The sequence below is a fragment of the Phascolarctos cinereus genome, unplaced genomic scaffold (genome assembly GCF_003287225.1).
Source record: "Phascolarctos cinereus isolate Bilbo 61053 unplaced genomic scaffold, phaCin_HiC Scaffold_5;HRSCAF=322, whole genome shotgun sequence".
NCBI lineage: Eukaryota > Metazoa > Chordata > Mammalia > Diprotodontia > Phascolarctidae > Phascolarctos > Phascolarctos cinereus.
This window is the reverse complement of record NW_027555958.1, coordinates 252,951,887-253,007,519: the sequence shown is the minus strand read 5'-3', so window position 1 is coordinate 253,007,519 and position 55,633 is coordinate 252,951,887. Positions and strand designations below refer to the sequence as shown.

Sequence of the window (55,633 nt, the reverse complement as noted above, 5' to 3'; positions counted from 1 at the left end):
GCATTTCTGTATCAGCATTGCAATATGTATGTGCCACCACACATAAATCATCAGTAGTAACAACTTGTACGTCAGCCATTACTAGCATTTTGTATACTAGTATGTACTCCTATCAACTTCCTTCTAATCGAACACCTTTGTTTCCATTGAGGTAAGCACTTACTAAAGGCTTATTGTCTGACCAGCTGAGAAGTGAAGGGACATAATCATATGGGCAGCTAGCTGCTCCAGAACTTAGGTAACAATACATCCCAGTCTCAGCTAAGATTTTTCCAGGTCCCTCGAGAAAGACATTCATCAGAACTAGCTATAGGGACTCATGTACATGTCTGTCTTTTTGTCCTGGATATGGTAAATATTACCATAAAGTACAGCCTTTTTGCTCTTGAGGGGCAAATGTGCTTTTTTTTTTTTTTTGGACAGGAGAGAGATTACCAGCAAAGTTACTTTGTCCTTTTACTTCAAACTGCTTAGGTGCCTTTCCAGCAGGCTGAATAAACTCAATATCAAAGACTTTGACTTTCAGCAGTTTCCTTGTGACCACTTCACAATCTGATTTAGCAGCAGAGTAAGCTTCAATTCACTTTACAGAAGTTTATATTCATGATTATAGCATTTAGCCCTTTGAATTAGATAAACCTGTGTGTTATTTTTTTAAAAAAAGACCCATCGTGTATATTGCTATCTGTCTCTGAATTGGTTTTCTAACATTATGTACCCAGCAGATGAGGGAGGTATTTAAGTCCTCTTAATGAATCAATTGACCTTGGACACCAATTCCCATCCTATCTCCACCCCCACTTCCCCAAGTGTGTTATGCCAAGCCCCAGAGTAAGATAAGGGTCACTTTAGGCAAAATCAATTGGCCATATAGTAAAGCAAGGTTTTCTTGACCAACTAGGAGAGAAGCAGAGGAAAAAACAAGGTAAGTAATTATTCTACCTTCACTTATAGAGTGAAAAAGAAAAGACTATAGCCTTGGCTCTGGAGTCAGCCTACATCTTCTCTTTCTAAATTGCTTGGCCATTCCAGGAGAATGGCCCTGGATTCTGCTTGTGAGAAAACCCTGGTCTGCCCAGGTTTCATTATGGTTAGAATGTTTGACTATACTCCTTTTACTCTCTTGAACCAGGCTCCTTAAAAACTTGCTCCCATTCACTCATAGCCCTTTCATTACCTCCTCCCTTAATCTGTCCTAGTTGTCAGTCAAGAGGCATGTATTTATTATTTGGCAGGTACTGTGCTAAGCGCTAGGGATACAAAGGTGGTGTATGGCTTATTTATTCCCAATAACCAATCAAGCTGAGGAGTTGCGTCCCTAGAGCATGGCTTTTACATCCCCTTAGCCTTACCTCTTACATCTTCTGGATCTCCTCCACTTTGCTCTCTTGTCTCTGTCATCTGTTTCTCTTTTCAGGTGGCTGCCATCCCTATTCTTCTGATCTTTTCTCCAGTCTGGTTCATCTGCCTCAAATCAGGGTCTCCGCAAGCATAGTGACCCATCTCTAAGCATGACTATTACATGCCCTTAGGTTTTTAAGCTTAACCATGAGCAGGTGACGGTCATCTTTCTAATGCTATCTAGCTTACAAGCCCCCACCATTTTGTTTCACACCATGATTATCAATTGATATCAATTAGCCCAACTTAATTATCTTTTAAAAAGGAATCTTGACTAAGGTGGCATAGTTGATATAGTTGGAACAAACATTCTTACCAATAGTCTGTGACATACTGTCTCTCCAGTATTTACAGAATCCAGAGGAAAGTGAGCTCAAGCATTCAGAGTACATATAACCCATAGATCATAATAAGAGGTAACTCCACAGCTCCCAGAAATACTTTTGTTGTAGACCTCAGAATGTTACCCTTAGGTATGGTGTTGGTGCCCATGGATTCAATTACCATGTCTACACAGATGATTTCCAGTGATATATCTGGGCCTTTCTTCAGAGGTGAAGGGTATCAGTCAACCAGGGCAAGGAAATGTGCAACAAGATAATTTATCTTCCCTCAATCTCACCAGCTGATTTGGCCTTGAAAAAATTGTTAGTTCAGGCCTGCTTGAATCTGTCTCTGCCAAACTGATTCATCCCACCAGCACCAACTCTCCCCATATTCCCAGAAAGCAGCTTTCATCTCTGGATCTGGGTCTCAGAGCTAGGGTTATCCCTGTCACATGTTGAATGGTGGCTATGACCAAAAACATCAGTGAGAGTGCAGTGGCTCCCTGAGGCCAGTATGACCAACAATGTGTGGTTCTCTACTTCTTTCCACCTGTCTCCTATAGATATAGGAAGTCTTTTCAAGGGCAAAAGAAATAGAAGAATAGGGGGAAAAAATAGAAATAGAAGAGGGATTTGAAAGGTCTGTGTACCAGTATGTATAGCCCTTCCTGCCTCTTCTCATCAGCATTTCCATGAAAACATTAAGAACATATTTTCCCCCAATTCAGGAGGAATACTATAAGGAAGAGAACAAGTGAATCAAAAAGGGAAAAGACTTAGAGATTATTTATAGGTCTTCTAATGCTAACAGTTGTGACTCACTGCTGGACTCAGGGCCTGTGGTGCTATACATTCTCTCTCTCTAATCAGGAGCCCCTCTTGGAACTGCATCCACTCACAGTCCAACCACTGGATGAGGTTCAGTCTTAGTAGCCTGACCACAAAGAAGTAGGGTCTGACTCCTTTTCCTACATTCTTTGGCTCCTTGTGCCCCTACCCCAACACACTCCTAGTCCCCCAGGAAAAGTGTGCCTTAGCATAGGTTTGGCTCATATGTAAGGTCATGTCTAGGCCAACCTCCTAAAGAAGAAAAGCAGAAGAGATTTCAACGTACATCATAAATCAGATATGGGACAGGTACTTACTTCTTACACATAAGATAAATACTAAACACAAAATACTCAGAAGCCGTATCAAGGTATTTTCATACTCCCACCCCACTCCCCTCTTTCTTTCCTTGGCTGGTGCTGACTTGCTCATCCCACATGCAACTATTCTGTTCAGTTGAGGTGGGTCCCTAGAGGGCAGCCAATGCAGCCACAACTCACTTTCAAGGTCCTAGGGGTAACCCCAGTACAAGGGGGCACAATTCACTGTTCATAGGAGATCCCACCAGTATTGTGCTTCCTATTTACATAAAATCAATCACAATGAGACCATTAAATCTTAAGCAAAATATTTACAGAAATACTCAAAATATCATAGTCCATTTACAAAGCTGGGTCATACCCTCTAATGAACTCTGTCTTTGAGGAGGAAAATGGTTCCAAATGTATATAAACCTTGCAACAAAGTATATGAGTAGGGAAACCTATATGCCTGGGGCAATTCAGTGCTCTAGACTGCAGGCCTTAATGTCCTTGACCTCTTCAGGGAACAGTATACATCAGACACGGATGCTTATCTTCTGGTCCTCTGTACTTTTCTACTGGCCAAAAATTACTTTTCTGCTAGCCACAGGCTGCTTAAGAAATGTTAAGCTCTTTTAATAAAGTAGTAGCATTATACTACTACAGAATAGCTAGGTAGTGCAGTGAAGAGAGTGCTGGGTCTGGAGTCAGGAAGCCTCGTACTCCTCAGTTCAAATCTAGCCTAAGACATTTACTAGTTGTATGACCCTGGGCAAGTCACTTAACACTGTTGGCCTCAGTTTCCTCATCTGTAAAATGAGCTGGAGAAAAAAAAAAAAGGCAAACCGCTTTAATATCTCTGCCAAGATAACCCCAACATGAAGAGTTGGACACAACTGAAAATGACAAAACAACAATAAGTATTATATTCTTTCAGTAAAACAGACCTGAAGCTTGGGTCTACAGTTTTCCAGGTCTGCTCCTTTGGCTATGAGATAAAGCAGTGTCAAACTATTTCAATGACAAGCAATTCCTATAAGGCAGTAAGTTGCAAATCTCCTCGGATCTGCACTCTGGGATTTGAGAAATCTCCCTTTCTTAAACTCTGAAAGGCACTAAAGAGCAATACAGACAAGCCCAATTAGCCCTTGATACAACAGGATTCTGCTTTCTCCAATCAGCTACCAGAAGCTACAGAGCTCTCTTCCAATCAAAACAGCGCGCGCGCCCCCCCCCCCAGTAGCTGCAGTGCTATCTTTTTTCAGTCGGCTCTCAAGCTGTAGATGGCGCTGAAGAGCAAGACAAAGAAGCTCAGGCAGCTCAGCCTGAAGATGATCTTCCCTTCTGGATCTGCTCCACACAGCTGGCTCTCTCCATTGTCACTTTCGCTTTTCAGGTATGGAGGTGTAATTCTCCTTCAGCATTTTCCCTTTGGGCATCATCTCTTGGGCCAAGATATTTATTTAAAGTATTTGTTGTTTTCTTTTTTGTTGCTCTTATATATATCTATAACCTCAAGGTCTGGGTTGGGGCCTATTCTCCCTGTTGCTCTTGCCACAGGGCTCTCTTTTCTTTTTTCTATCCACTGCATTTCCAAAGCTCCAATAGGACATCTCCAGAGGCCTCGTGATGGAAAATGCTGTCCACATCCAAAGAAAGAACTATGAAAGCTGAATTGCTACTTTTTTTCTCTTCTGTTGAGTTTTGTTTCCTCTTTCTGATGGTTCCTCCTATTGGGTTTAATTTTTACTTACAACACCACTAATGTGAAAATATGTTTAATAGGAATGTAAATGTATAGCCTATATTAGATTGTGCGCCATCTTGGGGAGGGTGGAGGGAGGAAGGGGGAGAAAAATTTTAAACTCAAAAGCATATGGAAGTGATTATTGATAAATCAAAATAAATTAATAAAATTAAAAACAAAAACAAAAAAGCTCCAATAGGGTATTTGTCAGGGATCTGGGCTCATCTACATCCTAACACACCACCATCTTCCCACCTCCTATCTTTCTAGGCTGACTACACATTACTTTCCCTTGTATGTTTTAAGTTCCAGACAGATTGGCCTACTAGCTGGTGAGCAGGGGAAGTTGAAGTATAGAAGACCTGAATTCAAATCTAACTGCAGACACTTACTAGCTGTGTGACCCTAGGCAAGTCACTTAACCTTTGCATGCCTCAGTTTTCTTAACTGTAAAATGAAGGCAATAACAGCACCTACATCAAAGGGTTGTTTTGAATCTCAAGTGATCTATTTGTAAAAAGCACTTAGCATAAATGCTTATTCCCTTCCATACTTGCTCCTCCCAGTACATGGCATTCCATTTCCCACCTCTATCCCCCATTGCCTCAAATGTTTTCTTATTTTTGCCTCTTGGAATCTAACTCCCTTAAAGACCCAACTCAAATGCTACTTCCTACAAGAGGCCTTACCTGATCCCTCCAGTTTTTATTGCCCACCATCTGCTTTGTAATTATTTTGAGTAGATTTTGCTGTTTACTTGTGCATATATATATATTGTAATTCCTCCAATAGAATGTAAACTGCTTTGAAGGCAGGGACTGTCTCTTGTTTGACTTGCCATCACCACTGAGTAGCATACTACCTAGCGCTTAATAAATGCAGGCTAAATTGAAATGGGATAATATTGAGGCAGGGGTTAAGTTGTGGAATACAGGAGAGGGAGATCCCAGCCTCTATTTTCTCAATCAGAGGAAGGTTCTCTGCTGAGAGGGAGGGGAAGGGGTGTGGTGTAGGGGGATTGAGCCGAGAAAATTTAAAACCAGGATTGTAGGAGGTTCATCCATCAGGGAAGAAGAAAAGAATTGTCCAGCAGCAATAAGGCTTCAGGTCAGATTAGATAAAAATGTATAGTAAACCCTGTGGTCCTATTATTTCCTTTGCTGACAGAGAAGGCCATGATCAGTGTGTAAGAGGTGGCTTCTGACAAGACACAGCAGTGATTGGAGAAGGCAAGAGGGAATTCAATGGAAGAGGCCAGTGTACAATCAACTTTATAGGGTCAAGACTGAGGTGGGGAGCAGGGAATAAGGCCAGAGCACACGTGGAACCTGGGGTACAGAAAGGGGTGAGAAGTGGCTAGAGGTTTCGGTGAAGATGAAGGTTTAGGATTCATGAGAGAAAGGTAACAGAGATGGGGAGGAGCTCATTGTTGAGGGTCTTGGAGATAACACAATTATAGGTAATAGTGAGATATGATTGAAACATGTAATGACACACAGCTAACTCTTTTGTACAAAAAAAGACAGGAAGCAGCTCAGGGACCTTCAGCTGTCTGACTGTAGCCCAGTGGGGGAGAAGGGGAGGTTCATACTAGACCGAGCTGGAAAAAGGGAGGAGGAATCCATGAGGGAGCTGGAGGTGACCTGGCTTGTTTTCTCCAGCTCCAGCTAAGTTGATGGCAACCAGAAAATCAGTGGTTAAGACTTCTGAGAAAAGGCATTAGAGATAGAATAGATTCCTTGGGCCTTGGCCCTGAGAAAATGGACAGGAAGTCAGTGATGGTTATCAGAGGGTTACAGTGATTGATCTCCACCATGACACATAATCTGGGTTCTGCAGGTTACAGATGCCTAGCAGGGAAGAGTCAAATCAACAAGCATTTATAGAGTATCTACTATGTGCCAGGTATTATGTTAAGTACTGGGGATACAAAGAAAGAGGAGGGGGAAAAAGTGGTCCCTGCTTTCAAGAAGCTCCTGGTCAAATGGTGAGAAACTGAACTGTAAGTATAAAACTTCCCTTCTCATTTCCATTGCTTGTACATCAACAAGTGTTTGTGATTATAAACTTAGCTCTTTCTTTATAGTGATTTTGCCTTTTCTCTCACTAAGTGTGGTCAATCAAGAAATGCATTTGGGTGCCTTAACTTTTGAGTATGTTGGGTTGAGTACCTAAATTCCTGCTTCTAACTGAGATGTGACTATGTACTCCCTTGGTATTTACTTAGCTCAGCTTTATTTAACTGAATTCAGGTATTCATTTTGATTTGAGCTGGAACCCCAGTGACAGAGAACTTGAGCATGCCTAGAGCTATGGTGAAACCTCCTCTCTCTCAGATATAGAGGGAGGGGAGGGAAAGGGAGGAGGGGACAGAGGAGAAAGTCCAGCCTCTGAGTTGGCCTATTAGGATATTGATTCTGCCTCCTTTCTGATGGGAAGGAGGAGGGAAAAGAACATTGACTCGTTGCAGCACTCTATAGCTACACTTAGTGTTGCATTCCCATCCCAACTTAAGAATCTACTAGTCCCAACTAGTTAAAACATTGGCCCAAACCTCCAAGAACCTTTCCCTCTCTTTCCCCAATTATAAGGGATTAGATCAGACTAGGAGCAAGCAGAGGGTAAAAACTTTGTCTTCATATCCCCAGCCTCCACTGAAATTTAGTACTTACTTTGGCATGAAATATCCTAAGGTCACAGAATCTCAGTTAGATTAGGCATCTGAGATGCCACCTTGTACAACCCACAACTAACAGGAATCCCCTCTACATGTCTGACAAGTGAATCATCCAGTTTTTGCCTGACAGCTTCTAATGCCACAAGACCTGCTTTCAAATCCCCACTTCTGATGCTCAAAAGTGTGGACACATCTGTGGAGAAGAGGCCAGCTATCCAAGGCAAGCCAGCCTAGCTGAAACAGAAAACACCCTGAGAAAGTCAGGAATTGACATGTGCCAGCTAGGTGACTCAAATCTCAACTTTTGTCTCCCTTCAGACTCCAGTGGAGAAAGCTCAGAGCCCTAAACCCAAGAGCCATGAGACTAGCAGGGCCCCACAGATTGCCCTATGGCCATCTTTTGATAGGAGCAATCACAGTAAAAGGGCCTATCCTCTTCAACACCAACCAATGACTAACTCCTACCAATGGAAAGTAGGCCCAAAAGCATCAGAGTTGCAGTGCCTCTTCCTCCTAGAGCAGACATTCCCAAACTTATTTGACCTACTGCCCCTTTTTCAAAAAAAAAATTACTCATTGCTCCCATGGAAATCTTTAACCCTTAGTTTTTTTTTTAATTTGTTTCATTTTTAAAAATATGTAAATTTTTTAAATGACATCTTAAATTTAATAATTTATTGTAAATTTGAGGGGTTTTCTGCATTAAAATTTTGATGATGAAATACTGTGTCATGTAACCATATCGTATTGTAGAGAAGTCAATATCCTGCTGAGGTATGCTGGACTTCCTGACCATTGGAAACAAGCTCGCCTACCAACACTTAAGACCTGTCAATAGACTTGACTACTGATTGGTTATAACTGCATTTTGTGTGTTTCTTTGGAAAATAATGTAATCACTACAACTTTGTTATACAACAGATGAAACGTGCAAACGGTTTTTCAAAATTTTCTTCTCTTCTCTTCTTTCCTTATGCTTCCACCACCTTCTTATTTTTATTCAATGCCCCCCAATTGCACCCAAGGCTACTACTACCTCCCTGGATCATTTTAGCAGGAACCTCTCTGGTCCTGCCTCTAGCCTAGCCCCTAAAGCATCATCCCAAAGAGCAAACCCTAATGATGATAGGGCCTGTCACCTGCTTCCCAAGTATCATATTGTCTTTTGTTGTTCAGTTGTGTCCAATTCTTCATGACCCTGTGGACCACAGCACGACAATGATGATCATGCAGTTTTCTTGGTAAAGATACTGGAGTGGTTTGCCATTTCATTCTCCAGTGGACTAAGGCAGGGGTTAAGTGACTTGCCCAGGGTCACATAGCTAGTAAGTGTGTGAGGCCACAATTGAACTCAGTTCTTCTTGACTCCAGGTCCAGCTCCCTATCTGCTGAGCCACCTAATTGCCTTACTTCCTCAGCAGCCACAACTATTGAACCTCCAGGAAAGTCTTTGGCTTTGTCAAATCGTTTGTAACCCAGATTTTCAAGCCTAGAATGTTTGCATAAGACACTCATTGGTGGAAAGAATGCATTTACCCCTATATGTAGGATACGTGTGCTGCCCACATAGGTCATGAGTATGTCCATGTGGTTTGGCTAAATACAGCTCAAGGAAAGCATGAAAACTATCTCTATAACATTGCCCACTCCCTTTCAAGGTGAATTTTGATTCTTGCCCTGGAGAGGAGTAAGAAAAGGGGCCAACCATCAATTGGGGAATGGCTGAACAAGTTGTGATATATGAATGTAATGGAATACTATTGTGTTATAAGAAATGATGAACAGGCTGATTTCAGAAAAACCTGGAAAGACTTGTCTGGTCTGATGCTGAGTGAAGTGAGAAGAACCAAGAGAACTTTGTACACAATAACAGCCACGTTATTCGATGATTAATATTGATAAACTTAACCCTTCCCAGCAATACAAGGATCTAAGACATCTCCAAAGGCCTTGTGATGGAAAATGCTATCCACATCCAAAGAAAGAACTATGGAATTTGAATGTAGATTGAAGCATACTATTTGCTAGGTTTTTTTTCTCTTCTGTTGAGTTTTCTTTCCTCTTTTTGGTGGTTCCTCCTATTGGTTCTAATTCTAACTTAAAACATCCCTAATGTGAAAATATGTTTAATAGGAATGTATATGATCTGATAGAGATCAGATTGTTTGCCATCTTGGGGAGGGTAGTGGGGAAGAAGGGGGAGAAAAATTTTAAACTCAAAAGCATATGGAAGTGATTGTTGATAAATCAAAATTAATTAATAAAAATAAAAATCAACTTAAAAAAAAAAAAGAAAAGGGGCCAAGAGGCTGGCTTCGATGTTCTCCTCTGAGAGAGGAGTACCAGATTAGAGTTCTATCTGTCTGCTGCCTTAAATATTGCTAGTCTAAGGGAATGGGTTTTTTTTTAAAACCTTTTTTTTTTAAACCAAATGGATCAAGCCTCTTTCATCATCCCTTAAAGGGAAAAAGTTGTTGTTGTTTGTCCTTCATTATCTAAGAGGACCTGGACATTAGGGAGGTGATACCACAACACACAAGTGAATTGGATTTAAGTGAGGGAGGGCTGTGCCAAGTCACCAGCCTCACTCTCTCCACCCCAGCCATCTTCATCCAGTGGCAAGATACAGATCAGGATGACTGGAGATGACACTGGATGAAGTGGGAAACCTTAGTCTTTTTAAGCTAAGGCCTTCAAAATGTCTCAATTAGACTGAGGCCGCAGTCATTCAGTGATTAAGGCTAGGTAAGAAATGAGGCTGAGTCTAGGCAAGGGAGGTAGGGAGGGAGAGGGAGAAAATTTAAAACTCAAAAGCTTATGGAAATGATTGCTGATAATTCAAAATAAATTAATAAAAAAAAAAAGAAAAGAAAATAAATGAGGCAGAGAATGGCCTCTTTACCTAGTCCAAAAAAAATCAATCTAGAAGGGGAAGACTGGCAGGGCTTCTTGCCAAAACAGAAACAACTGATATTTACATTCACTCTGAGACAGTCAGGGCCCAAGCAAGGGGAAAGGGTAGCCCAAGCTTATATCCAAAGTCTTGACTTCTTCCTACCAAATGCAAATGCAAAATACAAAAACCAAATTAGGAAAGATGATCTCAACTTTTTTTTTTGCCTTTCTTTGTATCCCTATTGATTAGCACTGTGATTGGCACATAGGAGGTGCTTAATTCCCACTCCTCATCTGAAAAATGAAGGGGTTGAATTCCAAGAATCCTTTCAGCTCTGAATCTATGATCCTATTACTAGATAGCCTCTAAGACCCCATCACCCAGCTTTCTCTCTCTCTCTCTTTTTTTTTAAGCAATTGGTGTTAAGTGATTTGCCCAGGGTCACACAGCTAGTGTCAAGTGTTTGGTCCGAGTCAGGATTTGAACTCAGGTCCTCCTGACTTCAGGACCGTGTTCTACCCACTGTGCCACCTAGCTGCCCTCATCCAGGGCATTCCATATTTAAAGAGTTGAAATTATCAGGGTTGTTTTCTTTCTTAACCTGAGCTAAAATCTGTATCTTTATGTGATTGCTTCTAGTTTTCCCCTCCCAGACAGAGCAAAACAAGTCTGAGAGGTGGTGTGTTACACTGGAACGAGTGTTCTTCCAATTCAATTCAACTGGATAAAATGTATCTAATATCTATGTGCAAGACTGGGAGAGCAAAAGAAAAATGGTAAAGTTCCGGCCCTCAAGAAGCTTACATTCTACCGGAGGGAGAGGAAACAACACATACACAAATAACTAGATAAGAAATACATACAGAATAAAAGAGAGACTGCAGTGCAAGTGGACCGAGGACCTCAGTTCAAATCAGTAATGGCCTTGAGCAAGTCACTTAACTTCTCTAAGGCCTCGGTTTCCTCATTTGTAAAATGGGGATAATAGGGGTTGTTGTGAGGATCGAATGAGATTACAGCACCTGGCACACACAGTAATCACTATACAAACGTTAGCTACCATGATTATTGTTGTTGTTAATTATTATTACGGGGTTGTTGTAGGAAGAATAATAACCTAAGATATAAAATAAAATATGTGGGACTTGGAGTCTAAATTGAATAGACTCCTGGGTCTTGATCGCTTGACCAGTCCGGACGTACGTGCTCAACAGGAAAATAAAGGAACTGAACTGGACCGAGTGCCTGGGGTCACTGCCAACTCCCTGGAACTAACCAACCAGCGAATAAGCCGCGCTGGTTCCGCCGCTGCCCTCACTTGCCATGGCGCCTGCCCGGCTTCCTGCCAGCAGCCTCGCTGGGGCTGCTGGGATTGGGGTTTTCCAGTCGCGTGTGCACAGGCTGGCGGTAAGTTTATACCACTCAAAGTTGGGAGCCGTGGTCGAGAGAGCAGGTTCGGGATCCCTGGCCTCCGCGGGGCCCTTCTCCAGGTAGCAGTTCTCCTTAATTTGGTGGGCGAGGCGGAGTTGCCCTGTTAAGGCTAAGTGTCCGGGGCGATTCGGGGAGTGGTTATAGCACCAGCCCAGGGCGATGCGGGTTTCGGAGGTTGGGATCATTAGAAAGTGGGGGTGGGGAATGGGGTTTCCCCGGCCGGTGAAAGGCTGAGGAGGGCACTTCGAGGAGTGGCTGTGCCTGAGTGGGTGCGCCCCCTTTGCTGCCCCACATTGTCCACGCTCCCTGGGTGGGTGGGTGGGGGTGTTCACGCACTAGTCTTTCTATCCAGGCCAAACCCCGAGGATGGGGAGGCGGGATGCTTTGTGAATGGCCAGCCGGAAGATCCCGAGGACTTTTGAGCTGCCAGTTTCTCCTAAGTTACTAGGGACGTTAGCGTGTCGACGGCCGGGGCTTTCTAAAGGGTGCATTTCGGGAGAGGGGGAGTGGGATCGGTCCACGTTTCGGGGCCGAGGCGGTCCACTCCCGGAAGGGGGGAGGAAGGCCTAGAGGTTATTTTCCCAGATCCTGCGGGTAAAGCCCCTGGAGCTGTGGGAAATAAAGACCAGCTTTCGGGCGACCCTTTGTCCCAGGCGGTGGAAAAGATATTCTTCACTGGTCTGGGGAACCATTGCCTTCAGGAAATACAGCTGGGGGGGGGGAACTGAGGTGAGCGGGATGGACTATGGCGCTTCTGCCGGGGCGGGGGAGGGGAAGGGGATGGGAGTAAGTCCAAATAAATCCGAACCTTATTAGTTACGAGCTCCCAACCCACCCATTTCCTTGGAGAACTCAGTATCCCTGTTGTGCCCAAAATTCTCCGACTCTGTTGTTTTTGAGGCCCAGATTGTGTTTCCTCCCTCTCGCCTCCCCCCATCTTGCATTTCCTGTTTTGGATTAACCCAGGTTAGGTCAACGCTGCCTCTGGAGGGTAGACAAGAATATACAGTAGACAGTTATTCAACTCACGATGATGACAAATTCATCACTTTTTCAGTCGTGAGATAGGGGGTTGGTTTTTTGTTTTTTTGAGAGGAAGGATTCATTTTGGAAAGAAAGAGGAAGTATTTCTTGTTTTCAAATACCTTTCTACCCCTCTTAGAATGGTATGTGCCACTCTCCGAGTAACTTGGCCGAGAGTGGACTCGACCTTTGCCAATAAGAGGGGAGGCGATCCCCTTTTTCCCCCTCCCCTCCTCTGGAGCTGGGTGGTACGTTCCCGTCTTCCTGGTCTGGGGATGGGAGACTGTGTACAACAGAGAGAAGGGGCGTTCCCAGGAAGCCAGTCGCTGAGCCTGGGTTAAGAGTCTTGCCAAAAAAAAAAACCAAAAAAAACCCCATGCAGTTCATTTCTAGTCCTGTACCCCAAAGAGATCAAGCAAAGAGAATAGGGATTCATCTATACAAAAATAGTTTTAATAACTTTTTGTGTTGCAAAGAATTGGAAACTAAGGGGGCGCCCATCAGTTTAAGTATAGCTGAGCAAATTATGGGAAATAATGAAATGGAGTTCTCTTCTGAATGCCATCATGGCTTATGGGGGAAAGGGCAAAGTAGAGCTGCTGGTAAGGACCAGTGAACCATAAAAACAATATACAAATTGACTAACATAATATAAAGAGAAACAACACTAAACTACATCAAAATTCATATTAAATGGAATGCCCAGTATCAATTCCACAGGACCAGTGATGAAACTCCTCTTCCTCTTGGTAGACAGATGGTGAGCTAGGGTTATAGAGTGTTGCACGTGATAAATACAGGCACTGTAGAGGTTTTGTTTTGCTTAACATTTTTTCTTGTTGCACAGAAGGATTTATTGTGGGATTTGGAGTGGGAAGAGGAGATTATTAGGAAGCTACTATCATAGAAAAAAATAAAAATCATCAATAAAGCTTTTTTAAAAAAGGAGACGAGGGTAGGGATAAACCAGAAAGTAGAGGAAAGAAAGGAACATGTATAAATGGAAAGAAAGTTGAAAAAGGACCAGAAATTCTAGAGTAGGATGTCACTATTAATTTCAGGATAAAAGGGTGTGTGTGTGTGTGTGTGTGTGTGTGTGTGTTGTGTGTACACACACACATATATATATATATAACTACTTCCCTTGACAATGGACTTACATGTTGTTGCATGTGATTAGTAATTGAGTCCCTAAAATGTGCAAAGGATAGGATTTGGCACTAGATAGAGTAAATGACTTCCCCTTGGGGACAGTATTAATAAATATTGAAAGCTAAAATTCAAACTAGGCCTTCTGACACCAGGCTACCTCTTGTTATTGGTATTATGCTCTGGGAAGTTTATTGGGGAAGGCAAGATGGAAGATGACTCAATTTTTTTTTTTGGAAAACCAGTTTAATCCTAAAATGTTCTACAACTGGCGTCAGTACTTTTAAAATGCTTGTAAGGCTTCTCCTACTGCTAATGAGTGACGTCATTACTGTTTGTTGTTTCTGGAGGGGTGTGTGTTGGGGAGAAATACAAGACTTAATAGCCTCATTGAATAATACCATTATATAACATTTCCCCCTGAAGTTCTTCTCCAGTGCCATCTCCTCAAAATGTGGAGGTGAATGTAGGGAACCTATGAAGGACATGCTAGCATAGCAAAAACTCTGGAGGTAGTTCCTATCAAACTAGAAAGTCTTCATCTACGTGCCTAGATGTGTTATGTGTTTATCCGCTGAGGATCAGCCTAGCTTAATGTGGAGAGGTTCATCACCAAATTGGCCACAGAATGATGTGAAGGCCATGGCAATTCTAAACTCATTGTCAAATCACCTACTTATCAGGCATCTTTGTAGTCAAGCATGTTGCTATAGAAAGAACACTGATTTGGAGTTGAGGGGCTCAGGGTGCAAATCCCAGCTTTACCACTTAACTACTTTGTGATATTGGATGGGTCACTTAGCTTTCTGGTTTCCTTATCTGTAAATGACAGGGTAGAGCTAGCTGACTTCTAAGGTCCCTGTCAGCTGTGATCCATTTTAATGCTCATTCACTCAAAAGTGGATGGCCCTTCCATTAAACAACTAATTTGCCAATGTCTTTTACTAAAAATTAAACACTGACATTGTGCCTGACCGTGTATTTACCACACATACAACCTCTATTCCAGGAAACCGTTATTATCCAGAAACATTAATTGAAAGACAAGGGGAGGGGAGGGAAAAAAAAGAAATTTGCATGATGACTTTGTTGTGTATTTGGAGAGAATAGCACATTGTACATGCTAGATTAGCGGTTAGTTTCAAGTGCAATCTTTTTTATTGTACTGTGTTATGGAAATGTTTGTTTTGTTTCATGAATCAAAAATAATATAAATTTGTTACACCAAAAAAAAAGCAAGCCTACCATCTACAGAGGTCTGGGTCTGGCACAAAGTCTTGGGGATACAAAGTAATACAAGATATTGTCTCTACTCTTAACCATCTAGTAAGGTAGGATATGTATATAAAGAGATAATAATAACAAAGATAGTTGTTAAAGCTTTGAAAGACTGCAGTACACCCTGGAGCCACTTTATAAATTCACTCAACAAACATTAAGTGCTTACTGTATATGGAGTACTGTGCTAGAAAAATTCAGATAAAACACAGTGCCTGCATCATGGAGTTTACAGTGCAGTAAGCGAAAGGGGAAAATTGTGATTTATATAAGTGAAGAATAATGTTGTAGAATTTTCAGAGGGGCTAGGATACCATCAGGAAAACCCAAGAAGGTTGAATGGTTTAATTCGACTGAAGTGCATGAAAAAATAGTAGAAGAATGACATTCAGTTCAATTCAACAAATATTTATTAGTCACTTCTTATATGCAGGCCACTGTGCTAAGGAAAGGTACACAGATAATTAAATATAAAGTAAAATGACTTTGCTTTTGCTTATTTGTAAATCTTTAAGCAGCAGAAAGCATCAATAAGTGTAAGTCAGTAAAGATCCCCTGTAGAAGGTGACATGAACGAGTTCCGCTTTGAAAGAATCTAAAGATTCTCAGAAGGGGACACAAGGAAGGAGGGTGTTCCAGGCATGAAGCACAGCCTAGACAAAGGCAGAGGGGCAAGAGATGGAATCACATGGGAAAGGAACACTGGGCCAATTTGACTGGAGAGGAGGATATCTGCAAGGGGAATAGTAGAAAGGTAAAATGCTGGATGAGTAGGTGAGAGATAGGTGGAAGAGGGCGTGGGAGAAATTTGTATTTTATCCTAGAGACAACAGGAAACACAGGAGTTTTTGTGGTGTTGTTTTTTAACTTAGTAAGAGAGTGACGTGGTCAAATCTGTGTTTTTGGAATATTAATTTGGCAGTCGTGTGAAAGACAAACTAGCTAGACTTTGAGGCTGGGAGAGCAATTAGGAGGCTACAAAAAATAGTCCAGGTGACATAAGGGCCTGAAATAGGATGGTACCTGACTGATGAGAAAGGGACTGATGTGACAGAGAACTGGTGAGGCTGGGCAACTAGTTGGATGTGGAGGTTAAGAGGAAGAATAGGGGTGCCCTGGAAAGAGACAGGGTTCCAGAAATATAAGAAGTCCTGCTTTGGTCATGTTGAGTTTTCCATGCCTGTGGGATAATGAAGTAGAAATTTCCAGAAGGTAGTTGGTAATTCCAGATTGGAGTTTGGGAAAGAAAAAAATAAATTAACAATCAATCAAGAACCATTCATTAGGTACCTGTTATATGGCAGGTACTGGGGGTGCAAGTACAAAGTATAAAACAATGCCCACGTGTACGTGAGACCTGAAGTGACAACAAGGGTGACCCAAATGTCTCAGTGCAGTTTTGAGCAATTAGAGATTAAATCCTATATATGCAGAATAAATATAAGGAGAATAAACGCAAAGGAGTTAAATAAAAAGAGAGGGATGGCGCTAGCAGTTAGGGAAATAAGGAAAGGCTTCAGAAAGTAGTGCTTGAAATTGTAACTTAAAGGGACAAGTGAAAAAAGGGCACAGCCAGGCACTAAAGTTGACCAGAACATAGCTACAGAGATGGGAAATGGAATGTTGTGTGAAGAAGAAAAAAACAGAAAGAAGGCCAATGCAGCTGCATCATGGAGTTCAGGAAGAAGAATATTATGTAATAAGGCTGGGAAGATAGATTGGGGCCAGGTGGTATAGGAATTTCAAGCCAAACAGAGAAGTTGGAGTTTACTGAGAATCACACAGTAAGATTTGTGCCTAAGGAAAATCTCTTTAACAGTTGTAGAGAGGATGGACTGGAGTGGGAAAGAGACTTGAAGCAGGGAGAGCAATTCTGTTGCAACAATCTAGGTGTGAGGTGATGAGAGCCCAGGACAGCACCTTTGGGATTCAGCATAGGAGGCAAGTAGGAGTAGGAACAGAGTGAGAGAACAGTGTTACAGAAGCCAGGGAGAGGACAAAGTATCCAGGTGGAAGGGGTGTTCATGTGGCAAAAACTGCAGAGAGATTTTGGTATCATGGGGACTGAGAAAAAGCCATCGAATTTAGCAGTTAAAATATTGGTGGGTCAGATGGTCAAAAAGTATTGAAAGGCAGTTCTGAAAATAAAGGCAAACTATGAAAAAAAAAAGTTCCAAGTAACTAATAATAAAATAACTCTGAGGTTCTACCTCATGCCCATCAGATTGACAACAAATGAAAACATTAAAAAGCTTTTCTTCAAATCTCAGCTAAAGCTTCTGCAAGAAGCCTTTTCTGATCCTCCTTAATCTTAGTACCTCCTCCAGTTTATCTTGTATGTATCTTAATTTGTACATGGTTATTAGCATGTTGTCACCCTTTCGTTTTTTTGGTTTGCTTTTTTTTTTTGCGGGGGGGGGAACAGGGAGGAGCCATTCTTTCTATTTCCAGCACTCAGCACTTCATCTGGGATATATTCAGACCTTATAAAGTGTTGACATAACCACAAGGTATTTATATTTTCTACATGTGTGGCCTGGAGCAAGTGAAATGAAGGGGCTGAACTATTGGCATCTCCAAAGTTCCTTCCAGCTGTAGATCAATGATCCTGTGATCAAGATCTCGCCACTGTACAAGGAGCAACTTCACAGAGAAGCCAGCACATCAGTTTCACAGAGCTTATCCCAAGTGCAGTAAGAGAAGCAATTCTCAGGGGCAACTAAGTAGCCCAGTGGATAGAGCACCGGCCCTGAAGTCAAGGAGTATCTGAGTTCAAATGCAGCCTCAGACCAAACACTTGACACTTACTTACTAGCTGTGTGACCCTGGGCAAGTCACTTAACCCAAATTGCCTTTAAAGAAGAGAGAGAGAGAGAAGCAATTCCCAGCAATGGAAATCCCAAGAGTTAGAGTTTAGGAGGGGAATAAACTTATTGTGGTGTACACCTATCTGCTAGGCTCAAAAGTTTTTTTACTGTAATTTTTAAAGTATTAATAAGCATTTCTTTTTTTTCTCCCTTCTACGTCCTCTACTCTTACAGGGGAAAAAAAGGAAAACAAAATCCTTTTGTTCTCCTGGTTCTGCTCTATATGAGTTCATCCAAGTCTTAGGTTTCTCTGATGCAGATGGCTCTGGTGGGGAGAGTGAGGCTGGTGACTTTGCACAGCCCTCTCTCACTTAAATCCAATTCACTTGCGTGTTATGGCATCACCTCCCTAATGGGGAGGTCCTCTTGGAGAATGAAGGACAAACAACAAGTCCAGCACACACAATAACTTCTTTACAATATGATACCTGACATAATATTTCACCACAAAATTTCAATGCAGGAAAAGGAAAAAAAACACATTTACAGTAAATTATTAAATTTAAGATGTGTCATTTAAAAAAAATTTATTAAATGATACCCCCAAAAAATTGCTCATCACCCCCATGGAAATCTCTAACCCTTTAACAGTTTTTTTTTGAAATTTGTATCATCAGCTCACGTAGGCATAGACCCAGGACATTTCCTAGCAAAGGCATCTAACAATGTTGGTTTATAAGGAGAAAGATCAGAAGTAAACTTAGCTCTTCTTTAGCACAGCTGATTAGTCAAGAATTGGGGGCATAAGTAAGGGTGTTCAAAAAATATATAATAAACCTGAACATTTAGAAGCTATATGTTTCATTGCATCATACCTCACATAGCACTTTGTCTTTCTACTCTCGGATATGCTTGTCTTTATTGTAGTTATTATATGTTACTGTTATTATCAGTATGGACTGTCGCATTAGTGAGTAGAGGCTCCCTAAGGACAGGGATGGATTCTCACTCATCTAGACTTTGTGTCTTATCTTGTACATAATAGATAAATAATGTGTATATATCGAAAGCACAAATCTGACCCAGAGAAGATTGCTTTAATGAGGATATTAGGTAATCATAGTCATAGTCAACTAGCCCTTTTTTTTTCTTTGGCTAGGCAGTGGGATTAAGTGACTTGCCCAGGGTCACACAGCTAGTAAGTGTATTGCGTCTGAGGCCACATTTGAACTCAGGTCCTTCTGAATCCAGGGCTGGTGCTCTATCCACTGCGCCACCTAGCTGCCCCTCAACTGGCATTTATTAAATGCCTTTGGTGTAACAGGCACTGTGCTAAACAGTGGGGATACAGAGTCAAAAAACAGCCCCTGCTTTTGAAGAGCTCACAGTTTAAGGTGGAAAACAACATGCAAACAACAATGTATAGACAAGATATATACAGGATGAATTGGAGCAATCTCAGAGGGAAGGCATTGCAATTAAGGAAGACTGGCAGAGGCTTCTTGCAGAAGGTGGGACATTAGCTGAGAATTGAAGGGGGCGGGGAGGTAAGACGTAGAGATGAAGAAAGAGCACTCCAGGCATGGGGGATACCATGGGGTGTCTGATAAAAGAATAGCAAGGAGGCCAGTGTCACTAGACTGTCAAGGACCTGGAGAGGAGGAATAAGGTTTAAGAATACTGGAAACGTAGGAAGGAGCAAAGTTATAAAGGGCTATAAAGGCCGAACAGAGGATTTTATATTTGATCCCTCAAAATAATAGGGAGCCCCTGGGGAGTTTATTGAATGGGGTGTGGTATATGGTCAAGCCTGCATTTTAGGAAGATCAGTTTGATTGGATTGAGGTGGGGAGAGATAAGGCTGGGAGATCAACCTTCAAAATATTGCAGTAGTACAGTCAAGACAGAAGGGAGCATACACTAGAGATGTTACAAGGGTAGAAACAATGGGACGTGACAACTGATTGGATGTGGGGTGTAAAAGAGTTAAAGGATGACTATACTTGAAAAGGCCAGCCTACTGTCTTAAAGCTCTAACCTCAGGAAACTACAGGGTACAAAGGGGCAGGGTTGAGCCTAATGGTATCTTTTCTCTCCCTTCCTTCTCTACAGCCCCAACACAGCCATCACAAAACTGCCCTCCTGAGGCCTGACATGGAGGAATCACTGTCAGATCTGGAGCCCCCACTGAGCCAGGAGACCTTCTCAGACATATGGAATTTGTGAGTAAAGGGTGGGGTATGAAATTCCCAACATTACTTACTTATCAACCATGAGTCTTTTTCATAAATGTTACTAAGTTCTCTCTCGGCTCCCTCATCATAGGTGGATGTTGAGAGTTAGAAAGACCCCTAGAGTCTCAGCCCTTTCCTTTTTGGGGATGTGTGAACTGAGACTCAGAGAGGTAGATGACTTGCCCAGATAGTGGCTCCACTTCTCCCCACTGTTCCCCTTATTGTTAGGCTGTGTGTCTAGTTGTCCCATGTCTCTTCCAATTCTCCCCTACCCCCACCCCCCAACATAAATGAGAAACGATGGAAACGGTTTCAGATATTTCTTTCTTGCCTTTCAGACAATGGAACAATATGCCAGATGATTTATCGGTATGAACTTGGTGGGAGGCAGGAAGAACAAAGGGGCCAGGGTTGGGGGTGGTGGGAAATGTGGTTTCTCTGATTCACTTTCTGATCTCCCTGTCCTCTCTCCATTCATCCCCAGAACATAGATGATATACAGTTTGCCTCACCAGACGATATAAACTGGCTGGGAAATGAGGAAGAAAACCCTGGACTTCAAGTGCCTGCACCTCCAGTTAACCTGCCTACATCGTCTACCGTTCCATCCCGAAAGGACTATCCTGGGGAGTATGGCTTCAGGCTTGGTTTTCTACACTCCGGAACAGCCAAGTCTGTCACCTGCACGGTCAGTAGGGAATTGGGGGGGGGAGAGAAAAAAAGATTGGGGGGGTAGAGAAAAGGAGGGAGAAAAAGAAGATGAGAGAGAGTGAGAGACAGAGCTTAATGAGTTCTGATGGAATTGATCTCTGCCCTTTAATCATCTCTCATTTTATTACTTCCCTGACTTTTTCAGAGGTAGAATCCACAGAACTAGACCTCTTGGTAGATATGAGGGAGAAGAAATAGTGGAGGATGACCCAAAGGGTTTTTAGCCCTTTGATTTTGGGCGATGATTTTTGAGTATTGCCTTTTGGGTTGTTAGATCCTTGTGATCTCTCCTTATGGCTTTGATCTGTACCTCTCTGAGTAGCATCTAACTTTTCACTAGAATAGACAGCCTCTCCTCACCTCACCTTCTCCTCTTGTGATGTGTGGCCACCTGATGCAGGAGTAGTGCTTTAGTAAGCACTTTTATATCTGCCACTGCAGGGCTCAGCTCTGACTAAATATTTGTTGATGATGACACTGATGACCTTGCCTTTCCTCCTAACATCATACTCATCACTTCCGTCATCCCCTTCTCTTAGCTGACTGACAGAGCCCCCCACTCTGGTTCAAGTCTTCATCACATCTGGCCTGGACTATTGTAATACTAACCTCTCTTACTGTTTTCTTAGCTGCAATCTCTGTCCTTCCTCTAATAGATCCTTAATATTTCACTCTGCTGCATTAGTAATATTACTGATTCACAGATGCAATTGATTACCTCATCCCTTTAAATCTTCAGTGGGTCCCTCTTTATCCCTAGAACAATAAAAATACTAGACTGCATAGCCTGCCTTTTGAGGCTTGTTTCCTTATATTTCTGAACATGCACACAGTTTATACTCTTGCTGACCAAGCTGTTTCCCCCATACACACTTACTACTTCTGCCGTAAAAACCTTTATCTGTTCTTTTTCCCCTGCCTAGAAGACCCTTTCCTTCCCATCTCTACCTTCAGAATCCCTTATAACCCAAATTGGATGCCACCTTTTCCGTAGAACCAACCTCTGATCACCCAAGCTGGAGGTGATCTCATGGACTCTCACATCTGTTTTATGCCCCTTCACCTTGTCATAGATTATTTGTGTCTTAGCAGGCTGTAAACTCCATGAGGGCAGGTACTATCTTACTTGTTTTATGTCTCTTGCACGTAGGGATCACTCAGTAAATATTTAATTGACTGGCCTGTGACTCTGCTTTTCGTTGGCTTTCCCCACAGTACTCCCCTGAGCTGAACAAGCTGTTTTGCCAACTGGCCAAAACCTGCCCTGTCCAGCTCTGGGTCACTTCACCACCACCTGCTGGTGCCCGAGTTCGAGCTATGGCTATTTATAAGAAGTCAGAACACATGACCGAGGTGGTTAAGCGCTGTCCCCACCATGAACGATGCACCGAGCACATAGATGGTGAGACCAGAGACACTCAAATATGGGAAAGGCAGGGAGTGGAGGAGGAAGAACTGCCCTCAGCCTTGACCCTCCTAATACTTTTTCCCACCTGCCCTGTAGCCCTGGCACCCCCACAGCACCTGATCCGGGTGGAAGGAAACCTACGGGCTGAATACCTTAATGATGCCACCACCATGCGCCAGAGTGTGTCCATTCCTTATGAGTCCCCAGAGGTATGGTTCAGGACACCTTCGTCTGCAGGGTTGGGGCACTCAGCAGTGGTGACCTATTGGGGAGGAATCGCTGAGCAGATGTTGGGTCTTCTCACTTCCAGGTCGGCTGTGATTGCACTACAATTCATTACAATTATATGTGCAACAGTTCCTGCATGGGGGGCATGAACCGACGCCCCATCCTCACCATAATAACTTTGGAAGACTCCAGGTAATGTCTGCCCCTGTGGGCTCTCCCCAGTCAAAGAATCCCAGATCTCTCTCTGTCTTTCTGTCTCTCTCTCTCTCTTGTTCTTTCTGTCTGTGTCTTCTCGGTCTTCAGAGTCCAACTACCTACTCCATTCTTCCTGTGGCCCCTCATGTCCCTCAAAGCTAACTCCTCTTGACCCAGCTCAGCTGTTATCCCCTCAGCTAGGAATAATTTGTTCCACAGATTTCTCATAGCACTTTACCAAGAGCTCAAATTCTGCCTTGTGTTAAAGTTTCTTGAGGGCAAGAAATGTTTTGTTTTTCATCTTTGTATCCCCATTGCCTACCATGATACCTTGTACATAAATGCTTAATTAATGTTTATTGAAGTGAATTAGAAAAAAACATATCAGCCATTACTAACTCCCTTTTGAGCACACGGCAATATCCATTTCAGCAACATTAAAGATTATTAGTGCAGTTTCCAACTTTAATAGCTTTGGGGATTTTTTGGATGCCCTATATTTGAACTTTGTCATAAGCTATTTTGTAAGAGTTGTACCAAATAAAAAACCATCGATGGTTTTTAAGTTCCTAACTTTCCAGACGTCCTCCCCAACCACACTAACATATTCATCCACTCAGATCTCTTCACTCTTCTGTCACATCCCACCTCCAATTTCTCTGACTTAAGGTACATTTCGACCTGTCATTCTTCTGCTTGCCTGTGCCTATGTTTCCTTTTCTTTGGGGGGTAGGGAGGTATAAGGGGGAAATGAAAAAAGAAAATTAGGAGGCAGACATGAATATTGATTCCTCTACCCCATCCCTTTCTTAGCGGTCAACTCCTTGGACGTCGAAGCTTTGAAGTACGTGTATGCGCCTGTCCTGGAAGAGACCGAAGGACTGAAGAGGAAAATTTCCGCAAGAAGGGAGGTCACAACCCACAGCCATCCTCTGAGAGCAATAAGCGGGGTATGGGTGGGGAAGAGACTGGGTTGAGGGTGACTGGGGGCTGGGGAGACAGACTAATGAAATGGGAGTCACTTGTTGACTCGCCTTCATCGATGTCTTCTAGCATTACCCACAACTCCTAGCAGCACCCCCAAGGCTAAAAAGAAGCTAATGGATGGAGAATATTTCACCCTCCAGGTATGATAAATTAGATGAATCATACCCAAGGTTCTTCTTTAACCCTCTTGCTGACAAGTCTGTGGCCCTTTCCAGATCAGAATACTAGGTGATCTAAGGTAGGACAGGTGAGGATCTAGGTAAATCACACCAGCCTACTCCATTGCTGTTGTCCAGGAGTGGAAGGGAATCAAGAATAGCTCTGTGTCTTGGCCGGTCTGAGTCTTTCAGGGTTTGCCCCCTTGTTCTTTCTTGGTTTTGATCCCTATCCACAAGAGTTCATGTGGTATGATGAAAAGTGTTAAATTTGGAGTGAGGAAACTTATTTGAGTAACCAGTGCAGCTTGGATTTAGTTGTGTAATCATGGGCAAGTCATTTAATTCCTCTGACCTACAGTTTCTTCATCAACAATAGTTGTCCTACATGAGTGCTCAGGGAGAAAAGCTTTGTAAACCTTAGTAATCATATCACTGTATGTGTTAGATTGTTTATAAAGCCAGCACTAAGTGAGGTGGTTTTTTCCCCTTTCCTACCTGTATTTTGCCTGCAGTTAGCATACATGGCCACCAGGTGGTGCTTGTGACTCCAGCCTAGCTAACAGTAGGCCTGAAATCAAGAGCCTACCAGTGCTTTTCCCTTTTTCGTAAAAATAGAGCTGTTTTGGAGACTGTTGATAAGACCCAAGTTCCAAGGGCCAGCTAGGTGGCGCAGTGGATAGAGTACCAACCCTGGAGTCAGGAGGACCTGAGTTCAAATCTGGCCTCAGACCAAACACTTGACACTTACTAGCTGGGTAACCCCTGGGCAAGTCAGTTAACCCCAATTGCCTTAAAGACCAAGTCCTAACTGCACATGAACAGTTGTTATTATCTTTTCAGATGCCAGTCAATGAGACTAAAGAAATGAAATGTAGATGTTTAGCTGGCATTGAGTGAGAAGGGTATTAAAGATGTGACTCTAATCAAATAATGATAGTTAGGCATTAGCTTTTTGGGAGGAAGTTGGATACAGTGCAAAACACTCAAACATGATACCTCTCAGCTAATTCTTAATAGGCTTGATGATAATATTCCGGAGTCTGTTAACTTTAGACCAAAGCTTTCAGTAACAGACAGGGCTTCTACGACTTGACTTAAGCTTGAACACAAGCCCCTCTTCCTCAGCCAGGATCTTTAACAGGCCTTACCCTCAGGTGCTCAATAAATGTTTGTGGAATGAATTTCCTTAGCAAGGGAACTTTGCTCACACCTCTTTAACAGAAGCTGTACAAGACTGGCTCAACACAAAATAAAAATACCAGTGTGGTAGTTTGTGGAGGCATTTTTCCTTGCAAACTGCTTTGATTCTAGTCAAAAGGAAGTAACTTTCTACACAAAGAAAAGAGAATTATTGCCTCTTCTAACAGCTTTTTGTTTTTGCAGTCCGGGTTAAGTGACTTGCCCAGGGTCACACAGCTAGTAAATGTCTAAGGCCAGATTTGAACTTAGGCATTTTTAGCCATTTATTCTTTTACCAAGTGAAATTTAAATATAGGAACAAGGTTTGTACATTAAGTACTCCCTCTTTAATGGAATTTAATAGTTATGAAATCCACCTTTTACTCTGGTGACTTGTGCCTAGGACAACAATCAAATAGGTTTTCAGAGTTTAAAGTATTTTCTTTATGTGTCTATCATCATCTTCTTCACTTCTCCCTACAAACATCTAGATCCGGGGTCGCCACCGCTATGAGGTATTCCGGGAGCTGAATGAAGCCTTGGAACTGAAAGATGCTCACAGTGGGAAAGAAGCTGAGGGGAGCTGTCCCCACCGCAGGTGGGTATCCCAAGCCGGTGCCTGCTGCCTTCCAAGTTAAGTCCCTGCCAACCAGCCTACCCATACAGGAAGTTCTGACCTTTGGCTGAGAGATCTCTGAGGGAAAAGATGTTGTGGGTTTGCCACCCTGGCCACAATTTATCTGGGGGGGGGGGTTGGCAATGGGAGTCAGGGTACAGCTGGCAAAGATGAAAATAGCCTTGATAAAGCCCTTGTCCTGATAAATCCCATCCCATAAGGAGCACTTATGTTCATCCTGTTTGTATACTCACTTAGAGTTGGCCTGTCTTTCATGTGAGCACTCCAGTGATATTGCAAGTATAGTTGAGGTCAGAGACTATGTGTCCTGCTTTTATTAGCACACAAGTGATGGCTAATAAGTGCTTATTAAATAAGCTTCTGTGACTGTTTTCCCAGCTTTATCTCCTCTAAACTATGTGTTTCCTACAGCCAATTGAAGTCCAAGAAAGGAGATTCTACCCCCTCTCAAGGCAAAAGACTTTTGGTGAAAAGTGAAGTTCCTGACTCTGACTGAATATAATCACCCCCATCCCCCAGACCCTCTGTTTCTTATTTCCCACATACAGCCTCTTTTCCAAGATTCCCAATCTTTAGCCTTCCCCTTTCTTCCACCTTGAATGTCTAAAGCTCAAACAATATTGAGGTGTCCTTTGCTAAAACAGATAATTAAGGAGGCCTTTCTCCACTAGGCTGTGCTCCCTCACTTTGTTGTGCAGTTGTCTGCTTCTTTATGACCCCATGGACCATAGCACTCCAGTACCGTCCAAAGGGTTTTGTTGGCAAAGATACTGGAGCGGTTTGCCATTTCCTTCTGCAGTGCATTAAGGCAAACAGAAGTTAAGTGACTTGGTCACACTACTACTAAGTGTCTGAAGCCAATTTGAATTCGGGTCTTCCTGATTCTAGGCACCACTTTATGTCTACTGAGCCACCTAGCTGTCTTCGCTCACTTTCGCGTCTCTAAGAGGGGGTAGTGCTATCTGAGAAAAGTATTCTAAATAAAAATATTGGGAGCATTGGAATCATTGACTGAGGAAAGAGGCCCCCATGTTTTATAGGTGAGGAAACTAAGGCCAAGAGAGTGATTTGCCAAGGTCACAGATAGTAAGTGAGAAACAGGATTTAAACCCAGAGCTCCAAAAGTGATGGGTATGCTTCCGTTCAGCCACACTGCCTTTCTAGACTAGAGGCCTTGCTTAGAGCCATGATGGTTTCTTGAAACTGTTACATGTGTTTCTGCCATTTTGGAAAGTGTGTGCACATTCACTTAGGCATGTGTTCCTGGTAAGGTGGGGGAGGGTGACGGAAAGAAGTCAGGAAAGTGGGTGGTCACAAATAGTTGTTGATGGGTTGACATCTGTGATAAAATGAGCTGTCTTCTCCCCACCCCCAGGATTTAGACTCTTAAATGCTCACTGGAATGTGCTTCTACCAAAATGTTCTGTGCCCTCTAGCCTTAAGCTAGACTCTGAAGTTTTATTTTCACTCACCTCTATTTAGCATTTCCATTCATGATGAATGTAGGCAGCAAACATTTTGAGAAAGGAGCCATAAGTTTCACCAAACTGCCAAAGGGGTTTGACGTAAAAATGGTTAAGAACCCCAGTGCTAATCTCAGATTCTCAGGAAAGCGAGGTGAACTTTTCTCCACCCTCAGATTCCTCCTTCCTCATTTTCTCCCACAAACTCTTACCCCTTTTTTTGTACCTTTTTGCTATTTTTATAGAATTTCTTATTTTCAAATAAAGAGTTAATACTAGTTGTCCATCTGATGATGCTAAAACGCTAGGGGCCTCTTGGGGGAGCAGAGGGAAGGAACCATAATGGGGGGGGGCTTGAAGGGGAGGGAACAGGCTCCTAGTTCCAGGAGTGAAACAAAGCATGGGGACTGGGTCAGTCTGCGGGCTGCATGACAATGAGGGGGGCTGTCTTATTCACACCCTTCCCCCCAGTCCTATTCATAACTCTAGGTCCTCTCCACTGTCCCCTTCCCCAGGAGGGCAAGACTAGAGGGGGAGGGACTCACAGCTTCTGCCCTTTCTACTTCCCCAGGGATGGAACTACTATCCCTTCATCTGCCTTTCCTCAAGGATTATGGGATTTAAGGGTCCAATTTAGCAAATCTAGGCAGCCAGGGTGGCCATCTGCTCCCCAGGAGTGTGGGGGATGGGAACAATGGAGCTGCAAGATTCCAGGGTACTGGAGCAGAGTGGGGACTGGTGAGAGGCAGGAGTTGGGGGGCTTCTGTCCCAATGTACCCAGAGAGTGAAGGGGCAGCTGAGGTGAGAGCTGGGAGCTGGGGTGGGGGCAGGGAAGGAATCTGGCATCTCTTCAGGCTGGGCTGAATGCCAGGCGATTAGATGAATTGAAGCTTTAAACTCTGCCAGGAAAACCTTTGAAAAGACTTTTTTGGGGATGGGAGGGCAGGGTTGGTTTAGGGGGAGGCTCAGTGTTTCCCCATTCGGTTCCCAACTTTGACTGTTGGGGAGAGTAGGGCAACAAAGAGGATTCCCCTCCTCCCCAGTTATCCAGCTTACAGTGCTAGGTGCCTCCTCCCTGCATCTTAAAGAGAGGGGGACCTCCCTAGGGCTGACCACCTAAGTGGTCAAGGTCAATGTCTAGTCTCTAGAGCTTTGGGTGTAACTAGGCCTCAGAATCCATAACCAAAGAACACCCCGCCACAGAACAGATCCCCTGGACACAATATCCTGCTGCTGCACATGAGCTCTGGATTCTCATAGGGGAAACCTTAGGAATCTGTTGACCCCCTTAAATTTGAGACCTTGAAAATTAAAGCCAAATGCCTAAACTCTCCAAGAGCCCTCTGCCACCACTTTGTTGAGTCTGGGAGACATACGTCTTTTGCAAGATATTGCCTCTTTTTGAGTCTTTTAAGGCAAGATCACTACCTGCCCTCTCTTATACCCCCTTACATTTCCCAATGTTCAGAGTCTTTGGTTCTGTCTCCCACTACAAGAGCTGATTACTTAGAATTCCACCAATCATTCCCACATGGATGCTGGCCTAGTCTAACTAAAAGCATTGGCAGAACTGGATTCCAGACCCAAGCCCCTTGACTCCAAAGGTGGCCTTCTTTACGCTGTCACTCACTTTGTATACAGCTTCAGCTCCATCTACCCATGCTCTCCAGTTCTCTCAGGGGTATACTTTTGCCCCAGATAGAGCATAAGTCTTGAGAATAGGAATCAGTATCTACCTTTTTTTTTTTAATTGAGGCAGTTGGGGTTAAGTGAGTTGCCTAGAGTCACATAGCTAGCAAGTATTACGTGTCTGAGGCCGGATCTGAACTCGGGTCCTCCCAACTCCATAGCCAGTACTCTATCCACTGCGCCCCCAACTACCCCTCTACCCTTCTTTTGAATTGGGTTGAATGAAATGTATACTTTCCAGATCCAGTATAAATGGTAGACACCACACAGATTATTCTATTAATACCACTGAATTGAGGGACTCTGCAAAGGGCAAGTTAGAGACGCTAAGGAATAGGAATGTTTCACCAGGCACAGAGTCAGGAATCAGTGGCCTAGATAATCTGAAGATCTGGCCCTAGGTAAACAATTAGCCTTAGTTCACCTACTTCCCATACCTATCCCTTTTCTCCCTTAAAACCACAGAAAAAGAAGATACAAGACACAAGACAAGTTGGATGTGTGATATATATATATATATAATATGTATATGTATATATGTATATAATCTCTCATTGTATTGTAGTTTTATCTTTTACAGTAGATCTGACACAGGCATTAAATAACTAGAGACAGACCTCTGGGGGTCCGAGGTAAGGGGAAATGGGAACAGAGGTGGGTGAAAGAATAAGAGTTGACATTTATATACCTAGTTATGTTTTGAAGCATGTTTTACATACATTATCTCATTTTAACCTCACAACAACCCTGTGAGATAGGTACTACAGGTATTATCCCCATTTTACAGATGAGGAAACTGAGGCTCAAAAAAAGATTAAGAAATTTGCCCATGGTCACACAGGTAGTAAGTATCAAAGGCAGGACTTGAACCCAGGCCTTGCCTGATTTCAAGAGAAAAGGGACAGATCCAAGGAAGGAGAGTGCAGCATTAATAGGGAATAGATTTGGGATGGAAAGGAGGAAGGGAAGTATTAAAACACCTCTGTGATTAAAAAAATACTTCTGAGCAGGGGCCTCTTTAAACAGGTTATGGGAATTACAGGGCTAAAAAGGCAGAGAGGGTTTGAAGAGGGAGCCATTTTCAAATTCAGAGGGGGACTTAAAACTTTCAAGTTGATGTTAAGTGGAAAATGAGTGCTAGTAATTGGCCAATGATTTGCTAAGAAAAACTAGACTGGGGGGCACAGGAAAGAAGGTGACATATTACCATGGCCAGATGAGGTTTCCAAGGTGGCCACTGGAGACAAAGCCAGTTGAAGATGGCCACCCAAAGCACTGGAAAATGGAGCTGAGGGTGGGAGGTGGGGAAATGTTTATAAGGAAATTATACAGAGATAAAATTGACCAAATATGTGTCCAAATGTCTTTTGGAGCAGCAGACACCAGGTTATGGAAAAAGTATCAGAAGGAATGAGGGACAGAGTTTGTGAATTTTCAGTCAAGGAACAAAAATGGCATCCCTCTTCTTAAATGCCCCTTTAAAGCCCAAGGGAGGAGAGAGGACACCCCATTTTTCAGCTCAGACATCCACCACACGGAGAAGGGGGTAGGGAATTGAACAAGGAGACCTAGAAATGACAATTTAAAGGCTTCAGTAAGATGTGGAGTGTGAGGGGAGAAGAAGTTGGACAAACCCCATCTTCAACTCAAAAATGGCCACCTAAAGAGGAGAGCAGGATTATTAAGTTTGGGAGAAAGAGACAGGTTCCCAAATATCTTATCTCCAAGTCACTAAGATGGATGGTGAAAGGGAAAGGGGAGATGGGTTTGTAATCAGAAGAGTGGGCCTCACTGACAGGACACACTCACCACCACTACCAGGGAAACCATGAGAACATTTTTTTGAGTCCATAAAAATAAGAAAAAGGAGGGAAGTGGGGCAATTGTAGGAGTATTTCACCAGTAGCCATACAAGTACCTGGATGGCATTGGAAACCAACCTGTCAGTCAAGGGGCAAAGATGGCCTCCCTGCTCTAAACCTCTCACATGCCAACAGTGGGAGAAGGTATTCTTTCAGGGAGTCAAAATGGCTACCACCCAACAGGGATGGGAGTTGAGAAAGAGTGGATGGAATTATAGCTCTGTTGTAAAAAATACCTTTGGGGCAAGGAGGGAGTTGGGGAGAGGCAGGTAAAGGACATCAGGCAGGGAAGGAGGCATCCAGAAAGCACATTCCATAAAGCCCTGGGGGAGACAGGGAGAGGGACAGGGAGGGTTGCAGTGAGGAGACTCAGGTCTTTTTTATTATTCGGAGTTTGAAGGCTACTCGGCCAGCAAACTTGTCACGCTCATCATTAGTGGCAATGTTGACTGCGTTAATTCGGCACTCAACATTTACTTCCACGTTGGGGGTCACATTCATGAACTTCACAGCCACCAGAGGCTGTGTATAATTCACCTGTGGAGGTGTATAGAGAAGTAGGTGAAGAACTACATCTGACTTCAACCCTTGCTTTTGGGGTTCTCCCCATCCCAAGAAAACCCAGTTCCCTTCAGGAAATTAAGGGGGGGATCCCAACCCTACTCCAACCCTCATTGGACTTACATGGAACTTCTTGCCATAGTAGGGAAAATACATCAGGTCAATGTTGCCATTGGCAGGGAACATAGTGAAGTCACCGAGATTTTTGGCATCCTCATTGCGCTGCAGAATGAATGATAGGGGATGGTATCATTACAGATGAGACTCAAGCAACCCATGGGGATCAGCCCACAGGGCTGAGTCTTCTCCACCAGCAAAAGAAATCTCTGCCTCAGGAAGTTTTCAGAAGAAAAAACATCAGAGCTATCAATAATCACATGAAAGAATGCTAAGTCACTATTGATTAGAAAAATGCAAATTAAATCAACTGAAGTAATAATCTGTCTCAGAGCCTTTTGGTGTAACCTGTTCTTTTTTCTGTTTATATCTGTGTACTGTGTCGCGTCCTGTCTCCCCTCTCAGAAGTCTTAAATGAAGGAACCTAGTCTCTTCCAACAGACTGGGAGATCATGTATCTGTCAGACTGAGGACGGAACTGACTTTCTACCCTCCCCACCCACTCCTGGAGCTCTTACCCCTTCCTCAGAGAAGCCATTCTGGAGCAGAGCCAAAAAAGAATAAAGATGTGAGAGGGCAAATAAGCAAAAGGAAGGATTGGGGTGGGGGTGGGGAGCAATCCCTAAGTAAATGGGTGTGGATCCATTATCTACTTAGTTGCTAAAGAAAATTGAGAAAGCTGGTAGGGGCAGAAAAAGAAATGGAGAATGAGGAGGAAGAAGAAAAATTAGTGACATTAATAAGCTTAGGCTTTAGGAAGAGGGTTGTCTCTACTCAATCCTAATTAAAGACTAAGCAGGTGTGGAAGCACCTTAGGGTCCAGGCCAACCTGAAACATCTAAGACTGCCCTTCAGTCTAGCCACTAGCTTCTCTTACCCCCTTGTCCCTGTAGTTTCGAGGCCTCTGAGAGAAAGAAAAAGAGAAAGATGAATGATAGGAACCATAATAAGGGCAGGGACAACTTGGAAGTTATCCAGTCTCACCTTCCCGACACAGGTAACGTTCATGCTTTGATTGGCTCCTGCATAGAAGTTGATGACCTGGAAAGAGCAGAGAGAGATAATGTCAGGTATCCTCTAGCTTGTCTTCCACATCCAGAGACACACACACACACACACACACACACACACACACACTCTTCCCCAAAGCCCCTATTTTCCTTTGGGGAGCCAAAAAAACACAAAGAAACCATAATTTCCATTAGTCCGCTGGGCAAAGGAATTGGCAGAGGAGCTAACTGTTCTGGAGACCACCGAGAGCTGTGGTTCTCTCCCACCCCATCACCACCCAAGCCCCAGTTCTTTCTTCCAGGGAACCCAACTGCCTGTAGTACCCGGTTCATCTTGATAAAGACGCAGGGCTGGCCAGTGCTGTAGCCATAGTGGGTAGGGTCGCTAAGCCCTGAACAGTCACCCAGCTGTGTCCTGTTGAACTGACAAGCCCGCTTGGGATAGTTGAGAACCCCATTGTCCGGCTGTTCATAATAGTGCCCCGGGCGGCAGACATCATTCTTCTGAGCCTGGACTGAGTCATTGTAGGCTGTAGGAGTAAAGAAAGCTGTGGACCTGATGTCTGTCTGTCCAGCGCTCTGCCCATCCCAGTATGAAGGTACCTTTGTCCTTCCCTAAGGAACCTGAGCACCCAAACCCCACACTCACGCTCCAGGAATTTATCAAGTATCTGCACATGCTGGTTCCAGCTTTTGGTGTCACTGAGGTTGACCAAAACCTCAAGGTTTTCTGTCTTGGGACGAATCATCAAGCCTAAAAGAATGAGGAGTGCAGGGAACATGAGATACAGAGGCAAAAGAATCAAAAGGAACTTAGCTAAGGGAAATCCCAAGTTTCAGTGAGGGCTGAGGGAGGTCAGTCCTAAAAACAGGCATCTCCATGGGATTGTGACTGCTAACCCTTCCTAGTAAACACAATTTCCAATGGAATGGGGCAGATCTCAGGAGGAGCTGCTGATGAGGGTGGTCAGGCTCAATCCCTTACTTGGAGTTTAGTGGCCTGCAAAGGATTCCTGGGAAGGGTGGTCAAGTGGGTAGGCTAACCCTGGGCTGAGAAAAGGAAAATTTACTTACCCGGTGTTGCAAGCTGGTCCTGGTACGTGGGAATGTGGTCTGAGACAGTCTGCAGCATGACCCACATGGTAAGGGTGAACAAAGCAGTTAAAAACCCATAGAAGACAAGGTAGAAGAGGAGGATGAAGGCTACAAAGGGGAAGCAAGGGTTAAAAGACTGATGTTGGAAGAGACCTCAAAGGTCACCCAAGACATAAGCATCTGGCCCCAGCCCCTGACTCCCTGCTGTACTCAGCTCTGCTCTTCCTCCTTCCCTGCTGGCTTACAGATCAGCAACAAAATCACCCCCACACACAACCCCACCAGCTGAAGCACAAGCTCATATCATACATAAAGCTGTGGCGGACAACCAGAGAGCCCGAGGGACGCACATCAAGCCAGCACAACACAACTCTGGAGACCCCACAAGACCGATGGACCCAGCTCCTGGCACATAGTAAAGCCTGAATACTTGTCGACTGCGACCTTTGCTGCCACCACAACCCTCTGGAAAAGGCACGGCCATCTTGCTAGAGCACAAACCTCAGAAAGCCTTCCCTCAAAAAGAAAGGCACAGAGTCACGTATAATTGCGAGGATGGCACCAACAGGTTTATGTAAGAACACATCCCAGCCTTACAACCCAATCTTGCAGCTTTTCCAGAAATACCACTCCAGGCCACAGATGCAAAAAATGCTCAGAGCCAACAGCCTTGTACAACTCCCTCAACACATGTACACATACCACAAAAATATACTCTACACCAGTTACACTCCTCCTGCTCCTCCTCACTTCTCAGTCACACCTTTGAATGAACAATTTCACATGTACCAAAGGAATAAGCTAACAATAGTGCCTGGGCACTTCATAGCAATTGATGGTGCCAGGATATCACTGCTTTTTTTTTTACTAGCTCCAAAATGCAAGACAACCTCACAGAATGAGCCTCTCCTAAACCTCCCAAAACCACACAATCAATTCTCCTATTGACAACTACACAAAGGTAACAACTCTACTCTCCCAAACCTATCCAAATTCCACAATCTTATTCTGAGTCAAATAATCTCACAATCACTCAACTCAGGAGGCACCAAGACTTAAGTCTATTCAATTTCCTTGATCAATAGACCTACCTAAGGAGGTCTAGATCCCAAACTGCTCTCACGAAATGATTTCAAGTAATATAGCAGCGAAGCCTACGGCCAAGGAAGGTGATACAACTTGATACAACAATCCTTCAAGCCCACCCCAACTGAGTGATTGATAAATGCATGTCCCACCACTCAATGACCACACCTCCCAACCACAAGCAGCCAGATTCCACAATCCAAACTCAACTGCCTTTCCACTTCAAAAGCCCAAATATCAGACTTCGGAATCACAGGCAATTCAACTCCAACCCTAACCCCTTACTTTCCAGCACCTTCTGTCCCCATCAGATGTCTAAAATAATCTGGGCTAGATACGAACTGTAGAGGAAGATCATCCCCACCACCAGACCCTGACAACAAACTCTCTCTGGACCCAAGGGGAACCAGCATGTGATGCAGGACCTGCCCACTCATGAATACTTAGGAATTATGGAGTGGGGCTCGATCTAAAAATAGACATGGTTTGGTGGTGGGTTCCTTCATATATGATGGATAGAGATAAGTGGGATGGGGAAACGGGGTTAGAAAGGAAAGAGAAAAACATTTTAGAAGAAATCCAGTGAGAGAAAAAAGATGTGAACGCTGGGGACCCCAGCTTGTGGGGGCTCCATGGGGGGTGGGAAGAGAGCCGTGACCTACTTTCTCCACCTCCGCAGCAGCAGCCGGGAAGATTAGACCCAATGAATACAGCTCCCAAAGCCCAGAGCCCCAGCGGGGAAAGAACTGGATGTCAGGGTCCCAAGTGGGGACCAGGTTGGCGGCCTAATCGGGGATCTCTCCGCACCCCCCAGGCCAATCCCCTTCTCCCCACTGGGCCAGGAAGGCAGACGTTTTTCTCGTCTCTTCCAGACCCCGCTGTCCTCAGGCATCCAGGCATCCGATTCTCCCCTCCCTCGCTCGTTTTGCCTTCAGAGACCCAGACCCCTGACCCCCATCTCGTACCCCAACTGGTCCCGGTACGGCCCATGAACTCGTGAGTCCGCGGGTTCCACACGAACTCTTTCCATTCCTCCAACACCTGTCCACCGGTCTTCTTCTCCTTTTCATTGACCATTTCTGCGGCTCTGGGGCTGGGGGCTAGGCAGGCCTGGAGAAGGGGGACGAGAGGCGGGGGAGGCGAGGTGCTAGCAGGGGCGCTGGATGGGGGGACCTTCGGGAAAGCCGATGCGCAAATGGGCTAGGAAGACCCCCAGGGAGCCAAGCCCCTCTGGCCCAAGGCTTTGCCTTGGATTCTTGGGTGCGATGCCCTGCGGAGGGAGCGGGAGCACCAGAGGCTACAGCAGAGATGGAGGAAAAAGGCGTTATGCACAGAACTAAAGGCAACGAAAAGGGGGTGCAGTCAACGCAGAGTGGAGTGGGGCAAAGCCCAAAGGGGAGGATTGCAGCGATGACCCCCAAAACAGCCCAGAGAAGCAATAGTGGGTGTAAAATAAGCGACCGGACGAGGATGTAAGAAGAGCTGGGATGCGAAGAAGCCGCGTGGAGTAAGTAGGGGAGTCCCCGAAATCTGGAGTTAGAGCTGTTGAAGGCAAAGGCAGCAGCAGGGGCGACGACGCACAGAGCCCCTGGTGAAAGGAAGAGGAAGGCAAAGCTGGCGGCGGCTGAATGCTGCGGGTGTAGGGGGACTGGGAAAGAGGGCGCAGCTGTGCGGGAAGCAGCCAAGGACTTTGGGCGGGGGTCGCAGGGTGAAGGCTCAGCTTCTCAGCAGTGCGGGAATGGGGGCTGCGGTTGCTGCTCTATATACTAGGCAGCTTTGTCGTGGGGGGGGAGGTCCACCCCCTTCCCACCCCAGAGGCTCCACCTCCTAGGCTATGGTCAGGCCAGTTTCATGCATATGCAAATATGAGCAAGCCACGCCCCTTCAGGCTTGTCCAGGGGGCAAGGCTGTTCTGTTCTGAATATTAGTATTGTTATCATCATCCTTACCAACAGCTTCACCATCCTTTCTCTGGTCCCCTTCTTTCCCCGCCTCCCCAGCACCACCACCACCACCACCACCACCATAGATACACTAGGACATGGAAGAGGTGAATGGGGTCAGGGGGAAGGGGATCCCACTTGGGGATGCCAGCACCTCAACTACCAATTTGTCTCTACCCCTTCTGAACCCTTTGGTGGGTGCACCTTAATTTAAAAGTACTTCATGGGACCCTGCTAAACTATTGGAGGGAAGCGGGAAGACAATGGAAAGGTCATTCTCAGGGTTAGAAAAAACTGCAGACGACAACACATGTATAACCTATATGGAATTGCTTGCCTTCTCAGTGGGGGGGAGGGGAGGGAAGAGGAAGGGAGAGAATCTGGAACTCAAAGTTTTAAAAACGAATGTTAAAAATTGTTATTACATGTAACTGGGGGAAATAAAATACTAAATAAAATTAAAAAAAAAAACTACAGAAATACTCAGAATGAGACAGCTGTAAGATAGAAAGGATAGGACAAAATAAATAGAGACTGAAATAGATGGAGAAAAAGAGAAACAAAAAGACAGGGAGAGACAGGGAGAAAAAAACCAAGATCTAGGCAGAAAAAATCAGAGATTTGGCATACAAAAAGAGTCAAACAAGGTGGTCAATGGAATAAAAAATATATCTTGAGAAAGTCAGGGAGAAAGTGAATGGAATGAGAGTTTTTTTCTCCTTAGAATTCTATCCCTCACCCTTTGGACTACGACAAATCTCCCTTCTTAAGTCCCAGGCTAACTCCAGTTTGAAACTGCAAATAGGGGACTTCATGGTCTTTTATATCTTTAGTTCCAGTCCCAGCCTCTCTTCTCAACTCCAGACTTGAGTCTCAAAATGCCATCCCCATTCATTTGTCCCTCTGTCACTTCGAACTTAACATGTCCGAAAATAAATGCATCTTCCCTCCTCAATCCATTTGCACTCCTGACCTCTCCATGTCTATCAGTGGCACTTCTCTCTTTCATCCCAAGTCAGTCACCAAATCCTATTGATATGTTTTTTAATGTTTTCAGTATCTGTTCCTTCCTTCTCCTCTTCATTGCCACCACTCTATTCCAAGTTTCTTGACATTTTTCCTCACTCCCAGCTGAAATGTACGTATATTCTATCTATGACATGATGAGGTCAATGAGGATAAGATCCATGCTGTTTTTTGTCTTTGTATCCCCAGTGACTAGTATAGTGTTTTGCAAAAGGTGTTTATTAAAATTGATTGGATTTTCTGAATTCCTCATAATCAGACCATTGCAGCATCCCCCTTACCTGATCATTCTGCTTCTGTCCTTTCTTCCAATCAGTCTTGAATACTACTGCAGGGTAGTATTGTTAAAACACCACTCTCACCCTGCTACACTTGTGAGTAATGGCTGCCATTGCTTGTCCCTTAGGTTCAGAAATCTTGTGCATGAAACTGAAGACTTCAGGAATGCAGGTGGCATTTTCATTACTGCTGCCTATCAAAGCCAAGCACTCCCAGAGAGAAAGATAAATCTGAATCATGTCTAAAAGCGTAAGAATGAAAGGCTTCTTTCCGGCCTAAGATGAAGAGCCCCTAACAGGAGCCACCTCCTGGATTCCCCAGCTTCCTTTAAGTCTTTAGCTAAAATCCCATAACTCTATTGTCTCCCGTCTGTTGATTATTTCCTGTTTATACTGTATATATCCTATCTGCACATACTTGTTTGCATGTTTTCTTCTCTCCTCCACCATCATTACATTGTAAACTCCTTGAGGGCAGGCATTGTTTTTGGGTTTTCTTTATATCCCCATAATGTATCACGGTGCTTGGCACATAGATATTCTTCATAAATATTTGCTTTTTGACTTGACTTTTCTCTAAACTGTGTATATATAAGGGGACTTGACTACTTATTGACAAAGAGAACACTGGGCAGCAATATTGAGTGTAAAAAGGAACTTTTGGAGATGGGAGAACGTTGAGAAAGGAAAGTTGCAGACATGTGAGGAGACAGCTTCCAGCGTCTCCATGGACTTCCATTTCACCAGGCAATGGGATTTTCAGTCACAGCCAGGCCTGGCTATATTCCACTTCTGTGGAGTATTTCATGATCTTCCTCATCTCCAGGTTTTGCCCCAGTATTTGACATGCTACTGAGTGTGGGAGGTTGTAGACTTGGCTCTCCCACCACAATATGGATGTAGCAAATTATGGGTGCCGTAGCCCAAAAGTGACAATCCCCAAATTCGGTCCAATCACTATAGCGGCGTGAGGCTCAGCATGGTAAGATAGGAAGTTTCTCAGGACCAACAGGAGGAAAAGGCAACTGAAGACCTGCGAGCCAACATGTGGATGTCATCACTTCCCAGTGTTTTACAACTATTTCCCTGTGAGAACTTCTAGAACCTTCTAAATTCTCCACAGAGATGAAATGTGCTGCAGAAACATCCCCTAAAAGAGCAAAACAGGCCTGGTAGCCTGGTACAAAAGGGAAATTCTGTAGATATCCACTTAAATTTTAACAAAATATTTGATAAAATCACTCAAACTATTCTAGTTGAACAAAACTTAGAAATATGGGTTGGGCAGATTCCAGACTGGTTGAAAGATTAGACATAAAGAGTAGCTATCAACAAATCAGTAAATGCCTGTTGAACCTAATTGATGTTACGTTATCTCTAGTGGAAATGTCCCAAGAATCTGTTTTGCTTGGGGTGGTTTAGCTTGTTTTTTTTTTTGATCAATGACTTAGATGTAGGCTTGGATAACATGGATGCCTTACTGAATTTGCAAATGGAATAAATCAAGCAGTAATAACTAACACACTGGATGAGAGAATCAGGATCCCAGAAGATTTTGACAGGCTAAAATGGTGCCTCAATCTAAGAAGATAAAATTTAATAGGGATAAATGTAATATCTTACACTCTGGTACAAAAAATCAATATCACAAGTGCCAGATGGGGGAGGTGTGGCTAGTAGCAGTTCCTCTGATAAAGACCTTGAGGCTTTACTGAACTGAAATCTCAACAGGAGTCAACATCATGATAGAGAAACTCCTAAAGCTGATGTGATCTTGGGCTATACTAAGAGAGGCAAAGTGTCTAGGACTAAAGAAGGTTCAATCCTGCTGTACTCTGCCCTGGTCTGACCACATCTGGAATTTTCTTTTCAATTTGGGATCCCACATTTTAGGAATAATAATCTGTAAAGAATCCAGAGGAGGGCTACTAAGATGGTGAATGTCCTCTAAATCATGCCACAGGAAGACTGGTGGAAGGAAATGAGGGATATTTAGGTTGAAGAAGAGAAAACATAAGGGAGACATAATAAGTAAATGAATGACTGAATGAAAAATAATTTATTAAACATCTACTATGTACCAGGCCCTGGACTTCGCATTGGAGATACAAACACAAAAGTGAAAAATAGTTCCTACTTTCATGGAGTTTATTTGAAGGGCTGTCATGTAGAAGAGGAATTTGACATTTTCTAATGACCTCAGATGGCAGAAATAGGTGTGATGGCTGGAAGTTATAAGGAAGAAAATTTGGGCTGGATGTGAAGGGTTAGGAAAGAGACAGCAGAGAATAGTGGATAGAATGGTGGTCTTGGAAGAAAGCAGTTCTAATTTCACCTCTGACTCTACTAGTTGGGTGCTCAGGCCCTCAGAGACCCCCATAGGACTTATACTTCAAATCATAGACAAGATGAATCTATATTGTCTCCCACACCAGGAGTTCCCTTTACTGACACAGATCCTCTGCCTGTTCCTTTGAGGAAAATTTTCTTAACAATCAGAGCAATCCAGAGGTGGAATATGGGCTGCCTTAAGAGCTAAAAGGTTTACTTTCACTGGATGTCTTTCAGCAGAGACCCGATGACCACTTTTGGGGGATGGTGTAGATGTAATTCCTTTTCAGACATGGATTGGACTCTGAGGTCCTTTTCAACTCCTAAATTCTGTGATTCTGTGAAGATCAAAGTCTTCAGTTTGTCATTCAAGGCCTTCCACAATCTGCCCCAATCTGCTTTCCCAGGTTGTACCTGTGCTTAGAGAGTTTTCAGTTTAGTCGGGGGATAGAGTCCATTTACAGATGACTATAATTAAAAATAGAACCCAAAGAGACAGCTAGGTGGCACAGTGGATAGAGTACTGGCCCTGGAGTCAGGAGGACCTGAGTTCAAATCCGGCCTCAGACATATAACACTTACTAGCTGTGTGACTCTGGGCAAGTCACTTAACCCCATTGCCTACCAAAAAACAAAAACAGAACACATAATACCAAAAGAGAAATTATAAGCACCTAAGAGAAGTTACTGAATTGATTATGCCTTGGGACAATGCTGGATTTGGAGTCAGAGTTTATTTTAGTTCAGGTTCTGTCAATTACCATGTACATGTAACTTTGGAGAAGTCATTCACAGAGCTACAGAATCTCAGATATGGAAGGGACACCTCCTTCTTTTATGAAATGATCTGGTCCGTCTGAGCTATACAAAGACCCTTTAAAAGTCATTCTTGACAAGTAGTCCACTCGGAAATATCCAGGAAGGGGACAGTTCATTCCACTTTTGAATAGCTAAAATTTGTTTGTAAGTGTTTTCTTAAGAGAATTAAAAGCAGAATCTCTTTAATTTATACCTGGTTTTCCTAATTCTGACTTCTGAAGTCAAGATGCATGAATCTAATCCTTCTTCCTCAAGATAGTCCTTCAAGCATATGAAGATAGGTATCTCTTTTCCAGACCACCCTCAATTTCTTGAACTGATCATCATCATATGAGATGACCTCCAGGTCCCTCACCATCCAGGTCACACTCCTCTCGGTGCTCTCCATCTTGTCTTTCTTCAAATGCAGTGTTCAGCCCTGAACCTAATCGTACAGATGTGATCTGACCAAGGCAAACCAGGTGTTTTCTGTATATAATGTCTCTCAATGCAGTCTAAGGTGGTATAAGCTTTTTGAATGGCATCTCCCACAGACAATCTATTGAGCTTGTACTCTGCCAAAAAACCTTCTCTGTAAATTGAGGGGACTGTCATGCTGGCATGCAATTTGGAATTTAAAAAAAATTTAACTAAAATGTCCATACCCTTTGAGATCCCACTGCTAAACCTGTACCCCCAAAGAGGTCAGTGAATGAATGAATGAAGTATTTTTTAAGGGCTTACTATGTGCAAAGCACTGAGCTAACTACTGGGGATACTAATAAAAAAGCAAGAAAGTCCCTGTTCTCAAGGGGCTCACATTCTAATGGGGGAGACAATACATATGGTAGCTTTCAGCTGCAGGTCAGATGGAAAAAGTTCCATGGGCTTAAATGCAATTTAATTCAGTAAACATTTATTAAGAGCCTACTATCTTTTAGACATAGTGCTAAGCACTGGGGATAAAAAAAAAAAGAGGTGGAAGTCAGTTCCTGCCCTCAAGGAGCTTACAATCTAATACAAACAAATATACACAAAGCAAACTATATACAGGATAAATGGGAAATAATTAAGAGAGAAGGCAATGGAATTAAGAAAGGTTGGGGAAGGCTTCCTGGAAGGAGGATTTCAGTTGGAACTTAAAGGAAGCCAGGGAAATCACTAGGCACAGTGGAAGAGGGGGAGCATTTCAGGTAAGAAGGACAGCCAGAGAAAATGCCCAGAGCTGAAAGATGGAGTGTCTTGTTTGTGAAACAGCCTGGAGGCCAGTCACTGGACCAAAGAGTAGGTGTGGAGGACTAAGGCAAGGGTGAAGAACTTGTAGGCTCAAGGCTACCTGTGGCCTCCCTTAATAAAAGGATTTGTTTGGTAAAACTCAGTCAAAAGGCTGCACCCAAGGACCTAGAAGGCCACTTATGGCCTCAAGGCTACAGGTTCCCCACCCCAGCTCTAGTGCCTTCCCTCTATTGATTATCCCCACCCCTGAATTAAGGTATAAGAACCAGGAAAGGTAGGAGGGATCTAGGTTATAAAGGGCTTTGAATGTCAAACATAGTGTTTTGTTTTTGCTCCTGGAGGCAATATGAGGCCACCTGGGAGTATATTGAGTAGGAAGGTGACTAGATCAAACTTGAGTTTTAGGCAAATCTTTAGTGGCTGAATGGTCTTTGGGTTGTAGCAGCACAGCAAAGGGTAAGCCCTCTGTCTTAATGTCATTTCCATTGATCAGATCGGATCAGTTTCTGATGCTGAATCATTTGACAGTGCCAAGGGCTTTGGTGAAGAAATCTTTCTTTCTTTCTTTTTTCTTTTCTTTTCTTATTTTTTGGCCAGGCAATGGGGTTAAGTGACTTGCCCAGAGTCACACAGCTAGTAAGCATTATGTGTCTGAGGCCAAATTTGAACTCAGGTCCGCCTGAATCCAGGGCCGGTGCTCTATACACTGCGCCACCTCGCTGCCCCAAGAAATCTTTCTTTTCTGGGTCCTTAGTAGCTGTGACCAGGCTGCATCTCCACAGGAGTTGCTTCCCAAGATGATGTCTAAGGACACTGGGCTAGAGATATTGGTATTTCCAATGTATCTTGGGTTCAAGAACACAAGTCCCCATCTGGATCTAAAGAGAGGTGGTGTTCAAGGTGGTGGCAGTGGTTTGATTTGTCTGGCACATGGGGTATTTCCCTGAGGTTGTTTCCCTGATGCTTCCCCAGTGGCAGAAGAAAAGATCACATATGAGCTAAAATATTCATAGTGGCACTTTTTGTAGTATCTTTTGTAGTATCAAGGAGCTAGAAACAAGACAGATACCCATTTAGGGAGGAACAAATAAGCAGAGTGCCAGCAAAAACAGGGTTTTTTTCCTCCTTTTTTTAGATCCCCAGCATTTAGCAGAGTAGATACTTTATAGGTGCACATACTTAATAAATATTTATTGAATGACTGTAAAGGAGCGGAACGGGGGAAAACCCCACAAAATTGGACACTATACTTACAATGACCAAATATGGCCCTGGGAAAGAGATGAGAAAATGAACCTCCCTCACTTATCTGCAGAGGTGAGGTACAATTGGAGTACAATATTTAATATACTGTTAGACTGGGCTGAAGTGACTTTTAGTTTTTCTGAACTGCTTTTTTCCCTCCTGCTTTATTCTTTGTTATGAGAGTTGGCTTATGGATGGTCAGGGGAAAGGAAAATATATATATATATATTTATGTTAATTGTAGTTGATGTAAAAAGAAAAGATATCAGTGGAAGTTAAAAATTTGGAAAAAGGAAATAAAGAATAACCTTTTTTTAATCTTTTTTTTATTATTTGTTTTTTATTTATTTTTAGTTTCCAACATTCACTTCCACAAAATTTTGAGTTCCAAATTTTCTCCCCATCTCAGCCCTCCCTCCACCCCAAGACAGCATGCATTTTGTATACCTCTTCCCCTAATCTGCCCTCCCTTCTATCTCACCCCCCCTTCTCTTATCCCCTTCCCCTTTTATTTTCCTGTAGGGCAGGATAGATTTCTATACCCCATTTCCTGTATTTCTTATTTCCCAGTTGCATGTGAAAACAATTTTTTTTAAACATGTGTTTTTAAAACTTTGGGTTCCAAATTTTCTCCCTTCCTCCCTTTTCACTCACCCTCATTGAAAAAGCAAGCAACTCGATACAGGGAACAACCTTTTTTTTTAAGTGAGGAATTATAGCTGGGCATGGTATCACGTACCCATAGTTCCTGCTGCTGGGGAGGCTAAAGCTGGTGGACCACTTGAATTCCAGTTCTAAGCTGCATTGGGGTAATGTTCAGCATCAACATGGTGAACCCTCAGAGGAAAGGTCTCCCATGTCAGAACTTAAAGCTTCTATGCCGATTAGTGATAAGAACTGGGCCAGTGAGTGGCCACTAGACTTCCAGCCTAGGCTGGATAGGAATATTTGGGGTCAAAACAAAACCAAAAAATAAACAAAAGGAGAAATCTCACTCGAAGATGCCTTATAGGTTCCATCCAGCTCTAAATCTTCCATTCTATGATCTCATGTTTTTCTCATGATTAAGACTAAAATTGACAAGGGGTAGAATGAGACCTAGCTATACTTTTGGGGTCAGGCCAACCCAGGAATTTGTTTTGTTTGACTATTAGTATTTGTTACAAGGGTTTTGAGGAGAGAAAATAAACTTTGGTTAATTGAAAAACTATTTTTAAAAAAGCTCTAACCAAATTCAGCATTACAGTTTAGACGAAAACAATCTGAAATTGGAGAAAGGAGGCATTTAGGATTAGTAGATGAGGGTGAGGGGTGAACAAAACATCCATTCTGATGATGTAACATTGTTTAGGGAAGCTAGGGAGCAAGATCATCACCTAGATTTTCTGGCTGATACTAATGGTAGTGGGGCTGGAGTGAGGGACTGGGGGAGGTGGAAAGATTTCACATACGATGATCCCACCACTCATCACCCTGTCTGTTTCCCTCTGTATCTGCCTCAGCCTCTAGTGACACAGTGACACTGGGGGAAAGAAGGATCCCTAAGGAGAAAAGTAGGGGCAGAGAAGGTATAGAGAGAAGAACCTAGAGGCTTTGTTCTAAGAAGAGGACAGATTGGCGTCTTGCAGAAGCTAGCTCTGGACAGGTTTAGGGGAAAAAGGGGGAGGGAATTACCCATGGGTGTCCTTGCTGAGGGATAGGTGAACCACATGCAAATACAAAAGCTGCTTCAATGAGAGGGTGTGGACAGCAGTGAGAGATAAGCAGAAATCTAGGAATTAAAATCGGTCTGGGACTGTGGGGGGGGGGGAGAGAAGGAGAGTTCAGGAATCTCAGAAGCTTAGGTGGACCACCCTGATCCAGTGGGGGGGGGGGGTGGGGCAGAGGTTAGAACTATCCCTAAGGGGCAGGTCCTTCATCCAGCATCTTGGACTGGCTCTCTCCCATTTTCTTCACCCACCAACCAAAAGAAACACTGCCAACTAGTTCCACAAAGTGGGGAGGGCTCAAAGGTACCATGGATTTCTAGCATCCACCATATATGAACTCTTTGGGGCATTGTGAAGTCATCCAATCTCCCCCTCCTCAGGCCTCCTTTACTACTTCCCTGCAGCCTAAGGCACTCTCTCATACAGAAACATTTCTGCCCTGTCTTGAAAACCTGTCTTTTGTCCAGTAACATTCTTATTCCCAGCCTATTAAATGGAGGAGGAGGCTGCTAAGTAGGAGACCTAAGATATAGAGTCCCTAAGGGTTTGAAACTAGGGGGTTGAAACGCTGAAGTTACCTAAAGGAGTTGGGGCAGGGACACCAGGTCCCCTGAGGGCAGAGGGGCCTGGGATGCCTGAATCTGCATACTGTTCCTGCTCTGGACCAGCATAGGCTAGTTACTTGTTTAATGGAGTGGAGACGTCTAGGAATGCAACTAGGAGACCAAGGAGGAGGGAACAAAAAGTAGTTGCTTCCTCTCTCTCTCTTTTTCCCCACCCCTTTTTCTCCACCACCCTCTCACACCCTCTGCTATCCTCCTAGTAGAGTTTAAAAAAAAAAGTAACAAGAAACCACTTAGATTGACAAAATCTTAGCAGTTGAAGAGGACTTGGCAGGTCACCCACCCAGTCCAACCCATACCTGAACCAGAATTCACTGTACAACATCTCCAACAAGTCAGTCAGCCTCTGCTGGAAGACTTCCAGTGATAGAAAATTCTCTACCCATCTCAAAGATATGGCCTTATCTTGGATTCTAAGGTTCTTTCCCTCCTTTCCCACAAAAAAAACCTGATAGAATGGAGCCTGAGTCCCAGAAGGCTGGAGGAGCCCAGCTTCCAGGTCTAGGAAGGATGGAGCGGAGTGAGGGAAGGGTTATAGCATCACAGAAATTTAGATCAAGAAGAGACCATAGAGACTGTCATTTAGCATACCACCTTTTTTATTTTTTTTTTAAACTGATGACTTCCTTGAGGTCATACGGGTAGTAAACAGTAGAGCTGGGATTTAATTTCAGGATCTGTGGCTCGAAATACTATGTTCTTTTTTCACCATTCATGTTGGGGCCTTTGGGGTGGAGGATGGAGAAGGAGAGATGGGTGGTGTTTGATGAGTTGCAAGCAGAAGGAGGCAATCTAAGGGGCTCTTTTCAAGGAAGTTTAATGAGGTGTGTTAGTACTGTTGTTCAGACTCCGTGGACAGCTGTGAGTCCAGATGTTCTTGCTTCGGCTCAGAGCCTGATCCACGTCCAGCTCCTTGCCCTGTACCCGAAGCCCATTCAGACAGAAAGAGACAGAAGAGGCCTCTCCTAGATGAGGATGGAGGTGGGATGTCAAGTCTGAGAAAAGAAACTTCTATCCCGTTGCCTATTCTGTTTCCAGATGTTTTCTCCACCTTTTCCTCCCATATTAACCAGTAGGTACCTAAATAGTCCCTCTTCCTGTGGCCTTCTCCCCTTTTCCCCCCATACAGGTACCCCACCCCTCAAAATTTTTATTTTAGATATTCATGTTCTTCTAAGTTCCTAAGATGTTTCCCACGGTCCTCATCATTGTTTCTCTTCTGCTTCCAGACAGACAAACCTTTCAGTGCCCAGGTATGTATGTATAGGGGGCAGAGACAGTAGAAGGAAATTAGGAAAGTTTCCACTGTACCTGGTGCCGCTCCCAGGATGAGGCTCCCCTTAGCTTGGGTCCAGAGGTCTAGAAGAGAGATTAGGAGTACAGGGGGCAAAATGAGGGCCACTTCCTGTGGCCCCTGACTCAGTGTTACCCTGGTCAAGCCCAGCTCAAGTTGAAGCAGATGCCCTGGGCTCAGAGGCAATGACTTAGAAAGCACCTTCAGCTCCTGTGGTAACCTGGCAGAAAGTACCAATATCTGATAGAGAGAAAGACAGAGACAGAGAAGAAAGTGAGAGGAGAGAGAAAAGAGAGAGCCACGTCCACTGTCTGAGTACTACCCTTCATGTCCTCCCTAGTTCTTCTCTGCCATCCAAGCCATATCCACTCCCTGGGTGCAGCCTTAGAAAGAGGTGTACTATAGTTTCCTAATTATAGAATTGTAAAATTTCAGAAGTAGAAGGAACCTTAGTGATTATCTTATCCAAACCCTCATATTATGGAAGAGGAAACTAAGGTTCAGAGATGTCCGAAACCATACAGGAAATTAGTGGCAGAGCTAGTACTAGAAAAGCTACATCTCTTTTTTTGGGGGGGAGGGGGAATTGGGGTTAAGTGACTTGCCCAGAGTCACAGAGCTAGTGAGTGTTATGTGTCTGAGGTCAAATTTGAACTCAGGTCCTCCTGACTCCACACCCGGCACTCTATCCACTGCACCACCTACCTGCCTCAAGCTACATGGTTTTACTCCCAGTTCTCTGAACTTTTCACTATACAACACAGCCTGGTGACCCCACCCACTCCTCAGGCCCTGCCCCAAGGCCTTATCTCTCTCAATTGGTCTTGAAGGTCAAGGCTGAGCAGGGATTGATTGCCCAGGATACCGAGGGCAAGGAGGCATCCTGAGCCCCTGAAAAACTGAAGTCTGAGCTCCAAGGAGAAGGCCCAGGGGTCCACATCTGGCTGGGGGAGGTCTGGGGAAAGAAATGAAAAGGCTGAGGCTGTAAGAGCAAGGGCATAGGGTCATGCTGGGAGAAAGAGAGAGAGGGGAAGGGAGAGAAAGTAAGAGAAACAGGTAAATGAATAGAAACAGGAAGAGAGGAAAAGGCAAGTGAAATGATGCATACAGAAGGCTATGGAGAAATAGATCTAGAGACTTTATGAGGTGAATTTACCTTGGAGGCTGAACGCTGTGTGGCACCTTGGGGTAAGAAGGTGCCTGGCTGGGCCTCAGGGTTGCAAGCCCCCTGAGGTTGGTGGCTGAAGGGTGCAGTGTTGCCAGGCTGATTCAGCCAGATGTGTCGTCGGAGACAACCATCCAGGGCAGGAATCAGCTGAGAGGTGGAAGTGTGGATTCATCATAGGATCTAGAAATAGGCATGTGTCCCCCCCTCCAGGCTATGGGTCTCTCCAGTTTTTCATCCCCTCACAGACAAGTACATTATCTGTAAGGGGATGAAGTCCTCTCAATACCCCCAATCCCCTTTCTATGTCCCCTTCACCTAATTTCCCTCTTTAAGAATTCAAGTATTCCACCTCCTAGATAATGCCTCTCTAAACCTCCCAGATGATGCTCCTCTATTACCGGGAGATGAAGGTCAGTGGGGGGGAAGAGCAAGCTCCCCACAGCAATCCTCATTGTGGGCACAGCAGTCCCAACCAGGGGCCTAGAGACTTGACTTAGCCTCAGCACCTCATCCCCATCCACCTCCAGGAGCACAGAATCCTCCTGATTCTTGACTTTCACCTGCATGGAAAAGATAGAAGGAAGCATCAGAGCTATGTACCACAGCCTTACACATACACATGTATTCTCTACTCCCCATCCCTCATCTATACTCATTCATGTATTTACTCAACACTTTATTCATTCATAAAAACATTTACCTGGTGCCAGCATCCATCATCTAGTCGGGGCCCAGCTCCCACGGTGAGCTGGGCCCAAAAGTTGTGGATCTGTATCTCAAGCCGACCACCCCGAAGTCCTAGCATAAACCAGTCATCTTTGGGATTTGTATCCCCATAAAAAATCACTCCTTCTGGGTTCCAGGTCCGAAGGTCAAAGGAGGAGATGGCTCTGAAGGGAGGCAGAAGTTGTTGAACTATATTTGTGTATGTGTAGAAATGTTTGTGTATATGTGTGTGTGAAGGACAGATTGCAGAGTAGAGAGAGAGGGTTCAAAATGAGAAAAAGAGTGGGTGAAGTAGAGAAGAGGGAAGGGAGAGGGAGAGGCCAGGTAAAGAAAAAGACAGGATTTATGAAGAGGAGGGAAGTGGGAGTCCAAGATTCCTCATTTACCTAGTGACCTTGGTGAGGTCGAAAGTTATGATGAGGACAGGCTCTTGCCCGGTACCATTACCGAGGTAGAGAACAGCAGGATCCGCGGAGATCTGTGGAGGAAAAGCCAGAAAAGGCCAGGAGCTGTTTCCATTCTGCCTTTGTGCCCCCAGGCCCTAGGCTAGGGTTTGCAAAGGAGCATATGCTTCACCACCAATGCTTGTGGATTGATATGGAAAGATAATATCTGGGAAAGAGAGAGACCGAAACACAAGCAGAACTCCAGAATTCTTATCTTCCTGCCCAATCCCACCCAGCCACCCCAGCCCCCACTGGACCCTGCCTCCCACAGAACCCTACCCTCACCCAAATCACACACCTTTGTGGGAAATGGTGGTTTAGAAGCCAGTCCCTCCCAAGTCTCAGGTGGCCACAGCAACAGCAGCAGCAGAGTTAGTGAGCACAGACCCTCCATTGTGGGGCAGCTCTCTCTGTTCTGTGATTCTGAGAACTCTGGGGAGGCAGCTGAGAGGCGGGCACCCTTGCTGGGCATGGAAGGTAGGGGGTTAAAGGTTGCCCTGGGGGGAAGGGAGGGTAGGAAACAGGGGCACTGACCCTCCGGGCCCTCTGAGGACAAATGAAGTGAGGGACAATCCATGGGGCCCTCTTCCTAGATTCCCCATCTCTCTTAAACATTTATTAAGCGCCTACTATGTGCAATGCAATATACTATGTGATAGGAATCCCAACATAAAAACAAAAAACCAGGTCACCCCAATCCCTTTGACAAGTCCCATTTGGAACTCTGTCCAAACTGTCCACTACAGTAGTTCCCCCTCCCTTTCTAATCTAAGAAGGAAATCTGCCTTTAGGCGCTCCTTCCTTTAAGTTAACCCTTTGTATTCTAGATCTACCTTCCTTAACCCTCCATCCTCCATCAGATTGCATCTTGTCCCTGGTTGGGCTGGAATTATTCCACTGTAACCTTCATAAGATTTTAGGTTTAGAGAAAAAAGACTTAAGATTAGTAATACAATTTTAAACTTGCTCCCCAACATTGCTTTCCAGAGCTGTAGTTATAGTGACTAGGCTCAGATACAGGTTACTTCTCTCTAAAACCAGTATTCTTGCTACCAAGACATGCTCCTTCCTCTGTATCTTCCCATAGTGTCTACAGGACCTACTTCCATGCCTCAGTGCCTGAAATCCTGCAAGCACAGCTTCATGGCCTTGCTCTTGCCAAGGAATACGCTTTTAAAATTGAAAGACTCTGGGGTTGATTAATGAAGTCACTAATATTTTAACATGAATTTCTTTATCTTTCAGGTTTGTCTCAGGGGCAGGCAGAATTTGGTGAGACAGGATTATAGACAGAGCCATATTATCAAATTATAGATTGAACTAGAAGGAAACTTTGGGATCAGGCTGTCCACCTCCCACATTTCATGGATCAGGAAACTGAGGTCTGGAAGTATATATGTAGGAGTGATAGACAAAAACTAAGTGACTTTCTCAAGGTCACAAAGTAAGTGATACATTTAGGATTTGACCAAAAAGAGGAAAAGGCACAACAAAAGTAAGAGTTGAGAAACCTTTGCTTAGCGATTTATACTTGTACTTCATGGGGTCATAAGTCATCTCACTGAAAGGAAGGCCAAGAGATTTAAGGTGGAGGACATCTCTCTTGGGGACTCAGTTTTCATCTCTGTAAAATTAGGGGGTTAGGTGATGTCTTAAGACTGATAGCTCTGATAGCCGGAGCCTGTCCTCAGATCCAGCCAAAAGACAGGCAAGCTACCTTCGGTAGGTAGGACTTAGTGGTGGGGAGGGAGCCCATACACCCCTCAAAGCATTCTATTAGGTTAGCTGGTGCTGCCTGCAAAGAGAGGGAAGAGGAGGAAGAAGGAAGGGAGGCAGCCTTCGAGGAAGGGGAGTGGTTTTATGAAGAGGGGTCGTTTTATGGGGAGCCTGTGGTAGCTAATCTGCCCTCTCCCCACCTCCTTTCTCCCCCAGCCCCAGTTTCTAGATTGTCTGCCAGCCCTAGGCTTCCAATTGCTTTCCATTCCTTTTGGGGACCCACAGGGTCTGAAGTCCCAGTTTCAGGAGGTCCTTAACTTGAGGTCCCAGAATGTAGATAAGATTTCAGGGGTTACTCAGCCAATGGACAAGCATTTATTTATTTATTTGCTTGTTTATTGGCTTACTTATTTGTTTGTTTGTTTATTTATTTATTTTCTGAGGCAATCTGGGTTAAGTAACTTGCCCAGAGTCACACAGCTAGTAAGTGTCAAGTGTTTGAGGCCACATTTGAACTCAGGTCCTCCTGACTCCAAAGCCAGAACTCTATCCACTGCACCACCTAGCTGCATTTATTAAGTGCCTACTATGTGTCAGGCACTGTGCTAAGTGCTTTACAATTATCCCATTTGATCCTCATAACCATCCTGGGAGATAGGTACTATTATTATCCCCATTTTATTGATTAGGAAACTGAGGCACACAGAGGTTAAGTTACTTGCTCGGGGTCACACAGCTAGTAAATGCCTGAGTCCACATTTGAACTCGGATTTTCCTTTCTCCAGGGCCAATACTCTATTCACTGCAGAAAGTGGGACTTTAGCTGAGACTTGGGGATGGGAATTCATTAATTTTTAATAGTTTGATAATTACATGTCAGTATAATTGGTTTCCTTTGTAATCCCGTGCAAGTCATTCTGTATATTTAAAAACACTGTTCAGAGAAGGGGCCCATAGCTTCGTCAGGCTGCCAGGGGGTCCAGGCCACTGAAATGAAAAGGTCAGGACCCCCGACTTGAAACAGTCCCACAGTCCTCTCGGAGCGGCCGAGAGAGGTGCAGCCGGACTTGTCCTTCCTGCCGGGAGGAGGGGCCGAGGCCCTCCTAGGCTGCAGCTGGACAGCAATGGCGGTAGCGGTGCAGATCCGGGAAGCCAAGGAAGCAGACTGTGGGGAAATCATGAAGATGATTCGGGTGAAAGCTGCGGGGAGGCCAGGCTAGGGGCTGAGGCCTGAGTCCCTGGGGAAGGGAGGGAAGGAGAGAGGGATGGATTCGGGGGAACCATTGATTCCTTGGGTCCGGGAGGGAAGGAGGTCAGTGGGAGCAGCTCAGACTGCCAGCACCTCCTATGGTCCCCTGGAGTCAAGACAATTCGAGGAGCGCTTGAAAAAAAAAACAAACTTTAACCTGGGGCTTTGAATTCCAGTGGTTCAAGTCCTGAATATATTTTTCATTTTATTTTTCAATAAAATCAATTAAATATTACCATGAGTAATAATAACAATAACTAACATTTGTATAGAGTTTACTGTGTGCCAGATACTTCACAAATATTATTTCATTTGATCCTCATAACAACCTTAGAGATAGGTACTATTATCCCTATTTTACAGGTCAGGAAACTGGAGCAAACAGGGTTATGTGACTTTTTTTGGGGTCACACTGCTACCAAGTGTCTGAGGTCAGATTTGAATTCAGGTGTTCTCACTTCAGGTGTTGCACCAAAGTATTTGTTTTCATTCTCCCCTTTCCTCCACATCCCTCCTCCACCATTTAAAGAAAAACAAAACCTTTGTAACTAATGTGTAACCTTTGTAACTAAGTCAGGCAAAACAAATCCCTGTATTGTCTGTGTCCAAAGTTCCACAAGTACCTACTATGTGCAGTATGCTAAATGTGGCTGCTACCAAGGCAAATGGGGAAAAAAAGTCCCAGGTCGCAAGAAGCTTACTTTGTACTTCAGCCATGATGACTCTTCTGATCTTGTAATTTAGTTCTCATATATTGTCCCTCTTCCTTCTATGTATTCACAGGAATTAGCAGAATTTGAGAAACTCTCAGATCAAGTGAAGATCAGCGAAGAAGGTGGGACTCTGAGGCTTGAGACCCTGAAAGGGGGTGAGGGGAGTTGATAGGCCTGGGAGACAAGGAACCTTGGATCCCTTCTTTATTTTCCCCTAGTCACCCAATGGGTAGATCATTTTTTTCTGTCTCTATATAATTATATCTCTTATCTCTCTCTGCAGTCCTGAAAACTGATGGCTTTGGTGAAAATCCTTTCTATCACTGTCTGGTGGCTGAGATTCCTCCAGAGCACAGGGATCCCCTGGGTAAGAGCTGCTATAGTAACAGATCCTCCACAGCATCTTGGAGCTGTGGAGTCACGATGTCCTGCCTCTGACACAGTCTACGGTCTGTCACTCTGGCCGAGTCACTTAAGTCTCAGGGCTCTAGGCGCCTCTAAGACTAAATTTCAAAATAGTAGCCAATCTTCATGAGTAGAAAGAGTTTCTTCCCCTCTCCCCTTCCCCCCAAAAAATAATAGCTAGTATTTATATAATGCTTATGACTTGCAGACTGTTTTCTGAAAGTCGTTACATTATTATCTCTATTTTACAAATGAGGAACATTGGCAGAGTCAGGATTCACAGTAAAGTTTTCCCAGTTCAAAACTATCACTCCATTCATTATTCTACATACAGCTGTTGGCACTCATATGTTGAGTGTTGTGCACACACACACACACACACACACACACACACACACACACCCCTTTCCTTTTTTTCTGACTCCTTACTAGTATTCTGTCTAGAGGGATGGAGAGGCCTCTGGCTCTCCTAGCCTCCCAATGATCTGCCCTCTCTTGACCTCTCAGGTTCTACTCTTGCGGGCTATGGACTCTACTATTTCACCTACAGCACGTGGACAGGACGAAATGTGTACCTGGAAGATATCTATGTGATGCCAAAATATCAGGGTACAAGGTTGAATTACAGGCATTCCACTACCTTCCAAACATGAAGTTTTTCCCCTTTTGTTATTATTGTCCCTTCTAGTTAGGTGTCTATGCTCCTCTAGCTAGGTGTCTATATTCCTCTCCCATTAATGCTTTTCTCCTCACAATAGGTCAGGGGATTGGTTCCAAGATTATCAAGAAAGTGGCTGAGGTGAGGAAGTCTACCTATGGATGGTTTGGGGCGGGGGGGGGTTAGTTGCTTGTATTTCTGAGTATAAGGGGCACTGGGGAGGTGAGAGGGGGTCTGAGAACTGGATATCTGGGCCTTTCTCCTTCTAACCACTGGTTATATATGGGGGGACCTTCCTGCAGGCTGCCCTAGAGAGAGGCTGCTCCCAATTACGTTTGGCTGTCCTCGACAACAACAGAAGTGCCATCGAATTCTACAAGGCCAGGGGGGCCAAAGACCTCACTGTAGCAGAAGGCTGGCATTTCTTTCATTTTGACAATGAGGCAGTGAGAGAGATGGTGAGGAAGTGAGATGTGCTGGTTCCTTTAGAATCCAGGGGTTTCCTTTAGATCCCCTTTTCCCCTCAGCTCTTATTAATAATACCCTCAGGTACATTGGAGTCCTTCCTATGGTCACCTACTTCAAGGGAGGGAAAAATGGTTGGGAGTTTAAAATGTGCTAAAGTAATAAAATAAAATATCACAAAAGGAAGAAGTGTTTCTCCCTCTCCATTCAGAGGTAACAATACTTGAGAGTCACTGGACCTGTGTCTATAATAACATTCTTTATGGTGAAAGTTGCTGAAGAGGAATGGTCTTCTAGTGTTTGCTGTGAGAAGTGGAAGGGTGGGGGCAACAGGAGGGAAGTTGGTTTAGTTAATTTAGAGTTAATTTAGACAGAGACTTGCGTGGGCCAATTAGCATTATTCTGCTTATAGTGAAAAGGGTAAGGCCAAGATGTCCTCCCTAATGAAATTTTAGGGGAAAAGAAAAACTTGCAAATTTTTTTGGGGAAAAAAAAAAGACCTGAGACACTGGAAGGCCTGGCCTGTGAATTCAATATTTATTGCTCCTCTGTGTTCAGCATTGGGGATAAAAGGATGATTTTTAAAGTTTAAAGTACGTATTGAAGAAAAGGGGTTGGAAGGAAGGAAACTGTCAATCAGTCAAAAAAGCATTTATCGGGCATTTTTTATATGCCAGGTACTATGTAAGGGCCAAAGCTACAAAGACAAAAAATGGAACAGTCCCTGTCCTCATGGAGCTTACATTCAATTGCAGGCAGGCAGGAGTATATATTATTTGTGAACAAAATAAATACTCAAAATCTGTCTTCATCTCCCCTCCATCCCTGTTTGAATGTAAACTCATTTAATCTAGGAATTATCTGTCTGAAAATAATGACCAAAAAAAAGGGCTGGATACCATATTTCAAGAAATTAAAAATAAAAATTGCTCAGAATTCTTAGAAGCAGAAGGCAAAGTCAAACTAGAAAAAACATACTAGTCACCTCCTGAAAGAAACCCCAAAATTAAAGCATCCACTGTTGAGGTTTAGGGGTACTTGAACCCCAAAATAGCAATGCAAGTCATGCCTCAAATGAATTCAACCCAAGCCTTCTTTCAGCCAAAGACAAGGTTTATT

At 44.0% G+C, this 55,633-nt stretch overlaps 4 protein-coding genes across 6 annotated transcripts; 2 read left to right on the top strand and 2 right to left on the bottom strand.

The window, feature by feature from the left end:
- The first annotated feature begins 11,504 nt into the window (after window positions 1-11,504).
- TP53 (tumor protein p53) lies at window positions 11,505-27,343 on the top strand. Of its 2 annotated transcripts, none has more exons than XM_020966467.2 (11): window positions 11,505-11,584; window positions 19,978-20,087; window positions 20,438-20,468; window positions 20,584-20,787; window positions 22,026-22,212; window positions 22,315-22,427; window positions 22,529-22,638; window positions 23,455-23,591; window positions 23,695-23,768; window positions 25,457-25,563; window positions 26,014-27,343. In XM_020966467.2, the coding sequence occupies exons 2-11, from the start codon at window positions 20,020-20,022 to the stop codon at window positions 26,096-26,098; spliced, it is 1,116 nt and encodes a 371-aa protein (XP_020822126.1). In that variant the 5' UTR covers window positions 11,505-11,584; window positions 19,978-20,019; the 3' UTR covers window positions 26,099-27,343. The 2 variants fall into 2 exon arrangements, with proteins under 2 accessions (XP_020822126.1, XP_020822127.1); XM_020966468.2 differs by having other exon boundaries at window positions 11,558-11,667.
- A 1,904-nt stretch (window positions 27,344-29,247) lies between these two features.
- On the bottom strand, window positions 29,248-36,251 carry ATP1B2 (ATPase Na+/K+ transporting subunit beta 2). The gene is made up of 7 exons (XM_020966826.2): window positions 35,451-36,251; window positions 33,379-33,507; window positions 32,954-33,058; window positions 32,629-32,834; window positions 32,279-32,335; window positions 31,301-31,399; window positions 29,248-31,153 (listed from the first exon to the last, which is right to left on the bottom strand). The coding sequence occupies exons 1-7, from the start codon at window positions 35,560-35,562 to the stop codon at window positions 30,986-30,988; spliced, it is 876 nt and encodes a 291-aa protein (XP_020822485.1). The 5' UTR covers window positions 35,563-36,251; the 3' UTR covers window positions 29,248-30,985.
- A 10,004-nt stretch (window positions 36,252-46,255) lies between these two features.
- Window positions 46,256-49,810, bottom strand: SHBG (sex hormone binding globulin). The gene is given in 9 exon segments (XM_078156777.1): window positions 46,256-46,639; window positions 46,986-47,213; window positions 47,792-47,923; window positions 48,125-48,157; window positions 48,160-48,283; window positions 48,535-48,696; window positions 48,837-49,026; window positions 49,249-49,340; window positions 49,607-49,810. Coding segments are annotated over 9 exon segments (1,284 nt in total). The 5' UTR covers window positions 49,781-49,810; the 3' UTR covers window positions 46,256-46,490.
- Window positions 49,811-51,944: 2,134 nt separating this feature from the next.
- On the top strand, window positions 51,945-54,703 carry SAT2 (spermidine/spermine N1-acetyltransferase family member 2). 2 transcript variants are annotated; one of them, XM_020966738.2, is made up of 6 exons: window positions 51,954-52,217; window positions 53,057-53,108; window positions 53,270-53,353; window positions 53,899-54,000; window positions 54,150-54,190; window positions 54,352-54,703. In XM_020966738.2, the coding sequence occupies exons 1-6, from the start codon at window positions 52,149-52,151 to the stop codon at window positions 54,517-54,519; spliced, it is 516 nt and encodes a 171-aa protein (XP_020822397.1). In that variant the 5' UTR covers window positions 51,954-52,148; the 3' UTR covers window positions 54,520-54,703. The 2 variants fall into 2 exon arrangements, with proteins under 2 accessions (XP_020822398.1, XP_020822397.1); XM_020966739.2 differs by lacking the exon at window positions 53,899-54,000 and having other exon boundaries at window positions 51,945-52,217.
- Window positions 54,704-55,633: the final 930 nt, after the last annotated feature.

Excerpts from the sequence above, each read along its gene's own strand:
- SAT2 (XM_020966738.2), top strand. The coding sequence starts at position 52,149 with ATGGCGGTAGCGGTGCAGATCCGGGAAGCCAAGGAAGCAGACTGTGGG. Across the intron at positions 52,218-53,056 it reads AAATCATGAAGATGATTCGG|GAATTAGCAGAATTTGAGAA; the intron begins GTGAAAGCTGCG and ends ATGTATTCACAG. Across the intron at positions 54,001-54,149 it reads TGTGATGCCAAAATATCAGG|GTCAGGGGATTGGTTCCAAG; the intron begins GTACAAGGTTGA and ends TCCTCACAATAG.
- ATP1B2 (XM_020966826.2), bottom strand. The coding sequence starts at position 35,562 with ATGGTCAATGAAAAGGAGAAGAAGACCGGTGGACAGGTGTTGGAGGAA. Across the intron at positions 32,336-32,628 it reads TCTTTATCAAGATGAACCGG|GTCATCAACTTCTATGCAGG; the intron begins GTACTACAGGCA and ends TGCTCTTTCCAG. Across the intron at positions 31,154-31,300 it reads ACTATGGCAAGAAGTTCCAT|GTGAATTATACACAGCCTCT; the intron begins GTAAGTCCAATG and ends ACACCTCCACAG.
- TP53 (XM_020966467.2), top strand. The coding sequence starts at position 20,020 with ATGGAGGAATCACTGTCAGATCTGGAGCCCCCACTGAGCCAGGAGACC. Across the intron at positions 22,213-22,314 it reads ATGCACCGAGCACATAGATG|CCCTGGCACCCCCACAGCAC; the intron begins GTGAGACCAGAG and ends CCTGCCCTGTAG. Across the intron at positions 23,769-25,456 it reads GAGAATATTTCACCCTCCAG|ATCCGGGGTCGCCACCGCTA; the intron begins GTATGATAAATT and ends ACAAACATCTAG.